Source organism: Gobius niger (genome assembly GCF_951799975.1).
Source record: "Gobius niger genome assembly, chromosome: 21".
Classification (NCBI taxonomy): domain Eukaryota; kingdom Metazoa; phylum Chordata; class Actinopteri; order Gobiiformes; family Gobiidae; genus Gobius; species Gobius niger.
Window position 1 is genome coordinate 13,208,836 of NC_136872.1, and position 71,700 is coordinate 13,280,535.

General features: G+C 41.8%; 3 protein-coding genes across 10 annotated transcripts; 1 reads left to right on the plus strand and 2 right to left on the minus strand.

Annotated features, from left to right (window-relative positions):
* The first annotated feature begins 340 nt into the window (after positions 1-340).
* Positions 341-45,462, plus strand: mpdz (multiple PDZ domain crumbs cell polarity complex component). 8 transcript variants are annotated; one of them, XM_079580265.1, is made up of 48 exons: positions 341-597; positions 2,382-2,467; positions 4,496-4,662; positions 7,412-7,564; positions 7,785-7,924; positions 8,012-8,225; positions 8,566-8,688; positions 8,768-8,962; positions 9,057-9,159; positions 9,275-9,363; positions 9,797-10,049; positions 13,081-13,167; positions 13,386-13,465; positions 13,698-13,844; positions 13,923-14,087; positions 15,550-15,735; positions 15,893-16,102; positions 16,914-17,084; positions 18,235-18,387; positions 19,088-19,426; positions 20,558-20,672; positions 21,194-21,392; positions 22,643-22,684; positions 24,507-24,608; positions 24,677-24,754; positions 24,923-25,100; positions 25,200-25,310; positions 26,633-26,719; positions 29,898-29,960; positions 31,273-31,344; positions 32,556-32,721; positions 33,949-34,145; positions 34,356-34,447; positions 35,494-35,572; positions 37,140-37,181; positions 37,699-37,776; positions 38,597-38,690; positions 38,769-38,914; positions 39,573-39,656; positions 41,152-41,345; positions 42,119-42,266; positions 42,364-42,450; positions 42,530-42,620; positions 42,711-42,874; positions 43,427-43,531; positions 43,720-43,817; positions 44,263-44,386; positions 44,464-45,462. In XM_079580265.1, exons 2-48 carry the CDS (start codon positions 2,452-2,454, stop codon positions 44,608-44,610), a joined length of 6,174 nt encoding a protein of 2,057 aa, XP_079436391.1. In that variant the 5' UTR covers positions 341-597; positions 2,382-2,451; the 3' UTR covers positions 44,611-45,462. The 8 variants fall into 8 exon arrangements, with proteins under 8 accessions (XP_079436391.1, XP_079436390.1, XP_079436392.1 ...); XM_079580264.1 differs by lacking the exon at positions 26,633-26,719 and adding an exon at positions 27,763-27,855; XM_079580266.1 differs by lacking the exons at positions 22,643-22,684; positions 26,633-26,719 and adding an exon at positions 27,763-27,855 and having other exon boundaries at positions 343-597.
* A 17,093-nt stretch (positions 45,463-62,555) lies between these two features.
* Positions 62,556-64,749, minus strand: lurap1l (leucine rich adaptor protein 1 like). The gene is made up of 2 exons (XM_079580441.1): positions 64,348-64,749; positions 62,556-63,074 (listed from the first exon to the last, which is right to left on the minus strand). The coding sequence occupies exons 1-2, from the start codon at positions 64,552-64,554 to the stop codon at positions 62,688-62,690; spliced, it is 594 nt and encodes a 197-aa protein (XP_079436567.1). The 5' UTR covers positions 64,555-64,749; the 3' UTR covers positions 62,556-62,687.
* Positions 64,750-65,254: 505 nt separating this feature from the next.
* On the minus strand, positions 65,255-68,525 carry LOC306980943 (5,6-dihydroxyindole-2-carboxylic acid oxidase-like). Its single transcript, XM_079580487.1, has 7 exons — positions 68,098-68,525; positions 67,641-67,963; positions 66,988-67,192; positions 66,666-66,833; positions 66,104-66,283; positions 65,838-65,984; positions 65,255-65,743 (listed from the first exon to the last, which is right to left on the minus strand). Exons 1-7 carry the CDS (start codon positions 68,453-68,455, stop codon positions 65,559-65,561), a joined length of 1,566 nt encoding a protein of 521 aa, XP_079436613.1. The 5' UTR covers positions 68,456-68,525; the 3' UTR covers positions 65,255-65,558.
* Between the last annotated feature and the right edge of the window lie 3,175 nt (positions 68,526-71,700).

Sequence of the window (71,700 nt, forward strand, 5' to 3'; positions counted from 1 at the left end):
TATGGGAAAAAAACAGGTGGCCTGTTCCTTTAAGGCGGCGGTTAAGAGGTTAATAGACAGTCGCTTATCAAACAAGTTAAACACATACATGAATAAATTAATGAGTACAAATAACCTCAAAATAAGGCCTATACAACTAAAAAATAACTTTTTTTTCACTCAGTGTATATATTTTATTAAATAGGATAAATAAGAAAAGGATAAAAGAATAATGTAGGCTTCAGCTATTTCTGATAGAGCAAAAAAACAACAACAAACCCCCCCCAAAAAAACAGCAACTAGACCTTACTTGTAAAAAGCAGTAGGCCTACGTATCTTCCTCTTTCTGACCTCCTTGCAACAATGTTACAAGTTGCCCTACATTGTGTGTCCGCTTGTACCTCTGGCGCAGGTCAACCACCAAGCGGCGCTTCAGCCCCGGGTCCTCTCTGTGAGCTTGAGCACCGCTATCTGTGAAAATGTCCAGAGAGGATCGAGTTACACGACGCCCCGTGTCTAAGCCCCGGCCAGTGAGCTGCTAGCCAGCCTGCCAGCCAGAGGAGCGGGCACGGAGGGAGAGACACTGCGACTGCGAGGACCCTGGGGACACACGATCATGTAAGTTTTGACAGTTTAGCACGGAGGAATTCCACAAGTAGGCTATTTGCTAGGCTAGAGCGCGATAGTTTGTCGTGAAGTCGCAACGCTTCGCTGCTAAGGAGATGGGAATATTCATTGGGGCTCGCTATGCGTAAAGATCGGATTTACGCACGAAGCCTTTATCGTTTTGAAGTGACGTTATGGTGTTTTGCGCGGTTTTTTGTCGTAAACATGCGGGGGGGAAAGTGGGCATTTCCCGTGATAGTATCAAAGTTCTTGTTTTGGCAGCAGCCTGTTGCTTCTTGCTACATAATTGAGATGGGGGAGAGGAGACGGCGGAGGAGGAGTTGAGAGAAAAGCGGATTGTCCCGAGCGGGGTGGCGACTACATTCAAAACAAAAGCAAACTCTACGCTGCTTTTGGCTTCATCTTGGTCGTGGTCATTGGTAACTAACGGGTTACGACAATATTCGAAGGGTCGACACGATAATGTAGTTTGATCCAGTAATGTAGGATCTACTGGTTATTTCGGATAGCCTAGCCATAGCGTACCGAAGAGGCTTGCATAACTTTGTATTACCATAAGAGTCTGGGTTTATTAGTAACTTAAATGGACAACTACTGTACTGTCGTAGCAATGAATAGTGAGATCTGAAGGTGTGAAACCATTACACCTTCTTTCATAATGTATAATAAACCTCATCATTACAGTAATACGCACATTAATATGCCCATTGCCATTGAACATAATGCAACTATAGGCTTATGTATCAGTCCAGTGAGGGTCCAATCAAATATAAATGATATCCTCCATCAGACTAAATACATGCAGAGTTGCTGACATCCCTTCACTATTGCAGTTTTTGTTTTGTTTTTTTTTCTATATAAAACTCAACCCCTTCCATTACTGTCCTCCTGAGTCATTCCTTGCTCATAACAAAGTCACCGCATCTGACATTCCTGCGGTGGGAGTTGGCACTGGCGTGATTTTTTTTAAATATTAAGACACATTATACCCTGTTTGTGTAGTGCATACACTTGAGTCATGCTCAATCGATTCAGAAGTATTTGTTTTTAGCATAATATAAGCAATGTGGCCATTTGTCACTTCATCTTTAGTCTTTTCATTGATACATTGTTGGAGATTGCTGTTTCATGTAGGGTAGTTTATGTATAGCTTTGGCCAAATATTTGTTAGAGAATAAAATGAATTTGCCTTTTATCAATTAGTTCATGCTCTACAGTCGCAACATCTCTGTCATATAGCCATTATAATTTGGCTCTATATAAATAAACCTCTCCGGTAGGGCTGGGCGATATGGACCACAAGCCACATGCCGCTAAATTTTGGTTGAATATCGATATACAATATATATCCCGATATTTTTTCCGCAAAGTGAGAGCTGTGAAATTAAATGTTAAGTCAAACATGAGTAGTTTTATTGAAAACTCACCATAAAATGTAAACTTAAACATTGTGTAACATTTAAATAAAAAAATAGCCTAGAAAATAAAACAGGGTAGCATTTATATATAAAGAGAAAACAAAATCAAGTGCTCAGTTTAAGAAGAAGATAAACTTTTTTTTAAACATCAGCTTGAGATGACCTGTTTCTTTGTATATGGTCTAATTCCATATCTCATTTAAAAATATATCGATATATCGCCCAGCCCTATTCTCTAGCATAAGACATTCAGATTCCTGCCTATTTTCTTTCCTCTTAAACACCATTGTTTTTTTGTTTATTTTCTGAAAACACTGTTAAAATCTGTATCTAAAGTTTGATGGTTTTACTTTGCAGGCCTTAAATACAAGAGGACATGAAGATTTCTATTTATGAGACGCCATTGGACTAAACCTGCACTCTGAAAATGATCGAATCAATGGGTAAGTCATGTAAAATGCCACAGGTTTTGGGGGGGGGGGGGGAGGTGCACTCCAGTATTTATTTTTATAGGATACACGTTTGCATATTTGCAGTCACTTGTGCGTTGGTACTGTAATACAAAAACACTTCTCAAACACATGTTGTGCTTTTTTTTGCATTTCATCGTCACAATGTGAATAAATCGGTTTTCTGGCTGGAGGTTTATCTTGTCAATTGGACATCCATCTCTGCTGGCCACACATTTGAGTTTCCTCCACCAGTGTAAGAGGCCCTGGAATCAGCTCAATGCTTGTGGGCTGCCAGTGTTGCCATATCTGATCGTGTTGCCATATATTTTGATTGTTTGTTTGTCCCCATAGAGATGTATTTGTCCAAACTGTCAGGCGCATCGCCAGGCAGCCCCTTCCTTTTGCCTCTTTGTCTGGAACAGCAATCTGTGGACACTCTCAAGGATTGTCGAGTGGCCATAAAACTGCTAATGGGACAGAGTTGTACAATTTTGAACAGGGAATTGTATTAGGTAGGGTTTTAACATGCCTCACAAAAAAACGAAACATTTTAGGGGTAAGAATAAAATGAATCACAGGTGCAGAGTTGCTATTTTTTAAGATGCCTTCTGCAGCTGACTTGTTTCAACTATAAAACAGGAATTGCAGGGTTTATGTACAGTAGGCATTTTATTGTTTACATTTTGCACAGCATCTTTCAGGATAGCTTACCCGACGGCAGCAACCAACTGTGATATGCTAAGGCTATTGGCTTGTTTATAGCCTTTGTCCAAACAGCGCTTTAAGCTCTCTGGACCCTGTGCACACCTTATTAGGTTTTAGTCACAGTTGGTGAGTTCTGAAAATTGCTTCATTTTTGTCCAGATGATGTTGAGTTGGCCCGTGCTCACTAACAAGCCACCTCGGAGTTGAACGATTGTGCGGCTTATGCAAGGTCCAGCAAGCAAGCCCAGTCAGACCCACTGGTCCTTTATCTGTTCTTCCTCTGATACCTATTTGGAGTTCCTATGTGTTTTTACTATTGCCCCAAGAGGCTAAAAAAAAAAAAAGGAAGCCATTGCTTTTCTGAAAATATATATATATTTTTTGCCCCTGTTGAATCCTGAAGCTATGTGATTTCAATATAGTAAGGTCTGTTGAGCGCCAGTCAGCCTTGCCTAAGCCTACAGGTTGTAATGTCTTGCACGCTTTACACTTTGTGCTGGCATTTACATACAAATCCATGTTCTATTCACAGCTGTATTCTTCTGCAAGAGCCAGCTAGTGCTGTTACAATGACACAGGAAAACACATTATCATGACAAAAAATAAATAAATAAATAGATTGTACTCACTTTTTTGACAGAAATGTTCTAAATGAGCATATAAGAACCCTAATTTTGCTTACTGGTTTACTCTCATGTGACTATAGATTCATCCCTAGGCAATTTTGTGCCCTATAATTTTCTCCAATCTAATTTAAAGCAGTACTAAGTAACTTGTTTACCTTAATAAATCCTTTCTGTAGTCCCTCTGGGGGTAATACAAGTGTTGATGGGATGATTGGGGGGTCTTTCATCTCCCCCTGGTGTCTCGGGCCAGAAAACCACAATTTCAACTTCGCTGCCTACGGGTCGGAGCCACCAATACACATTAATGGATTCACAAGAAGAAGCTAACAGGCTAGCGGGCAAAGCTAACTGTGGGCTAACTGCGGGTACAATATTCGTCTCTCCCCTTGTCTTTTCTATCAGTGTAGTATTTACTCTCACGGACAATTAATGAGTAAAAATATGCAACATGCTACGACACCCGCAGTGACGCCTATGGCCTCTAGGGGCATGAGTTACTTAGTACTGCTTTAATATGAGACACTACACATAAACATCTGCTGAAACACACAAATAAGTCACCACATCTGAGTCAAAACACCAATTTGCATTCTTTCTGACCTGTCATCAACTTTCCTTCTCCATCTTTCCCCACTCCATCCCCTTGCCCCCTCACTCCGCTGTCACTGAAATATGTGACGGCTCGCAGATACCCAGCGTGCCTTGCAGGCGGTGGAGCGTCTCCAGGCCAAACTCAAAGAGCGGGGGGAGGTGCCAACTGAGGAGAAGCTCAGTCTGCTCAAGTCTGTGCTGCAGAGCCCCCTCTTCCACCAGATCCTGGCCTTACAGAAGTCTGTCCAACACCTCAGAGAGCAGGTGAGAGGGAGTCTTGTGTAGGCATGTCAGTTTTATAATTACTGCAGTGGGACCGGGAACTATTCATACCATATATTTATCCTCATGTTATTATGTTGAAGCCTCCCACTATGTTAAATTATAATTATTTTCAAATCTTAAACCAGTCGAAATTCAATAACGGCTGTGCTATTAATTGCAATTGTGATTAAATCTTATTAGCATGGTGCTATTTGATTGACAGATCTACACCCAGTGCAGCAGGGCAAAAGGATTGGAGAGGATAGAGAAATAGAATGAAAACAATTTTGTGTGAAATTTTCCTTGAACAGTAATTATTTCTTAATTGTTTAAGCAGAGGTTTATTTGGAATCGTCCATCTCATACACCATGTTATAAGCCCCGAGCACACGCAGCTTTTTACACCTTATGGCCGCAGGGGAAGTCTAAACTTGACAGCACTGGCCGAGATGTGGAGGTGGAGAAGTGGATTTTTACTGTGGATCACATAGAGGATTTCAGATTTCACTGGGAGCACATGCAGCTTGAGAAAGAATAAGCTGTTATTTGGGGGGTAGACAAATGAAACAACAAATCGAAAATGATATTTTTATGACATTTTATAAACGGACAAAGGTTCTCAATCTATCACCATCTTTTCTTGGTTGGTGAAGCGTTAAAAAAACAGTCTTTGCCTACATCCTACGGCATACAGCTCTCAATAAATATGTGTATAACCAATAACAGGCAAACCCAAGTGTATGAATTCAGCCTGCTGCTAAACTATATTAAGTTGCTGACAAAGTCTATTGACATAAGGTGAAATATCCGTAATCGCAACACAAGCCGGTACAGTTGAAGTCTCGAGAACCTTTGTCTATGATTTAGTTGTTTAATGCAGTATTCTTCAGATTGTTTGTCTTCACTTCCCTAGCGACTCCAGTGATCCTGTTTTCTCGTTATATTTACACACAGAGTCATCATTCCATTGTAGCTTTTGTGCCATGGCTAAGTAGCTGTCACGGTCCACAATGTCCCAGTATAAAACCGGCCTTTGAGTGGAGATACTTGGTCTATGTCAGTTTGTTCCTCTTTCGGGCCCACTGAGACCAGAAGATTTGAGCGGAATAAAAGTGCTCTTAAGTCGCAGTGGAAGGGAGCCAGGGTGTATTTGAGAAATTGCGCTAGGAAACTATGTGAGGTATGCCGAGGGAGGCCGGGATGCTAAGACTCTTTACCCCTGGAGGAATTTAGATTACAAAAAGGAGTGCATTTCTGTGTGCAGGCATTTCATCATGTTTCAAAGAGGTACATTCTAAGGCATGTTTGCTTTCGCTAAGGAAATAATGCAGAATTTTAAAGCAGTGTTGTCTCTGTATTGTGTAAACAGAGACATTGGAACAAGCTGCACACTGACCTGACATAATCTATGACCATCAGCTGAATACACATCTCTGAATGCAAGTGTTTTCCATCTGTAAAAACCTCAGAAACTTGTCTTATACTGACCAGCTCCCAATCATTTGTCTACAGTTCAACAAAGTGTATTCATTGGACCCGTTATGATACTGATCACAGGGACATTCACTTGCTGCCTAATTTTTTCGACCCTGTAACAGGTGCCAAATGAAAAGATAAACTAATTGGTGCAATTAAAAAGAAAGAAAAAAATTCCATCAGCCAACAAATATGAATCTATCTTCTGCTTTTACATCCAAACCCCTTATCTAAGTACCACCGATTTGGAGAGCGGCTGTGCTTTGTGTTTTTGAGACAAGGGCCAGACACAAACACTCTCAGTCGGCTCCTGGCTCTGCTAGTTAGGCCTTGTGCAGCCTTGGGTTTCTATGGCGACCAGGCCGACTCTCCAATGAGAAAGAGGCCACTTCGGCTGTGTGAAGTGGGGCAGAAACAATTTCTTAAATGTGCAAGAACCAAACTGGAACTTTAATCCTCTTAGCCAGGCCCCGGCTAACAAAGCTCGTGCATGCGGGCGGCAACTTAGCAGCATGCTACGCTAACTTACCTCGACCCACAGGGGTTTTTGTTTGCAGCGTGCATCGCTAATGTGGCCTGTCGAATGAGGTGCCGTGGCTGGATGTACTTTTTGGACAGTGCAGTATACAGACGTTTGCAAAGCTGTCTAACCCACACTGTCAACTTTCTAATGCAAGATTACAAGGACAGTTTCGGCAGTGCCGTATGCCAAATGGAGTGTTTATGAAATAGCAGGGCATTATGCATGTCCTTTCAAATCCAATCCAGGCAGGCATAAACATCACACCCTCCGGCTAATGCAGTCAGAGAAATGTTTTATGTACGGGACTCTTCCCATTCATGTCAGTCTCACATCCACACAACTAAAGTCAGAGTGCTAATTAAACCCACAGTAAATGAGTGTGTGCAGATGGCCAGTGATGCTCTTCCTCCTTTACGGTGGAAATGTTGTATTTGGAGCCTTGCGATTGTTGGTAGTTGGAACATCAGCTAAGAGCCATTATCTGGGAGGGATTAAGCAGCCATCGATCCAGCTAATCATTGTGGGATGGCACACTAGCGTTTATGTCTAAGGCTGTTCCATGACTATTGACCAGATAAGTTGGTACTTCTAGCTAAGTGAAGCAGTCGATGCTTTGATGAAGTTTGATCCAAGGAAGCTGAAAGTTGGATCGACTTTGGGTTTTGTCGCAGTTCATTAAAACTTAGTGTACTATTAATTTTGCTAATTACGTCTAATACTTTGTTGCATTTCTCTTCTCATTGCCATCAGGGTAGCGCCCCATCCACACGAGCGGTTGATTTTGGTGATCATGTGGCAACTGTCAAAGCCAATGGGGGACACCACTCCATCCCAGATCTCTCACCAAACATCAATGGCAGATCATCAGAAGAATTTGAACACATCATACACTCCATGGCACAGGTATAATCATTTCATTACTTCCGATTTCCTTTTTTTTTGTTTGGCTAACGTTTGCTTTTTGACGCTTCTGATATTGAAAAGATAAAGATCTGCCGACTGCTCTCATCAGTTTTCTCTCAAGGCACTTCAAATAGGCTTCTAAGGCTTTCCTGTAGCTTTGATGCGATACTGTAAAAGCAAAAGGCCAAAGTGTGAAAAAAAAAGTATGTGTTCACTGCAGGGGCGCTACGTTGCACACGTGGAGCTACAGAAGCCGGCGTCGGGAGGCCTCGGCTTCAGTGTGGTGGGCTTGAAAAGCGAGAACAGAGGAGAACTCGGGATTTTCATTCAGGAAATTCAACCGGGGAGTGTGGCCCACAGGTACGTGTCGACGTCTTATTTTTTGACTCCAAAATCTTTCTTTCGAAGAAGACATTTCATTTCGCTGTTGATCTCTGTGTCATGCAGCGATGGGAAACTCAGAGAAGCTGACCAGATCTTGGCTATTAACGGCCAGCCCTTGGACCAGTCCGTCACTCACCAGCAGGCCATAGGGATCCTGCAGTGTGCGTCGGAGCGGGTGCAGCTGACTGTGGCCAGAGGGCCCATCCCCAAGCTCAGCAGCCCTGTCGTGTCCCGCACACCGTCTTCAGCCAGCACACTGTCTGCCAAGTCCAGCGCGGTACACAGAATGTTTTTATTTACTATCTTAGAAAGACTTCTACTATCGAACAGTGAAAATAATATCATGAGATAATTTTATAATGGGTTTGGGTGTTGCCACTTTAACTAAAGCCAAATGTGCCAACAGTGCACAAAGTTGCTCTTCCTGTCACCTTGTTTTATGAATGTGAATAGATTATAGCTGCAAGGCATTATAGCCACTTAAATAGCTGACTTTAATAAAAGGATGTACAGTATGTCCGAGGAGATAAGCTGACTCTGCAAGGCTTTGGTCTGTTCCTTTTCAAAAGCATTTCATGACACAACTAATTACCCTCTTTGTTTCTGTTGGGTTCCAGCTGCAGCACGTCGAGACCATTGAACTGGTCAATGATGGGACCGGCCTGGGCTTTGGGATAGTCGGAGGGAAGACGACAGGTGTTATTGTGAAAACCATCCTCCCGGGTGGTATAGCCGACCAGGTGAGAGTTCTAACAATGCAACGTAAATGATCTTACCTGTTGAAAACGTTTGCGCTCAGACGATGTGTTCCGATTACAGGACGGCCGTCTCCGCAGCGGGGATCACATTCTGCGGATCGGAGAAACGGACTTGTACGGCATGGGCAGTGAGCAGGTGGCGCAGGTCTTGAGGCAGTGTGGCAACAGGGTGAAGCTGGTGGTCACTCGAGGTCCAGTGGAGGAGAATCCCTCTGCGGTCATGCCGGTGGTGCTGCCCACTGTCAACGAGCAACAGGTACGAGGGGCCATTTTTCTCGGCCATCAGAGGAAATACTTACACCAGTCTGCATCCACCTCAATGAGTACAATATCCCCTAATTTTTTCACAGGGCTATGAGGAAGAGGAGACGGACGCGTTTGATGTCAGCCTTACGAAAAATGCGCAAGGACTAGGCATTACTATTGCAGGATATGTTGGTGATAAAAATTTAGGTGATTATCGCAGTGAATACTTTTGATTTGGTTGCATACGTTTTGTTTATCCGGGCTTTTTAAATTCTCGTGTTATTCTGATGCTGGACAAAGCCTAATGATGTCTTCTTCTCAGAGCCATCTGGTATATTCGTCAAGAGCATAACCAAAGACAGCGCAGTGGATCAAGACGGACGTATTCACGTGGGAGATCAGATTATTGCTGTGAGTTCCTCCTCAGTTATGCTCTTTGTGGCTAAACGAGTAGTGAGTGTTTTATATTATCCATGTAATCATCCTGTTATTCATTCAGTGGAGAAATTAGAAAGAGATAAAATTTGAATAATTCAAAACTGACTGTGGGTATGAATGTGTCTGGCATTAACATACTAGGCAATTACACTTTTATTCTATTAGACAGTTATCACAATGTTAACTGTGGGCCATTTCTTGCATCACTGAAACATGAGATACACATTTTGTTTTGTTCTGGGCTATTAATATGGGCGCAGACACTAATGAAAACTTTAATAGTTGTAATAATTATTTCCCCCTCGTTCAATAATTAAATCTGAATAAATAGCGCTCTGCCTGATTGCCGAAACGGCTCTGCCCTCTTGGCTAATCCATGATATCATATCGGGCTGGCCCCCTGCAGGTGGACGGTGTAAACATCCAGGGATACACCAATCAGCAGGCGGTGGAAGTGCTGAGACACACGGGGCAGAGCGTGCACCTTAAGCTCATCCGCCGGGGCTTTAGGCCTGAAGAGATACCCCCCGCGGTGGCTCCCAGTGTCACCATCCTGCCCACACCCACCACCGCTGTCCCACCCACCACCGGGGCAGGCGTCAGGGAGTTCGAGGCAGAGTTCGAGCTGGAGAGTGGCAGGGCAGAAGACGATGTTCAAGGTAAGGACCAGGGAAAACGCTGGTGTCGGTGTGAGTTCATGTCAATGTTTTGGTCTCACTTAAAGGTGCATTATGCAATTTTTATGTGGAAAAACAAAGTTGACAGTTGTGCATATTTAACCTTGTTGTGACCTAGCGGCTGGATGAATGGTCAGCATGACACCTTTTATTTCCATCATGGTGGTCTCTACAACGCTCCAGGATCAACTGTTTTGTAGGTTGTCTGGTGAGGGGGTTCGTCAGCAATGAAAACCTTCCAAACAATTGATCCTGGAGTGTCATAGAGTTCACTATGATGGAAAGTAAAGGCACCATGCTGACCACTCATAAGCTGCTGGGTCACTACAAGGTCAAATACGCACAAATATCAACTTTTTTTCCTGCATAAAAGTTGCATAATGCACCTTTAACTTTACAGCAAAGTGGTAACATGCTAATTGGATGGAAACAGCATGGTAACTAGAAACAACAAGCATGATGCAGCGCAGTTACTCCGAAATTACATATGAAACTCCACTAAAACAATAAACATGTATTCAATTGTTAAATGCATACTAAATATGTTAAATAACAACATAAGGGTTTTCACTGATAGTGACAGTGAAAGTTTATTTCTAAAACATATAAAATAAGTAATATTACAGACTTGTTCTCTTCACTGTTTTAAGTATTTATACCCAAGTAGAAGAGAGAGATTCTGAGACAGTGATGTACTGACAGGAGCTGCAGGCTATTAGTGAGGCAAGAAAACCAGCGGTCCTAAGTTATTTAGTGTCAGTAGTGATTGATTGAGCTAAATTGTAATTAGATGTGACAACACGCGGCAAAGTAACAGAGAGCTTTAGCACGGCAGACTGTGAGTGCACTGGAGAGCCCATCTGACAAGGGGCCTGTCATAAGATGACATTGAGGTTGTGCACGATGCTTAAACTCGGGGGGAGCTGGAGTGCCACAGCAGCCATTAACGGAGACGCGCTCCCTCTCAAAGCAGTTCATGATGCCATTGTGCACTAAGGCAAGGCACATCACCCACCTATGTGAATGAGCTGCGCAAAATGGTCAGTGAGTCAGTCAGCCGCCGGGGGCAGTTGTGGCTTTGATGTAGCTTACTAAGTGTGATTGAATAAATAATGGATTACTGAAAAATCACTTCAATGCCACAGTGAATTACAAAATGCAGAGGTCTTCCATCTGACTAGGATTTTAAATTGTTTTTGCTAACACAGCCTAAAACAAACGTGTGAAAACCTGAAAATGTGCAATAGTTCAGTTTAGTCACAAGCCTTTCTATTTTAGTTCAATTTTAGCCTGGTTTTAGACCTTATTAGTGCGGGGTTACCTCAGGGTTCTGTGCTCGGTCCAAAGTTGTTTTTTCTTTACATAAATGACATATGTGAAGAATCAAAGAAAACCACACTCCTGTTTTCTGGAAAGAATCTACAGAAGCTAAAGGTTGAGGTTAGCATAGAAAGTATTAGGATTCAACAATGGTACAACACAAATAAATGAAAAAAAGAAAAATACTTTGCACATAAAAGTTACTATAAATAATGAAGGGATTGAACGAGTAGACAAATACAGTTTTCTGGGAGTAGTTCTGGATCAAAAACTCATTTGGAGATTCCACATAACTAATATTAAGAGCATTGCACTAATAGGTAAAGTAAAACATCTATTAGATAGTAAATCCCTATATACTCTTTATCGTACCCGTGTATTGCCTCATATAAGTTATGGTATTGAAGTCTGGGGAAATACTTATAAAAAAACATATAAACACTCTTTAAGAATTGTCCATGAAACAGGATTTCGTGATCACACAAACCCTCTACTTTTAGTGCACACGACTTTAGAAAGAGAGGATTTGATCAAATTCAAAACTCTCCTGATAATGTATAAAGTCAAACATAATCAGCTTCCTTCAAATTGTCATAAGAGGTTCAGCAACAGAGATGAAAGATATACTCTTCGAGGAAAAACAAACTTTAAAAAACAACTGGTCCGCACCTCCTTAAAAAGTCTTTTCCTGACTCGGAAGGGGGTAGATCTTTGGAATGACTAAGATGAGGAACTTAAGGTTAGCACCTCATTTGAGCAATCCAAATATAAATGTAAAAAAGCAATACATGATCAATATGCTACTGACAAACCGTGACCTAAAATGTTGCAAGTTTAATAATGTGATCTTATGCATATGGACTTTATTGTCGTCATGACCTACTATGAATTGTATCAATGAAGTGAAATGAATGTCAACAGCTATGTCTGGACAATGTATAAGGGATAGAGTGTTTTCTTCTGCCTACTCCCTTTGGTAATATTGTTGCTACGAATGATGACTCTGTCTATCTATGACCTTGCAGCCCAAATAAACCAAGTAAACTAAATTAAAGGGGATAGATGCAAGTTAGCCATGTTTTACTCACTACTGCCACCTCAGGTCATATATGTAACTGCACCTTTTATATTAAGCTCGTGCATGACGGCACTTCGGACCTGAATTAACACCTTTTTGAGCGACAGTACAGGATTTTACAGGCAGTTGTGGTGAACAGGTCTGGGCTCATTCTACACATTACAACATTGTTGGAGCATGTAGGGAGAGGAAAATACGTAATTTTGACATTTTTAAACTCTGTATAGTCCCTTTAAGTATTAAGTATGTTTAAGTTTTTGACATAGGTTGTTAAAAATCCTAATCAAGCCTTTTCATTATTTCCAGTCCTAATTTAAGTCAAACACTAAAATCAAACACCAAAATGACGTTTTTCATCCCAAGTTTTGTCTAAGAAATCTTGATACAGAGAGTCTATAATTAAAATGAGTAAAAGAAGTAATGTGCCGAACGTGACACGGGAAACAAAGACAGAAAAAAAACAAAAAAAACATTTGTATCTTTATCAGTCGTGTGTCGCTGGCTGCTGTTTTTCTTTTTTTCTCCGTCTTCGCTTTGTGCCTGTAGCGTGTTTGTCAGCTGCCTGCTCCGGTGCACGCTTCTGTCTGTCTTAGCTCTCTTTGTGTGTGTTTACAGCGGCCTCCGATGAAAGGCAGCCCCACACAAAGAGCGAAGGATCTGGTGTCAGCAGACAGCCGGATCACCTAACACAAGACAATCATGGTAGGAGCCCGGGAGCCTTCCTTAAATACACAGCACAGATAGTGGGCATGCATTTGGGCTGATAAGGGCTACGGGCTTCAGGACCACTGGGATACACTGGCAATGTATAGCCTCCATTCACACAGTCGACCTTACTGGTTCAAATGTTGGTCTTTTCCACAAGCATTTTCTTCTTTATGGATGTGTCTTGATAATGTTGTTTTTATGTTCACTTGAAGGAATGAAACTATCACCATTTGATGAGGAGGAACTGATCAGGAAGTGGCTGGAGATTCTGGGACCAAATAATGAAGTTGTTGTAAGTATTTTCTGTACTTTCTAATTAAAGGTCTACGGCCTGGATTTACTAAGCAGGATGCTAAATTGCAAGCACAAATCTGACATGTAAAAGAGTTTCAAAAGGGAAAACAGAAACGTTAACTGTTGCTTTCTCATGCTGTGAACATTTTACTCTACGAAATAGCAGATACATGTATATTTTGCTATGTTCTGTCGTAAATAAGATGTTACCGTATCTTTGTCTGTGGCAGGTGGCACAGGTGGAGAAGTTCAGTGAGAGCAGTGGCCTGGGCATCAGCTTGGAGGTGAACAGCGGGCACCATTACATCCGCTCCGTCCTGCCGGAGGGACCAGTGGGCCGCTGTGGCCGGCTGTTCAGTGGAGATGAGCTGCTCGAGGTGCGGAGAAGACACAGTAATTACAAGTCGACGCTCCTGGTGATCCGTGATATTCAATTGTTTTTACACTTTTGGTAGGTCAATGGGATATCTCTGATCGGGGAGTCGCATAAAGAGGTGGTGAGGATCCTGAAGGAGCTGCCTCTTTGTGTGTACATGACGTGCTGCAGGCCAGCTCCACATCTGCAAACAGACATGGACACGGTCATGCCGGAACCAGAGGCGTTGATCACACAGTTTCAGGTACCTCGAGTTTGAGATTGAAAAATAAATTTAACTTTACCATTGTAGGGAATACAAGTGTAAACTGTCTTTTGACTAACTTAAAGGTGCATTATGCAACTTTTTGTGTGTGAAATAAAGTTGATATTTGTGCGTATTTGACCTTGTAGTGACACAGCAGCTGTATGAGTGGTCAGCATGGCAACTTTACTCTCGATCACAGTGGTCTCTACAATGCTCCAGAATCAATTGTTTTGTAGGTTTTCTGGTGAGAAGGTCCGTCAGCAGTGAAAACCTTCCAAACAATTGATCCTGGAGCGTCCTAGAGACCACTATGATAGAAGGTAAAGGCGGCATGCTGACCTCTCATACAGCCACAGGGTCACTACAAGGTCAAATGCGCACCAATATCAACTTTTTTTTCCACATAAAAAGTTGCATAGTGCACCTTTAAAGTTTAAAAATATTAAAATTATGTATTTTCCACCCTCTACTTGCTCCAGCAATGTTCTAATTTGTAGAATGAGTCCAGACCTATTATTCACCACAACTGCTGTAAAAAGCCTGCACTGTCACTCAAAAAGGTGTTAATTAGCTCAAGCTTACTATAGAAACTGCAGTTACACGTACGACCTGAGGTGGCAGTAGCGAGTATAAAAATGTCAACTTCCATCTAGTCCCTTTAAGCTAAAAAAAAATGTCAAAAGAAAGTAGAGAAAAGAGCTGTGATCAACTCAGTTAGCGACCAGGTCACTACTGATCTCACACATTGTAATGTTTTTACATCTTAAATATTGTTTGGTTTATTATTTTGGATCTTCACGATTTTGACGACACAACCCCAAGCTCTATTGTTGTTCAAAGAGTTTATGTTTTTTTTTTTTTCACTATCAAATCACTATTTTTGGCAGGAGTTCCCTTCCTTGTAATTGTATTCAGTGAGTTGCCTCGCGATTTGGCAGAGGTCTTGCCTTTCTAACACAACTAATACACCATTAATACAGTCCTGCTGACAGTGCTCACTCTAAACTCAATTTCTTTATGATGGGAAACGAGCTAAAGGAAATCATTGCTGTCATTTTGCATATACAATAGTGCACTATACATGAGAAATTCTTTCTGGAGATGTCTTTATTGATTTTTAGGCTATCAAGTGTTATTATTTTATATTGCATATGGATCATGGGAGCCATTCTGAGACGTGGAGACTAAGCAACAAGCCACACTGTTGTATGTGTGACCATAGCTACTCGCTGAGGCTGGAGCCTACTGTATATCTGCAAGATAGGAAACATCAAAAGTCCCTTGGAAATAGGTTTCATATCCCCAGCTTTATCTATACTGTACAATATTCCCTTATCTGCAGCGAAAATCCTGAGCCAGAAGCGTGGCTATGGGGTAACAGCCTCTGGGATAAGAGCTTAAAAGTGAATTTGGTATTGAGATTTTTTTTTTTTACACTCCTTTTTTTTTTTTTTTGCAGAAACAAATCGACCTGAATAATGTATTGGGTGCTGAGGACACTGAGGCGAATGCAATAGAAGTGTCACAAGATAATGCGGCTGAAGAGGCGATGGGAGCTTCTCTGGCCATGTGGGAACTGGAGGTGCAGAACATTGAGCTGGAGAAGGCAGAAGGAGGACTGGGTTTCAGCATTTTGGACTACCAGGTAACTAAGTAAAAAAAAACAAAGACCTTGACTAACTGATCAGGAGCCTAGTCTTTCAGCAAATGTACATGCTCGAGGCCTTCCCTTCATTTTTGCTCAAACTCTTTTCCACTTCCGCCTAACTTTTATAACATCTTGTTGTTGAATTCGCTTCCAGGACCCAATGGATCCCTCCAAGACTGTGATTGTGATCCGCTCCCTCGTCCCCAACGGCGTGGCTGAGCTGGACGGCCGGCTGTTGCCAGGAGACCGGCTCATATACGTGAACGCTACAAACCTGGAGAATGCCAGTTTAGAGGATGCCGTCCAGGCCCTAAAGGGGGCTAAATTCGGCATAGTCCAGATAGGAGTCTCTAAACCTTTACCTGTAAGCACGAGAAGTTTGTTCCTTTTTCTTTTTTGTTGCATTTTCAGCTTTGTAAATGTTAAATTATAGATGAATGTACCCACCACTGTATCATCCTGAAAAATAATGTATAGTGTCTGTGCTCCCCAGCGAGTCAGTCAGGCTTTTGAATAAATGCGACTTACCCGGTCATGAGGGCTCAGCTTACATGGGCTTGAATTTTTCATGCAAGGGAAAAGAGCGGATCTAGACTGCGCGGTTTAGCATTCCACCCACTGTTCTCTGCAAGCAGGAGAGCTTCCCACAATGCACCTTGCCCTTTTGTTTCATATGATTATGTTATTGAATTTTGCAAAGTGCACGGGCCCGCTTGTGCATTTAAACACATGGGGGGCACGTGCCTAAGTAGAGCCGGCCTTATTTGTCAACCTTGGTTCATGTACTCTTGGCGTATAGTGTCTTTGTCTGCATTTTCTTTCATATTTGTTTCACTGTTGAATTACACAGCAGGACCTTTCTGGCGTACAAGGTTAGCTGGATTACAGAGCCGTAGACAGCCTATGTGGATTTATCTATATCTGCAGCTCGAATTTGTTTTGGAAAGGTATTTGTTGTGTCTCCTCTCACGACAGTGCACAACAAGCGCGTTGCGCTTTCTTGCTTTTATAGTTTGTCCTTGTTTGATGCAAGCTCCAAAAGTTTCACTCACTTTTCCACAATCCACAACTCTTTCTACTAATCCCAAATACTAACTTTTCTCATTGATTTGGTCATAACCCATTGACGTTACGTACAGCTAAAAACACTGAAAGCATCTCTCCACTTTCCCTAGGGAATAGTTGGATATTCCCACTCTCCATATCCATATGGTCACCAGCAAATTACATCATCATCATCATCCTCCGCCATCCATTCATTTGACTTCAACAGTATTTTGGTTGAAGATGGAGAGGAAGAAGGACTGACTTCTGAGGGCATCCTTTACCGGGCAGAGCCTGCATTGGTTAGTTAGCTTTATGGGTGCACAACTCGGCAAACAACCCAGAAATCTAAGATGAGCTAATGTGTGGTCTTGGTGTTTTATTAGGAGTGCTTGAAAACAGTTTTCAGTTTATAGAATGTACTGTATATAAGCAATGGGTGGGATGTTGTGAGCTGTAGGATTGCAAAATGAGGTGACGGAGAGAGAAGTTTCAAAAGTAAACAATCAAGTCCCCCCCCTCCTGATTGGACGAGACAAAAGTTGAGGCATTGGGATACCGTATCTTCCGGACTATAAGTTGCACTTTTTTTCATAGTTTGGCTGGGGGTGCGACTTACACTCAGGTGTGACTTATGTATCAAAATATATAATTTCACATGTTTGTTATTTTCACACTGACTGCTAGAGGGCGCTCTAGGCTTGTGTACCAGTATCTGCAACTCCTGCACCACTGAAGATTTTAAAAACGCAGCAGAAACAAAGTTTGGAGTGAGCGAGAAACTTTTGAGGGACTGGCAAAAAGCGGAGGTTACTCTAATTAGCTAATTGCGGGCTAAAAGCTAGATGGCCACAGCTAGAGGGACGAGTTTGCAAATGAGAGCTTGAACAATGTGATGCCGGAAGAGGCTTGTCAACTGTGCAGTTACGCCAAGGCTGCCAAGGCTGGTGCGACTTTTTTCTTCTTCATTATACATTTTTTGGCTGGTGCGACTTATACTCCGGAGCAACTTATAGTTAGGAAAATACGGTATATGGGAGGTGATATCAGCAAAGGGAAGGACTTAAGAAAAAATATTATTATTTGATATGACCTACGTTGTGTCAAATTGCTGATCATGCTGATCCAGTTATACACAACAATCTATAAAATTTTGTAAAACATTCAAACTTGCAGACTATCACTTTAATTCCAAGTTCATCATTGAATCTCACTATCTCTTCAAATTATCAGACACATGGTCTCAATTCGATTTTATATCCCTATCACCCATCCCCGTAGATGCATTGCAACTACCCATAGTAAGGAATCTATTGATCAAACCAAAGAGGCAAATGTTTGTCTGTGTTGTTGTTGTGAGTTACTCTTTAACGTATGAATGCGTGTTTTGTGAATATGATTAATTTGTATTACCCCTGACTGCTGTCACAAAGTCTGCCCCTATTGTCTCAGATTGACACCAGCGAAGCGGATCTGTCTGATGAAAAGGCGCTGGAGCATACTTACTCCACAATAGACGATGACACTTTCCAGGCATCCATGATTGCTCTTCACGGCAGCAGCTGCGGCGCGGACCAGGACTTTCTGCACTCATCCACGCCCGAGGTAATCAAATTAAACCGGTATAAATTGTACCGCAAATAGAAATAAGTCCTTCTTTTCATTAAACGGCGCTGCCCTTTGCTGGACAGAGGTATACGGCGCGGGGCCGTCATGTGTTGATTACACACTGCTCAGAGCCAAAATGTCATGAGAAATGCTTTTAATGGAGCAACACAATACTGAGTGTTTTATGAGGACTATAGCCTCTGCTGCCTCCTGTCCACAGTCGGCAATTTCAATCCTTAAGAAAAACAAACAACTGAGAACAAAGGGCACATACTCCGTTTTCTTAATAAGACTTGGGTGTTTTCATTCTGCATTAAAGGTCAAACTTACTCCAATTTATAGGATCTCGCTAAGAAGTGAGACTAAAAGGTGCACAGTGAAGTTAACAAGAAACATTTAACTCTAAGGAATAGGAGATATCAGACATTACATCTTACAGGAATGTGCCATAATCACAGCGTATTGAAGTGGACATGTCATGCATAATTGAGGCTTTAAAATATTTTTATGAGCACCTATTATGTCCCCCTATTGCTCTTGTTTGGTCATTAAACTGTTTCAATCGCAGCTCCTTAACGTCCACTTGCGGTAATTGTGTCGCCCCATTAAAAGAGGCAGAACAAGATGTATGTCCTCTATTTGGCGACGTACAAAACTCCCGGATGTAGCCCTTTTGTCTGCTTTTGTTTTCCCGCAGCGTTCCACTCACCTAGACTTGTTGGATCCCCGCTTTGCCGCATCCAGCCTGGCGGATGACATCCCGCCGCCTCCTTTCTCCCTGGAACATACATCCGCCTATAGCCCTCCGAGTTTACGGAGTCACATCCCAGACTTTAACTCCATCTTGAGCAGTTCGGAGCAGTACCTGCCGACTCACACTGGCAAAGAGGAGGCCGTGGATGTCTTGCACTCCTACAGCCCGTTTGATGACATGATCCAGGGCCGGACCGACATCGATGAGGAGCAGCAGGTCATTGATTATAGTGAGCCTCCGATGTCTTTCGCCGATATGGACGATGTGAAGATATTGCTGAAGGTACGACACTGATGATGTTTCCACTTTAACCTCTTAACCCCCGTCTTAACCAAGTGCATTTTTTTCCAGTTCAGCTTTACCCAAATGTAAAAGCTTACATCCTATAGCCAGTGTAGCGCCTCATTTGAAAGCTAAGACCTACAAAAGTAATTTAAACAGATCTTTTTCCTTGCATTTTTGTCACGCAGTCGTCACTTTTTTGACATTTCTTTTTATTGCTTTTTTCGTCACATTTTTGTCACATTTTCGTCAACTTTTCATCGCTTTTTTTGTCACTTTACTGTTATTCTTTGGTTGCTTTTTTTCTTTCTTTTTTTCTTTTTTGTCACGTTTTTGACCCTTTTTTCGTCCTCGCCTTTCATCTCATTTTTGTCGCTATTATGACGCTAGTTTTTTCAAGAAGCTTTTAGATTTGGGTAAAGCCACACTTGGCAAAATGTGCTCGGTTCAGGTGAGAGTTAAGAGGTTTAAAAGGATATGTTGCCCCAGTATAAGTAAAAGTAATCAAGGGATTATAGAAAGTACTTTCTCCTCAACTGCTCCTGTTGCTACTTCTACTACCACTGCAACTACGGCAACTACCACTGCAACTACGGCAACTACGGCCAACAGCGGCCCGCGGCCCACTTTTAATTGGCCCTCTGCCAATTCTAAAAATATAATTGAATTTTTTTTTATGCTTTAATTTAATATATATAAAATAAATGAAAAAAAACATTAATAGAAAGCTGTGATGAAGGTTTTTTTTTGTTTGTTTTTTACTTTGAGCATATTCAATTAAAAAGCATATTTAACATTCTATTGAATTTAAATATCTGACCCCTACTGAGTGCGGCCCAGTTTGTATAGTTTATGTGGCCCTCAGTGAAAAAAGCCCCCCTGTACTATTATAAATGATAAAACCGCTGTTAATTTAGCTAAACGCAGATTGAACCTGTCACCTTAAATAATATCCTTGATCTTTTATGTCTTTTTGAATATTAGACACACACGTCTCCATTGCGTTTTCAAACATTTTCCACAGTCTGTTTGCGCTCGCCTTTTTTCTCCTCTGTGCCCCATTGCCGTCTTTTGAATTTGGCCTCACAGTTATTCTCTTTCACGTGTAACTGCTGCTGTTTCCCTCCCAAGGACGAGGACGGCGGCGGTGAGAAAGAGACCGCCGCAGATGAAGACAAGGAAGCGCTGACCTCCGGGAGCAATTTCGAAAGGACCATCACGGTTGTCAAGGGCAATTCCAGCCTGGGTTTGTGCTAATTTCTCTATTTTCTACCCCCTTTTATCGGAGTGGGAATGAGTGTGGAGGTCTGGAAAGTGCTTTAGTCTTTATTTATGTGTCATATCGTATTAAAAGACACATTTCCGAAAGGTCTTTGCGGTATTTTTTTTCCCATTTGAAAGACTTCGATGTGTGTATTTGTTTTCATTTCAAAACACGCTCAAAGGGCTATGCCTGACTCAGAACGTAATTATAACTTGTGAAATATTTGTCGCAAGGGCACTGTTTAAATATCCTTTGCTACATTGAACATAACAAATTACTTTTATTCCTTTTTTTTTTTTTTTTTAAGGAATCTAGCTATTAGCGGGAAAAAAAAGTAGTTTTGTGTTCATTCATTGTTCAATACACCCACAGCATTTTTTCTTCCAGCGTGTACCTTTCCATCTTCATTGCAATGAGCTCCAATGCAATACTCTACAAAAAGTAGTGCCATGGCCTTTCTCCACAAAATAATACTAAATAAAATACTATGCCTGTGTTCAAAGGGATGACCGTGAGCGCGATGAAGGATGGCTTGGGAATGCTGGTCCGCAGTATAATCCACGGTGGCTCCATCAGCCACGATGGCCGTCTGGGCGTGGGGGATCTCCTGTTGGCCATAAATGGAGAGCCCACAGCCAACCTGACCAACGCCCAGGCCCGCGCCATGCTCCGGAGACACTCTCTGATCGGGCCAGACATGGGGTAAGGCGACCAAACGGCTGACGAGAAGAAACGATTTGAACGCCGCCTTCGATGTCTTGATTATTATGATTATGCGTTTGATTCCACGTATTCTAATGACTAACTTCAACTCATTTAGTTTCGAAATAGTTGCAGTAATCATAAGTTAATATTTGGTCAAAATTTGATTCTTTCATTGTCGTTTGTTTCTCAAAATAGTCTTCAAATTATTCTTTGTTACATTAACTTAGTAGGGCTGGCTTAATTCATCATCACCGTCTTCATTTGCCAGATTCCCGTGTAAGCAAAAGGACAAGTATTAAGTGTTGTTAAAAACAAAGAACAAGCACAACATCAGTCATGTATGAAGCATTTTGCAGGACAGTGTTTGAACCAGTATTAAGATAAGGTTAGTAAGGTTATTTTTTATTTTGATGGATTGATGAAGATTTATTTTCTTTGTGTCACTCCCCAGTGTGACCACGGATATGATTTAAAGGAACAGGCCACCGTTTTTCCATACTGAGATATGTTCTTGCCAGAGCTTAGACGAGTTGATAAGTACCTGTCTGGTCTTTGTGCGTGCGCTCAGTCACGCAAAAAGCATTAGCGTTAGCATTTAGCCTCCCCCAGCATATTCCTATGGACCCAAACGGGGTTGCAGTTAGAAGCAACCAAGTTCTTCCACGTTATCCCTATTTAAATACAGTTACATGAGTAGTTACACGATCCAAGTCTAGTTACACAAAATTAAACATGTTGATTTTCTAAATTAATGAAAAGGGATACTATATTGTAAGGGGTAAGAACACCTTATGAACACTTCGACATCCATGCACTTTACTCCCATTTTTATCCGCTTAGAAAACCAACATGTTTAATTTTATGTAGCTATTCTTGGATCGTGTAACTGCTCACATAACCATATTTAAATTTAAATTTAAGAAACGTGGAAGAGCTTGGTCGCTTCTAACTTCACCCCCGTTTGGATCCATAGGAACAAGCTGGGAGAGGCTAAATGCTAACAACATGTTTGGGCTTTTTTTGCGTGACTGAGCGCACGCACAAAGACCAGCTCAGCATGGCCTGTTCCTTAAAATGCAACAAAAATGTAAATATTACACTAAAAATGGTTCTCAGTGGCACTCAATGTACAGGGAGGGATTCACTTGACTTAATTGAATGCCGTGTTTTCAAATGGTGCTTGCTGTGGACTAAGCTGGGCAGTTTGTTAGCTTTGGTGCATAAAAAGGCAACTCTTCACATTCTAGATCTGCTTGTGCACCTGAGGACGATCTGTGCCCATTTTATGTGTGAGTATGACTAACTTACACGCTGGTGGTCATCTGGCTTTCAACTGCCATCCTCCTTTCTCTTCACTTTCCTCTTTTGTCGGTGGTTGGGCTTTTGCAGTCCACAACACGAGGTTTATCCAGATTTAAGCTCAGTTAGGCGAGAATGAATGGGGAAACGTACATCACTCTATTTATTCCAATGCTATTGTTTGCATATGTGTATGTTTAATAAGGAACTGACTAAAATGAATTCATATTTTTCAAAACTTTCACAATCAATCAAAAAGAACTGCAGATCATATTTTTTTTTACAAATACATATTTCTGGATAAATCCTGACTGCACAATCCTCTGGTATCTGTCCTTCTCTGCATTGCACGGCATGTCTAACATCAGTGTTTGTTGTTGTTGTTGTTTTTTTAACGCACCCTCTCTGACTCACATCTCCATCCTGTCGCTCACTGCATGTCGTTGTTGATCCTAATGGGGCGCCTCATCTGCTTCATTATTTTCCTCGGGATTCATTTTCCGTCGTCTCCGCCCGCTCCCGCGCGCCGCCGTCTTTCCCAAAACCAAATCAAGCCATCTGCCGAAGATCTGTCAGCGCCGCCGCTCCCGTGTGTTACTGTGCCCTTCACCGTCGGCTTTACTGCGGAGCGCTCGGAAATCACGCTCTTAAGTGGATGTCAGAAATCCGCCGGCTAGATTTGGTGCCACTCAAGAAGAAAATGAGGAAAAAGTGTCAAATGATTGCAGATAGTAGAGATATTTGGGGAATTTAGTAAGAGAAGATGGATGTACTGTAGGTCCAAGAAGTAGGGCTGCACAAATGATTCCGATATGAATGGTTCCAATTGACACATTGCACAGGCTTCCATCATTTTCGCTCTTTAATATTCTATGCAAACAATAACATTTCGGGTTTCCATTTTATTATATATAAAAACTACTTACTGTAGTTTAGGCTACAAAAAATGTTCTTAAATGCGATAACTTTTGCAACTCTTCAGAAGAATTGCTATTAGACATTTTCCTTAAAATTGTGCAGCCCTATTAGGAACATTGTGTGCAAAGTTTTCATAACAAACATAACTCTGTACCCTGTCATTCTTGTGTATTTATTGCTGCAACGTTTAGGGCCAACTAACCTTCGTCAGGCTCCATCATTTTGACCAAAACGTTGTAGCAATAAATTCATAAGAGTGAAAAACACTGTGCAGGAGCTTCTTTTTAATGAGATACCCGGTCTTCTACACACGTGTTGCTTCCCATGATCGAAACATGTATGCAAAGTTTTAAAAGAGTCAATTGGAAGGGTATCTGTAGGGCTGTCATCGACTTATCGTTCAATAAAAAACAGATAAACGATACATTTTTGGGCTCGATATTTATCGTCTGTACATTTATCAGCATTTCCCCCATTCTTCCTTTGTAAAACCTAGATTTTTCACTGAAGGCAAATTGAGTTTCAATGTATTTCATGTTTATCGCAGCTTGTGTGGTATTTTAGGATATGATGATGCACTTTTAGAACAATGGTTTACTCATTTTTATGCCTGAGAGTTGACAGTATCTAGTATCGTTAGAGTCAATATTATCGTTCATCGCGATATTTTCCTGCCTCAATATATCGAACTGCAAATTTCTTATCGTGACAGGCCTATGTATCCGGTGCAAAAAGTGCCAAACTAATGTGAAATTGATATTCAAAAGGATGTGGCGACCCCCAAAACATCAAATCCTTCTAGTTGCAGGGACCCACTGAACAACAGAGTAGAAGGAATATGAAGTACAATATAAGATAAAGAGGTTTTAACACATGTTGTATTTACATTTTCAGCATCACATATGTCCCTGCTGAATATTTAGAGGAATACAAGGCCAGTCTAGAGCAGGAGAAAGGTAACATCCCATCTGAGGAAATCCCACCTCCGCCTTCAAGGTAACTCATTTCTCGATTTTCTGTAAGAGTAATTGTTGACCTGCTTCAATATAATTCCTCCATTACAGAAGCATTCCTAACCTTCCTGAGCGCGAGGATGGGGAGGGAGAAGAGAGTGCGTACACCAACTGGAATCAACCAAGAAAGTAAGTGTTTGGTGTCATCGTCAATCACTTATCAAGGAACACTATGGCAGCCGAGTAAAGTCATAACTTTTCCCCCCTTTTATTTATGCCTCAGAGTTGGGCTTTACATTTGTTGCTGTAATGAAAAAAAAAAAGAAAAGGTGTCTGACACTTGTCCCTCTCGCCCAGGGTGGAGCTTTACCGAGAGGCTGGCAAGTCCCTGGGGATCAGTATTGTGGGGGGCCGCGGGATGGGCAGCCGGCTGAGCAACGGAGAGGTGATGAGGGGCATTTTTATCAAGCACATCCTGGAAGACAGCCCCGCCGGACAGAACGGGACGCTGAAAACCGGTGACAGGATCGTCGAGGTGAAGAGAGAGCATTTCAGGACAACCGCACCAGACTGCACATACATCATCGGGTAAGAGTTCAGGCGTCTGACTGCTACTCTCTGGGGATTTTTCCAGGTGGACGGAGTGGACCTGAGAGACGCCAGCCATGAGGAGGCGGTGGAGGCCATACGCAGAGCTGGAAACCCAGTCTGCTTCTTGGTCCAAAGCTTCGTCAACAGACCACGGGTAAGTCTCTGAAAAGACTAACTTGCAGATATATATGTATGTGTGTTTCTATAGACGGTTCCATTAGGGCAACACAATTTGAGAAATACAAACATAAACGAATTGCGGCAGATCTGATGAGCGTATATAAAATTGTCCGGCCGATATTTGGGGATTTTGGCTATCGGCCGATCTAGCACAGAAAAAAACCCTGAAAGTGATAGAGACTTCCGTGTTTTGCCTTGGAAAGAGCGAAGTCGGGGCTTAAAAATGAGTCAACTTCAACAACTTCCTAGGCCTCAGGGGAACAGAGAAACATCACAATAAAAAATAATTAGCTACAACTTTGACTTAAGCTAGTTTGACTTAACCTTATTGAATATGGACATGCTGCATGTCATTTTGAAGCATTCAAGAAGAAGCTGAGCTACTTTAACCCGCAATTGTATTTATGATCGCCGCGCAAAATGCCACGGCTAGCAACAGTATGCTAATGCTAACGGTAGTGTGCTAGCAGGAACTAAAAAGCAGGGGACAGAAACTATATTGAATCACCTAAAGTGATCAAATAAAATTGGCCTAATATTTATGTTTTTACAGGATTATAGACCAGACACTTGGAAAAATATCGGTCGAGCATATCGGCAACGGCCAATTTAAAATCCCCAAAAATCGGAATCAGCATCAGCCTTAGAAAAACCCATATCGGTCGACCTAGTTGCAATTAGACTTGCAAATTAAGTTTCATAATCAAGATTCAGTCCTTTCGTGCACATTTTGATCTAGCTCAAACATGGAGAATAGACTGAAATATGGACTGTGAACTTAGAACTATCCCATGCACTTGATGTTTTTTATTTTTCCCCCGATACGTCTTACTAATTGCACAGTCGTAGGTTCGTGAACACATAGTCATATCCAAACCTTTTAGTAGTGATAAATGTTTTTCACCGAGGGCTTTCACTAAGAGCACTTGGCAATCTCTTAGAGTTCTTCTACAAATTTGAAATCAAGAATTTAAAAAAACAGATAAAAAAAAAAGAAAATCCTACAAGGTTTAGTAATGACTTAAAAGCCACTTTTCATGTTGAAGTACCCCAAACTTCCATAAAGGGCATTTAGCTAGATGAGCAAAAACCAGGGGTTTTGTATGTAAAGTGCACTATCGAGCAGCCATCATTTGATCCCTTCGTCACATTTAATCCCCGCTTATGTTTAACAAGGACAAGCAATCTAATGTAAAGTGAATGAAATGAAAAGTTGATATTTAATTTGACGTAACTGTAGCATTTCTCAGTCGTGTTGCTTCAAAATGTCTGTGCTCCTTCACGCTGCCTTCTCAGCCCGAGTCAATATATAGGCCATCCTCCTCGCCCGCCGTAGAAAAACACACCACTGCTCTCACATGCATGCCACATCGCACACACCAGGTAATCTGTCTTTCCCCCTTTGTCTTTTTATTTCTGTTGCATCAGCTATCCATCACACCTAATCTTTTTTGCATTATCTGGCTCCCTTCCTTCCCCCTTCCGCCCTCCTCTACTTCTTTCTCTACTTCTTCCGCTATCTGCTTTTAAAGTGCTTCTTTGACTTTGAAATAAAGACAAAATGGAATTGGAGATTTCCTTCTGGGAGTGAAAAAGGGGGTTGGTTATTTTGTATCCCGACGTTCCTATTCTGCTTTCTGTCAGAGAGGGAGTCAATGGCGGCAATGACGATCCATTTTGTCAGCAAAGTGTTCGCTGTTAGTTTATTATGCTGACATTCCCATAGTAAATGCCACTTCAACAATAAGCCCGGCTAAAAAGGCTTTGTCTGTTCATTTCCATTGACTCACACAGGCAGTTCTGTTCAATAATACATCCATCAGGCAGAACAAGATGACTTGTATTCAGTGCAATAAGCGAAAAACTCAGATTCTGATGACTTCTGAAACATTTGAAGACAGATACAGCAACTTGGCTGTTTGAGATTATTAGTGGACAATCCTGTTTTCATGTTGGAGGCTTTTCCTACAAGCACCATGAAGTCAAGGAATAAAGTCACTTTCAGAGTTGCCATGATGAGGACAATAGGGTAGTGGTCATAATGTTATGGCTGATTGCAGAATGTGCCTGTCTCTGTCTGTAAAGCTTTTTACTCCTGCCACTGTGGGACAGCCAGAGAGCTTAATAGTCTATCTTCACTCTAGTTTCAAAATCCTTCCCTTGCAAGCAGCACATAATCTCAAAGCTGCCTGGAGGTATCTTTGAAACATTTGTTAAATTGTTTCTGAGAAAGAGGCTTCCCTTACATTTTCTATGCGGGAAAAAACTTGTCCTCAAGGAGCAGTTTGCTTTAATGCTCTTGCATTTAAATAAAACCTCCGGTGTTCTTACCTACTTTTCTCTCCCAGAAAACTCCTGATTCAATTTTGCCACAACGGCTCAAATGTCTCTAAATGTCTGTGGTGTTGCTCCTGTTTTGCTTTTAGAAGCCGGCCCTGTCCTTCCCACTGTTTAATAGACAGCGCGGGTCAGCTCTGTGCTTCACTAACCAAAGCTCCCTTGCTCCTGCCCTCCCTAAGGTTAGATCCTCCCTGTGTCACTGTGTGCTGTTTCCTTTGGTGAATCTGTGAAGTGTCTGCATAAGGTTTTAGCATCAACATCATAGATATTCTTCCTAACTAGAAATATTAAATAGCGCCTGTTCTGGTCACTGCCATATTGTAAATTATGTTTTTTCTATTTGTGGGAATTCCATGTAAGCTACTTAATCGAAATACAAATAGCAGAGAAGTCCATCTGCTTTGAGGACACTGGAGTAACTATGGGCATTAGGTGGTCTTTAACAACACAAAGAAAGAAAATCAATATAGTTAGTTCTCGGAATGAATGAATGAATGTTCGGAAATTGCATTCATTGTGTTCATGGACGCATTTGAGAGCTTTTCGAGCTTGAAAAAGCTTGGAGAGCTACTAGTTAGGGACACTGCATGTAAAGGCACTTGGATGTTACTACTGAAGTTTTTCTCAAGCTAATAAACAGCTATAGTGTGCAGATGGTGTGGAAAGGAAAATCCATCTAGGTTATGCTGCTTCTTAATTGGTTTTTCTCAAATGGTTTACTTTAAAGTGGACATGTCATGCATATGGAGGTTAAAAATAGACTGACAAAGCTTTGATATTTTATGTTTTCTGTCTCTGTAAGAATGTATATCTGTCTCTGTAAGAACTAAATGATGACGATAATGAAATGCAGGCAAAAAGCTGGTGGAAATCTTGACTGGGGCTCCTCCTGCTGGCAGCTATAGGAATAATTTTAATAAAATAAGTTTGGACGTATGGCGTGATAAACATACTTTGAGCACAGAACGGCTCAAAATCGATAATGTTGGATTATGGGCTTTAAAAAAGTGGAGGACAGTTTTTGGGTTTGAACAATGGCGCATTTGTAATCAGGAAGTACAGAACGAGGCGCTGACACCGTAGAAGAAGAAACGGCTAAATTCAAAACAGCGTGAATGTTGGGAAATGCTACTCCAGGTCAGTCTTTGATGATGGAACAACATTAAAACATGATCAAGAAAGTCGATTTTTCATGATATGCCCACTTTAAAGGGACTATACGGAGTTTAAAAATGTTAAAATTAAGTATTTTCCTCCCCCTACATCTTCCAACAATGTCCTAATGTGAAGAATGAGCCCAGACGTGTTCACCACAACTGCCTCTAAAATCCTACACTGTCTCTAAAAACGGTGTTACTTCAGGTCCGAATTGCCGTCATGCACGAGCTTAATATAAAAGGTGCAGTTACACATACGACCTGAGGTGGCAGTAGTGAGTACAAGTTAAGTAACCAGAATGCCTTATATTATGCATTAAATCTGTTTTTTTGTGGTTGATAGTCAAATGCAATATTGTAAACCATAAACCATGTGGCCCTACTTGCATTTGCATGCAGTTTATATGATCATAGTTACTGCTTTATTTACCTTTCCTTCTCTGCCCCAGGACTACAAAAAGCAAAGTATTGTAATAGCTCATATTGCAAGTGCTTTTTGTCCTAGTCATGTCCCAGGTTTGAAGACCCATTTTTACCCATTTGTCCGGTCCGCAAGCCTCCGACTGCCTGCGCAAGAGAAGACAACTTGATAACGCTGCTGCAATTATGTGAACAACTAGAAACTGCAGTATCATTTTTCACAATCCCAGCCCTTTCTGGCAAAACCTTTTAAGTTCGATCACTGGGCCGAAATGGTCAATCTCGGAGAGACATAAAGGGTTGGAGAAGCCTTTTAGTTTCATTCTTCAATATTCTGCCCGGCTTTACTGCATTCGCAAAGTTTTTTTCGGTTGCGCTGGCCAAAGACTTGTAGGCAAACAAGACTTTATATTGAAACAGATGGGATTGTGTGCTTCAATACTGGGTCCCTTTTCCATATCTTTTTGTCTATTGACTTTTGATTAATATTTATGAGACTGCCCTTGCAATATGCTACGGGGGCCTTCAAAGTCTGCTGACATTGAAGCTTATATTATGAATCCTGTCTCTGTGTAATTTCAGGTGCCACTATGTCTTTTGCATACAGGGTTTATTTACCGTGATGTCTGTCTTGTACTTAACAGTCATTGATAACAGATGCAGGCGAGGACAGAGCCGCAGCTGTAACAAGGGACAACAAGAACAAGGTCAGTATATTCAATTATCCTCATCTGACAGAGGCTATAATTGACATGATGATTGACACAGGAGTTTTAGGATTGTAGACATAAATTCTTAAGTTATCCATGCGTTGTATTTCAAGTGTCGTAGATGTTTTCAGCACTTAAGGCGATACACGGCCAGTGAAAACACCGGAAATAAAAACATTATGGCACACCGGATGGTGTTCATTCATAAATATTAATGTATTTGGTATCTAAGTGTAACATGAAAGGCGATCGAAATGGCGATGCGATCCAAAAATGATAATTTCCTTCCTGGGATATAGCCATAGCCAAAGACAGGAACAATATACAGCGAATATGTTCCAAATCCTTTGGGCAATTTTCTTAAAGCCACACCGTGTAAAATTTCACCCAATACATAACATTGAAATACAAGCATTTATTTTATGACAGATATTTTTATGATTGAAAAATACCTCATAAATGTACAAACAAGCATGTGCTTGCTGTGAGCGGCTCAGCTCTCCTATGACATGACTGACTTTACCGGGAGTGGGTACGTCTCCAGCTCGTTTCCATGGAGATGTCGACTAAAGTCAGCAGAATTAGAGATTTAAATAGGTTCAGTTCTCATCCAAATCCATTCTTTGATTACCCACTGCAGTAAAAACATTTTCAGTATTGAGCTGGTCATTAGGAGCATGTTTTGTACTGATGGTAATAGTATATATTCCAAAATGTTATAGAGTGTGCCTTTAAAGTTACACTCTTTCAATAGCTCCACTTTAGTAGCTCCTACAAACTCCAAACTTTCCAGTGTTGTACTCAACATTGTTTTGACGGTTTTATTCCAGAGGTATTTTTTAATATCTAGTTCCTAGCCTGATTTATCGAGCTAAATGAACTAAACAAGATACCCCCTTTCAAAAATAAATCTTTAACTTTTGACCAAATAAAAAAAGTAAAAAATAAAAATGTAAACCTGGCTCTCTCCATTATTTAGGTTTCATCGCTGAAAATATAGGCAATTTTTATACATAAAACATGGAATGACAGAAAACAATATATTTTTCCTCCTATTTTTATCTACAGATAAAGTTTCAAATTGGTTTCTCTTATTGATCATTTTTTCCCCATTCACCTGCAGTGTCTTGCCTTAAGCTACCGGGCACACATGACAGCTTTCCCTTCAAAAACAGATTATTTTGAACTGTACTGCAACTTTTGTAGTAATAATAATCCTTGATAAAAATGTGCCATTCACCTACTTTTTGTCACTGTGTCACTTTTGTGTTTTTGTCTAAAGTTGTCACTGTTTGTCTCTTCTCTGTAGGGGGGTGACAGTCACTCTCGACTTTTCCTCCGCTTCTCCCCAACTAACCCTTTCATTCCTACCCCGTTTAAGGTTTGTGCGTCTCTGTGTTGTGTCCTCATTTCTCCCTCTTTGTTTATGCACGTCACAGCAACGACATGCATAAACAGCTCCGTGTCCTAATGCCCTTATCTGTATGTAAATCCGTGTATGTTTGTGGAATCACTCGTTCTTTTTGCTGCCAACTTTGCTTTTGCTTTGCACGTAGTATGGCAAAAATATTCAAAACAATTCAAAGTTTTAATGTCAGGTGAGTTTAACCAATGAATGATGTCAACAGTAAACATCTGTTATCTCTGCCAAAGGTTTTTTTGCTGTTGGATTGGATTGTTTCTTTTCCCAAACGGACAAATTTGGCAGGATAACATCAAAACTGATGATTAACTGTTGTAATACACAGATGTCTCAACGACAGTCTGAATTTGCATAAAATATGGGATGTAGATTCAGAACCAGAAGGGGAATCAACATGAAATAGACTAGTAAATAAAATAGTGATGGCGTTTTTGTGGAGTCCTTGTCGTTGGGTGCTGTATGATTCTGTGGATTAAGAATTTACTCTTGATTCTGACAAGGAGTAAACAGTATGTCTTAAAGCGCTGCAGATTAGTGCCTTTGCAGATGTCCACGCTTACAACAAAGTGCTTTTAGTCTGAGGCATGTAGCTCAAATGCTGATTCATATGAATTCATTCATATGTCATTCGAAGGCTTTATAACATTTACCAATGTTGTTGTTTGTTTGGTAAATGTTAAAGGTGCACTATGCAACTTTTTAGGTGAAAAAACAAATCTTAATATTTGCGCGCATTCGACCTTTTAATGACTCTGCGGTGTTATGGGGGCAGCATGACACCTTTGTTTTCCCTCACAGTGGCCTCTGTCACGCTCCAGGATCAATTGTTTTTCGGAGTTTGTACCAGAAACAGGCCAGAAACCCAAAAGCAATTGATTCTGGGGCGTGATAAAAGCCACTGTGAGGGAAAGCAAAGGTGCCATGCTGCAACCATAACACCACATAGTCACTAAAAGGTCAAATACACACAAATATGAAGTCTTTTTTTTTTCACATAAAAAGTTACATAGTACATCTTTAATTGACCATAACAGCCAACAGTTGTGGCTCATTATTCAAATGGTCAATTCTACAACATTTTTACAGTAAAGCTGGTTTATTTTTGGACAAGTCTGCTTTTACCTCTGACAAATGACCCTTTTTTTTCACTTCAACTCCATCTGCCACAGCCGATGAAGCAAGAGAAAGTGAAGACGTCCCCCAGCAGCGCGGTGCTGGCCCTGCCAGTGGTGCCCCATGTGGGGGAGACAGATACAGACACTCTGACAATGGCACCCTCCAGAGCTGAGGAGGAGGAGGGAGAGGAGGAAGAGGATGAGTTTGGATACAGCTGGAGTAAGTTCTTGCCTAAAATACCATTTGGAACATTTGATTCAACATATTGCTGCAATGACACTATTTCGCCACTAGAGGTACTCCAAGTATATCTAAAACTGTGTGTCAGTCTTCACTCAATATCAAGTGTTGAAAATTGAAGCTTTTTTTTTACTCTTCTGTTTTTTATTTTAAACAAATGAAATGTGACATTAGTACAACAGGCATCTAATCAAGAACTCCAATTCTCGAAGACAAACTAGGTAGCAGTTGTATTTGCCGTAGTTAGGAAACATTAACACGAACAGCATTACTTTAACATAAGTTTCTGTGAGGATTTTATCAAAAGACAAAAAGAAACCAAATCTTCTTCAGTAGGCGGCTACACATCAGCAAACCCTGAAGGACTCGATGTCCCAATTAATCTATTAGCCGCCTGCGGGCAAAGTAAAGCACACTGTCCAACACAGTCTGCGCTTCAAGGAGAGCGGGTCACATTCACTCACATTCAACGTTAGGCAACGTGCATAAAGGACAGACTTCCAGCCGGCCGCGCTCTCCCGGGAGTGGAGTCGATGTAACTCCGAGTGTGTGTTGGGGATAAGATTGATGAGGTTGGGCCAGAGGAGGTGAGTTGTGGAGATTAGTACAGGACTGATGGTTCAACAGTGGCAGGCAGCCCAGAACAACAGGAGACCATTGGTCTGAACTGAGGCTATCTAACACACCAGAGACAAGCCAGGAGCAGCGAGAAAGACACAGAAAAAAAGTGGGATTGGGCACGAATGGGAAGGATGAGAATAGAGACAAGATCGAAACAGAGAGACGAAAGGTTAGCCTTAAAACGAACTTAACAGTGTGACATTTAAACTTTCCTTTTATCTGATAACTTTCTCAGTGGAGTGAAATACAATCTGCGGACTACTCAGTTTTTACTTATCGTAGTTCTACTTTCAGACATTTGTACTTATTTACATCAAAATGCAAGCCCATAAGGTTAATTAGATGCATTCTATTACATTTGAAATGCATTGAGACTTACAGAGTATCACTTTAAGAGAAAAGTAGAGATGATGGATAAAAGTAGCTGCTATTTCTGGTCTGTGGTTGGAAACAATATCAGTAAAGATACAAAACAAATAAATAAGTACAAATATGTCAGCTTGGCTTTGACACAGACTTGGCACAGTTCTGCCCGTATTGTCAGCTTACATCTGTTCATGGTGGCTTCTCCCCGACTCCTTTTAGAGAAGATAATCCAGCGCTATGGCAGCCTCCCAGGGGTGCCGCACATGATGGAGCTGGAGAAAGGCAGGACGGGGCTGGGGCTGAGCCTGGCGGGCAACAGGGACAGGACGCGCATGAGCGTGTTCGTGGTGGGAATCGAGCCCAGCGGCGCAGCAGGCAGGGACGGACGACTTATGGTGGGCGACGAGCTGCTCGAGGTAAACCCCAAATCTGTCATAAAGTCTGTAATCTGTAAAAGTACTGAAAGAAAATCATTTAACACCTTTTGTTTTTATTTCTTTAGCTATAAAAATACACCATTTTAATAGATACACATCATTCACCTTTTTTCCTTACATGCAGTTAAATACTCTTTCCCTTATCCACAAACTAAACTATGTTATGTTTCTATATATTTATATCTGCAGATAAATGGTCAAGTCCTGTATGGCCACAGTCACCAGAATGCATCCTCCATCATTAAGAGCTCTCCCTCCAAAGTCAAGATCATTTTCATCAGGTAATTCTTTCCTAAGTGGTAATGTGTAATAGGGTCCAGCAGAGGGAGCTGCTGTAACGGTAGAGAATTCTCATGTTGCCCTCGTCTCAGGAAGTGTGTTAGAAATGTTGATGCTTCTTAACCTCTTACCCCTGCCTTGAGTGCATTTTCTATGATTCAGCTTTACCCAAAACGCCTCATTTGAAAGCTAAGACCTACAAAACTCATCTAATCGCATCTTGTTCCTCACATTGTTGCGTGGTCGTCACTTTTTTTTGTTGCATTTTTGTCACTTTTCTGTTGCTCTTTTGTGGCTTTTTTGTCTGTTTTTTTGGTTTTTGTTTGCCTCATTTCTCAATGCTTTTTTTGGCACTTTTTTGTGGCGTTTTTGTCACTTTTCTGTTGCTCTTTTGTGCTTTTTTCATTACATTTTTGTCACTTTTTCATCTTTTTTCCTCACGTTTTCGTCCTTCTTTCGTCTTCATCCTCGTTATTGCAAGTTTTTGTCGCTCTTTTGTTGCTTTTTTGTCACGTTTCTGTCTTGTTTTTGACACTTTTTTCAAGAAGCTTCTCGATTAGACTGTACAAAATGTGCCCGTTCAGGTGGGGGTTAAGAGGTTAAACTTTGACATCAAAATGCATTTTTCTGATATGTTCAAACTAGTCTTGTCACAATACTAACATTTCAAACTCAACATTCAATTAGAAAAACCTCTTGTGTTGCTGATTTCTATGTCATGGTGTAAAATAGAATACACACTCATCCATAGCCAATAACAATGGTAAATGTTTGGGTATACAATGCAATGTATAACCGAATGTCCTGTAGTTTCTCACTTAGTCACACTATTGTTGTGACAATTGTTGCTACATGTACAACCAAGTACTACTGAATCGGCATTTCAACCCCTGTGACCTCGTCTTCCAGCTGTCTTCACCCAAAGTTACCCGACTAAAACTCACATCCTCTGCCTGACCCTTTCAGACAGCACTGTGATCAGGGAACATAAATCTGTATTGGTGACAACAGAGCAACAATTTGTATGAGTTATGTCACTTGTGTACAGAAACACCGAGGCGCTGAACCAGATGGCTGTGGGACCAGTGAGAGACAGTGAGGAAGACACAGTGGAGCCCCCAAATGAGGTACTACCCTTCGGTTTCAAGTCAGCTCAAATTTGGACCGTTGCCATAGCGAGATAACAATACAAAACACTGCTGTTCTATTGCATGGCTGGATGGCTTTTACCCCCTGCCATAACCGAGCACATTTTGTCCTGTTCGGCTTTACCCAAATTTAAAAGCTTCTTGACCCCTCATTTGAAAGCTAAGCCCTACAAAACTCATCCAAGCTTCTTCCTTGTTTTGCTTAACCTGTTACCTGCCGTCCCCCCTGATCAGGGGAAAATGGTTAGGGTTATGAACGGCAAATGTAACGTAAGTTGTGCTTCACTCACACAGATCTCACACATATTTTTAGAAACTAGAAGGTCTTGGCTTTCAAATTAGGTATCACACTGGCACAATAAGCTCTCCAGTCAATACGCTTTGAGGTTTGGATGTAAATAATTGTTAACCCTAACCCTAAGGTGGCGGTTAACTGGTCAAATTGATTGCGTTTTTGGCATGTTTTCGTTGTTTTTTGTTGTGTTTTCGTCGCATTTCTGTCATTCATTCTCATTGCTTTTTTGTAGCATCTTGGCCGCATTTAGTTTTTTTTTGTGTAACTTGACTAGAGATGCACCAAACCAATACTGGTGTCGGATATCGGAGCCGATACTGGAAAAAATATATTATTGGGTATCGGCTACAAATATCCGATACTGAACAGATAGTAGTTTTTGTTCTCAACGCCTTAAAAACACAACTTTTACCACCTAAATCTAGGTGAATATAGGCATGCTTTATGTCATTTTAAACCTAAGAACATGCAGAATGCAATCCTGATTTAGTTGTAACAACTGCAAATGTATTTTTGATCGTCCTTGCAAAATGCTGCGCGAGCAATAGCATGCTAAAGCTTCTTTTAAGAAAGCCTCTTGGTATTGGTAAATAACAGATATCGGCAAACCCCGGTATCAGTATCGGTAGCAAAAATGCTGGATCGGTGCTTCTCTAAATGTAACTGTAATAAAGCCACAAAAACGTAATGAAAAACGTGAAAGGAAAGAGCTTAGGTCTTTGCTTTCAAATGAGGCATTACTCTGGCCTATAGGCTGTGAACTCTCCAGTCAAGAAGCTTTAAGATTTGGGTAAAGCCGAACTGGAGAAAATGTGCCTGGTTAAGAGGTTAAAGTCCTCAAAATGTCTCACAGGAAAATAGAACTGAAACCTTTGCACACCGCACACATTGATCCATGCATGATATCCAGTTCTGGTTCTTAAAAAGCTGTTTTGTTGGAGAAAGTTTCAGTTTTGTAGAAGACGTGAGGGGAACTAAATTGTAATGGCCAGATGACTATGGATAGATTTCCCCTCTTGAATAGTCAAAATGTACTCAAAAGCTACTTATATCAAGAAAAAATGTTTAATTCCAATTATTTCACCTTAATAATAGTAGTAAAGTAGGCCGGACGGATGTGTGTCTTTGCTTGTTAATAACAGTTTGTGTGGCCCGCGGCCTCTGCAGCTCTGCTAACAGACCAAACCCACAAAACAGCGGTGTAGGCGCACACAAATAGACTGTTATTTACCACCTACTATTTCATTACAGGTTGAAACCACTGCCACTAACGGCGACATCACCAACTTAAAGGTGAGTCACACCGCCATAAGCGTGCACATAAATACCATCCTATGCTCTGTAGTCACTTAAAACCAAAATTGCGACAACAATAACAAGGAAAAGGACACTCAACAATGACAAGCTGACAAAACAGAGAAACAGAGACGGCAAAAAGAAAGTAAACAATGTGTTAAGTGATTTGAAAAGGAGTGTTCAGATGGACAAAAAGGTTAGCCTTCAGAGAAAAGTAGGTCCTGGTTTAGTGCATGATTTTACTTGGTTTAGACCTGGTGTAACCCTCATCATTTATGAGTTATGAAAACCATCCAATTTAAATAGACATTTTGAATGAGACTGAATAAGCATGGACAGCTAGTGGAAAGCCCCAGTCGGGACCGTCCATATGGAAGGGAAAGCATCGGGGACAGACATTTTAAATAGAGGAACATCTGTGCTGCTCCTTAATTCAAACACACGAGTCCCCAATGCTATATCTTTAAACAGAAATGGGAAATGAAGAGCAACGATGTTTGTTTTTCGATAACAGGAGGACGTTGAACCTGCTGTTGTGTTTGGTGAACCCAGCTCTGAAGGTGGAGACGAAGTGGAAGAACACACTGGAAAGGTACAAACTATTGACAATAAGTGAAAGACATTATTCCTATTGTCATATTTGGCAATGAATACACAACATCCTTCTTTTTAGGGTTATTAAAGTACATAGTCATCAGTAATTTCTTTCTGACAATGAGAAATACGCTTTTGAGCTATGAGATATGATGTAACCAATGAATGGGGATTACAGCATGAACACCCTTAACCCTTTATAGGACAAGTGACTATGTATGGCCTCCCTGCTGCACATCAGTAAGGTAAAGAAGCATGTAGTCCTCACTCAGCCAATCAGAAGAGATCACCCTACATCACAGATCCCATTACTGTGGCATTTGACCAATCGGCAGAGACCGGTCGCGCTCTAAACTTCCTGTTTTCTCTGACAAAGACCCAAGTCTGGCTAAATTCATGGTACATTTCTTTACATAACTTGAAAACTAACACTGGTAAGTTGATAAAACTCACATATTTTATTGGTGAATAATTGTGCTAAGTGCTGATATATGTGTTGGTTTTGGAGGACATAGTGAAATAAGTGAAATGACAGCATGAAAAGGCAGGCACCATATTTGATCATACGCCCTGTTCACTTAAACCTAAAGTTATTTAGTTGCCCGTTGCACCTATTACTCATACCTACAGTATTTTCTTGACAAAAGAGCCAATAAACCCTAGGACTATGTTTCTATGTTGCCAAAGGTTACTTTTTTTAGGCAAACAACATTGGAGGTGACTGACCCCTCCCACTGCATGTAAAAAAAAAAAGAAAGTTAATGCTTATCTGTTCTGTTACATGTGTAACTGAGCCACTCTCCTTTCTCTCTTCACAGACAACTCCCCAGGAGATCCCTGACTCAGAGGGACCTCCCAGTTTCCCGAGCATCACCTGCACCTACAGTCAACCAGACGTGGAAACCCAAACAAGTGAGTCAACTTTAAACATGCCTTAAAAATCTGCGATTACATGCAATTTACTTTATTGTTTTGTTATGCCTTTTCCTGGTCTGAGTCGTTCGTCCACTCCTTCCACTTTGACCTGCGACCCCACGACCTGCCCCATCATCCCCGGCTGCGAGACCACCATCGACATCTCCAAAGGTCGCACTGGACTTGGCCTGAGCATCGTCGGGGGCTGTGACACGCTGTTGGTACGAAAACAACTTTGCATACGCAACACTTCCTCGATCCAGTTTCCGCTGCACATACGACGATCATTCAACTTGTGAACGACGGCCGTAAAACGTGACCTCACTTTTTAACTATTACCCGCTTTCTTGAGAGTCAGTGTTTGCTACTTACTATGCCACCCACTCGGATTCCTTGGCGGTGCGAGGTGGGTTTAAATAGCCGTGGAGACTGAGGAATGTAGGAAATGATGTTGTCACAGGCAGACGCGCTCCTCCTCTAGGGCCCATCCATTCTGTCTGCTCGCTCAGGCCTGGGCCAGCAGCATATTGTCTGGCCCCGCCGCAGCAGACAATATCCACTTCAGGAATGTCACCTCTGAACCCTCAAACACATGCACGCTGGGAGCCGCGCATATGTACTCACTGAGATAAGATAGCCGTGATACTTCCTCCTTTGTTTCCGTTATCACAGGTGCAAAGTAACTACGAATGTTTACTCAAGTATATGTACATGTCCTTTTTTAAGTGGTAATAAGTACAGTTTAAGTATGAAAGCTTTGGTATATGGGCGGGAGTGCACATTATATAGGTTAGAGTTTTGTTAGCCCATTATAACACACCCTTTACTCAATCTTTTCTGTGCCTTCTTCACTGACTGTGTTGTTTTCTCTCTCTGCAGGGGGCCATCATTATCCACGAGGTTTATGAAGAAGGGGCTGCCTCTAAGGACGGCAGACTGTGGGCAGGAGACCAAATTCTGGAGGTAGTGTGTGGTATAATAAGCCTCACATATGACCTAGATGTGCAAGTGTTTAATTTTCCTGGAGAAAAAAAAAAATGCCCGAGGAGCTGGCTTCCTCTGTTGAAACAAATTAAAGAAGTTCATAATTGTGTGCTGCTGCTTTTTTAACTAACTTTTAAAATTGAAAAGAAGGCAGCCTGTAGGTTATTTACGAGTCGTCTATTGACCTTGTGTTGACCTCTGCTCACCACACAAGGAGGCCAGGGGTGGAGACGTGTATTATGTATGTGGATTGAAAGGCGCACACGCATGCATGCACATTCTCTCACTCTCATGACGTAATTGCCCTCTACTATTCATTTTTGCTCCAAAGCCGATCTACTCCGTTAAAGGAAAGTTAGCGGAAAAGTTAAAAGGAGGGCTTTCCCAGGGAATTACTGCCATGCTAACGCTAATGGGCTATTTCCTTTTGCCCGCAGTGGGCAAAATTCATGCTAATTGGGTATTTAAGTTTTCTGTCGGAACGGAATGTTCCATATGTAAGTGTGCAAAAATACAAATGTAATCTTAGACTTTTCTGCATTCTTTTTGTCTTCTGATGCTAGGTTGTGTTCACATTTTCTCTATGGGAGAAAGTCACAGTTCACAAGTTCACTACAATATTTGTGAAGGATTAGGTCGCCAATGCTGCCATATTCCTCATTTGGGTTAAAGTCCTTCCAAGTGACTAAAATCACGTCAAAAGTTTTGATAATAATTTTGGTCACCTCTATGAGAAAATTATTATTTATTAACGTTGAACTTTGTGGCAGGTTTTGTTTCATGTGAATAGGCCCAGTATTTACAGGAATTTAAACCATATATCAGCATTTTCACGGTTACCATGGTTACCACCATAAAATTCATAGCTGCCCACATATTCTTAAAGCAGAACTAAGTAACTCATGCCTCTAGAGGCCATAAGCCTCTGTAGGTGTCGTAGCATGTTTTACGCATTAATTGTCCATGACAGTAAATAAAGGGAGAGAGGGATATTGTGCATTGTGCCACAACTCAATTACACAATGGAGACATTTTTTTTTCACTAAAACTTGGCTGTAAAAGTGGCGCTAGCCCTCACTTAGCTTTGCCCGTTAGCCTGTTAGCTTCGTCTTTGTGATTCCATTAGTGTGTATTGCACCTCTGACCCGGAGGCAGGGAAAGTTAAAATTGTGGTGAGATGAAAGACCCCCCTATCATCCCATTAACACTTCTAGTACCCCCAGATGGACTACGCAAATGATTTATTAAGCTAAACAAGTTACTTAGTTCTTTAAAAGTGATTATGGATCATCACTGGCTACAGAGTAAAAACTGGCATGACTTTTACATAGTGCATGTTGCATCGTTTGATTTTAAAACCTTAACACAATCAAGGTGGGGTTGAAGTTATTCCTTCATGGTTCAACCCGTGTATTTAAAATCTTTACTACACTGAGCAAATCAAGTAATAAGTCGTGTGTCTTTCTACTCACAGGTGAATGGGATAGACCTGCGAGCAGCTACACACGATGAAGCCATCAATGTCCTGCGTCAGACGCCACAGAAGGTCCGTCTCTCGGTCTACAGGGACGAGGCGCAGTACAAGGAGGAGGACCTGTGGGACTCCTTCTTTGTGGAGCTGCAGAAGAGCCCGGGGCAGGGGCTGGGCCTGAGCATCGTGGGCCGGAGGTCAGAAAGACTCTGGAGCTTTTTCATGATAGAAGAGACTAGTTTTAGGAGGGGGAGAAGTCATGTGTGATATGTTTTTCGATATTAATATCACAACTGTCTTTCTTTAATGCAGATCGCGGGGACGCAGGTAACTGACAATGAAAACCTAATATCTCAATATCATATAGTATTAGGTATCAAGCTTTTAGTCAGTGTATTCATTGATAGCAGGCTTATATATCTTGGCTTGGTGTTAGGGCCGCACACCACATTCTATTCATTTCATTTGCTTGAAATAACCTGAAGGTAATTAGACCTGGTTTGCGGGTTGGTGGATACGTATGAAAGCAACAAAAGGAAAGAATCTCCCTGCACTTGTTATACACGTGGAAGAGACACGATTCATTTTTCAGGATGATGGAAAACATAAAGAGGAGTTGAAACTCGGCGGTAAAATTGGAAAGTGCACACTGGTAATTAGTGGTGAGGTGTGACAGCCAAGTATCTCTGGCGCTGACACATTGCGTTATGTTTTTTTTTTTTTTTTCAAGCTTTCTTTGGAAAACGTGGAGTTTGGAAGATATGCTCAATAAAAGATGGGATCGTTTACTGTTATTCATTAAGTACCGTGTAGATAGTTTTCACAGTCGTCAACTGCTTTGCAAGCTTTTAGATGCTCGAGCGTTACAATGGTGCTTGCAAGTCTCAACGCATACTGTATATACATCTCGTGAATTTAGCTCGCTCCATTCAACTCTCAATTTTAAGCACGCTTTCCCCTTTATCTCCAGGAATGATACAGGAGTCTTTGTGTCCGATATTGTGAAAGGCGGTCTGGCGGAGGCTGATGGTCGGCTAATGCAGGGGGATCAGATTCTGTCGGTGAACGGGGACGATGTGCGCTCGGCCACCCAAGAAGCCGTGGCTGCCCTGCTCAAAGTATGTTTACCACTACTGTACTTCGACGCTCTCGGATTGTGCGAACCACACCCATGTATGAAATGGCCTACATGATAGCCTTACTGTTTTGTTTTAGTGTTGTGTGGGGACTTTGAAAATGGAAGTTGGGAGATTTAAAGCCGGTCCATTCCACTCTGAAAGAAGACTCTCCCAGACCAGTCAGGTATTTTCATTCAAATACTTTTCTGTGTTTCAATAAAAGCTTGTATCATGCCTGCGGAAAATGCCTTCCATTGTTCCAGAATGAGGCCTGCTCCAAAGTGGACTCCCAGTCTTGTTTAGAGCCCGGGATTGTTCCCAGTTGTACCGACAAACTCAGCCAGAGTCTGGAATGTGAGTACATCTAATGATTTCTACAATACTATTATTGTTATGTTTACCTCAAAACCTCTTAGAAATATTCATCTTTCTTTTGTATTTTAGCTCTAGACCAGCCAGACACCAGAACAGTGGAGTTCACCAAAGGTCCTAATGATACTCTGGGCATCAGCATTGCAGGAGGAGTGGGCAGCCCTCTTGGGGACATCCCCATATTTATCGCAATGATGAATCCTGTTGGACTCGCTGCTCAGACCCAAAACCTCAAGGTATACATTTTACACACACACACTCAGCCTCCATACAGTATGTAACTGAACTGATAAGCAAATTGTCTTATTCATTTCACTTGAGAGATTTCCGACCTCTGGATAAGGTCAAGAGCCTACAGACGCTGGCAGTGACCTTTCAAGCCAAAATGACCATTGTAGTTGTCTATGACCCCATTGTGAGAAGACAATATCCGCTCCTGACATGGATAATAAATCTCCTACACACGCATTCAGACCACAGAATTTATAAAGCCGCCTTATACAAAGGAATAGGACAAACAGCGGCTTGAATAGAGCGCGCATCTTTTAAGCACTGGACAGCACGTAAGCACAGCTGTTCAAACATTGTGCTATTTTTGATGCCCACACTAATGAGGGGTTTAAATAACAAATATTTGTATCTTAACCATAAAGATTAAGTGCAGTCAAACATGGACTTAACTAACATGAACTTAACGCACAAGTGTGAGCAAGGAAACAGAAATACTTATATATATGAAGATCATTTTTTTGTGGTTTTGACGCTGATTTTGACATGTGTGTCTGCAGATTGGGGACAGAATCGTCAGCATTTGTGGGACGTCCGCTGAAGGCATGAGCCACTCGCAGGCCGTGTCCCTGCTGAAGAACGCTACGGGCGCCATACAACTGCAGGTCTCAAACTCACTCGACTCTGTCTCTGCTCCACATAGATAAAACGCCAGACTGTCCGATAACACCTGAGATGTCCTAGATGTACTTAGTCCTTATCAGCACTTGAGTCCTGAAGCCTTTGAAGTTGAATAAATTGCCCTTATAAATGATAATGAAGTGTGTAAAAATGTGTGTTTGTTGGATTGCAGGTGGTAGCAGGCGGAGACACCACTGTCACTGGGCCCTCGTCTCAGGAACAGGCCTCTGCGGCGCTCACACCAAGCTCCATCTTCCAGGACGACCTTGGGTAAAAAAAACTAACAAACTATTTTCTACTATTAGTCATTTTTTTAATAATTTTGTTTATTTATAGTCACATTTATTATTTACAGCTTATTTTTTATTCCATTTTGTGAGTTTGGGGTCCATAGCTTAAAACAAACACATGCATAGGGCCTACTAGTAAATGGATAAATAATGTTTTGCAAGATTATCATATTGCAGTAGTAGAGATGCACCAATCTGCCATCTGCTGATATCCGATATTTACCGACTCCATTTTAAGATCAATAAAGTCATATTTTATTGTCATGATGTTACAGATCAATTATCAATTATATCTACTGATAAACTGATAAATTCACTTTATAAACCATAAAGCAACGCTAAATTGTGAAAATTAATAATACAGTTGTGTACCCTATTTTGTATCAATCCATCTATGTGACTAGCATTGGCTCTCGTCCCATTAGCCCACCACAATACAAGGCCATCAACCTGGAAAGAGGCCCGGACGGACTTGGTTTCAGTATAGTGGGAGGTTACGGCAGCCCACACGGAGACCTGCCCATCTATGTGAAGACAGTATTCGGAAAGGTACTGTATCTTATCTATGTCTGACCACTTCCCAGGAAGTGTGTGTCGAACAGTTATTAACTTAAGTGTTTGCTCAGGGCGCAGCCGCGGAGGACGGCCGGTTGAAGCGAGGAGACCAGATCATGGCTGTGAATGGACAGAGTTTAGAGGGAGTCACTCATGAGGAGGCAGTGGGTATTCTGAAGAGGACCAAAGGAACGGTCACGCTCACTGTGCTCTCATAGATGCAAATAGGCACAAATAGACGATTGTGTTCATATCAGCGGCACAGTCTTCAGTGATTAACGATGGGTGACCTAAAATGGCATCACTATTCATCTGTGAAAACTTAAGTTCCTTTTTATAAACAGACATACACTGAATAAGAGGAAGCTTATACACAAGGCTTTCCTCTTTCTATAGAGATAGTGCTAATAGAAAACAAGTGAATGCAGTACTGAGTATTGATCTGTTAGGGATGAAATTGTTCCAATGTGTTTCAATCAACAAATTGAACTGAGCATAAGTGCATCCACCTTTGGTAGTTCTACATTCTAAAACCTACTTTTTTTTATTCCTTTTGTATTTCTCAGAAATATTTTATGAACATTTTAAGTATTTTTACAAATATTTTGAAACATCTCTATCACTCTATTAGCAGTAGGCCAGCTGGTGTGGCTGATGGCAGTATTGAGTACTGCTTCCAATTTCTCTTTTATTCTGAAGGGCTGTTATTGTTAATGATCTGGAGTGTGTTTTATTCTTGAAGGCTGACATTGTTCAAAGTGTTTTAAAGGGACAGAGTTGTGATTTCTGCAATAATGCTGCTACAGTTGTTATGTCACAGTGTTTGGATTTGTGTAAGTATTACTCACTTGTTGAAAAAGAACATGAAACGATCCTCCTGCAGAAAAGAGAACAAATGAAGGATTATGTAATGGCCATGAGCTCATCTTGACCTCATGGTGTGTAAAAAACAAAGTTGATCAATGTGTGTGTATAAGGTGGGAGTCTACCTTTCCTTTAGAAAATATTGCTGTACATTATGTTGTGTAAATGCTGTCACAAGTATTTTTCACACATTGTAAGAAATAAAAGTGACCTTTGGATTGCGTCTTGTCCATATGATTATTCCCCCCCTTTCACAACTACAGTAATTCATTATATGCATGCAGTTTACTGTTGCTAAAAGACATAAATGTCAAAGAGAAGCTTCAGTAAGGTGAAATGAAAAGGCTTGGATTTCTTGAAGGGTAATAATAATAATCAGGATGCACCGAGTTTGGCACAGGCTTGGGCTTGAATAGATGCTCTGTTGTCACTTGAGAATTAATATGGCCAGGACATAGGCTAGTGAGCTCCATTTTAATATCTGCTATGATTCACCCAATTCTTCTGTTTACAGCAAACATAGTTTATTAATTAACTTTCGAATGAATAGGCCTACTGCTTTTGATTCAATGGGCGTGATCAAGATGGCTGCCATTGTTGTGCAAAGGTCAAAATGTGACAAAAACCTACAGCTGCCATAGCACATATTGTGCCAATTACAGGCACCGCTCAAGCCTGTACGCGGACCAAGCCACTGCTCCTCTCCGTTTGGTCTTGGCCACCAGGGGACCGACCCTGTCGCCTGCGCCGCTGGATCAGCTTGTGGTGCAGAGGGTCACGTACACCCTGCACTCTGCCACCTGCGTCTCCTGGTTCAAGCAAGCCTGCTACTCATTTTGGTTCCAATAAGCACCCTTAACTTTGAAGCAAAGACTCAAACCAACAAAGAACCTTTAAACCTTTCAAACTGTCATGGTCTGTAGCTCAGTCTCTGGTGATCTGTTTACCTACTGCAAATGTCCATCAAATAAACAGGCAGCTCCAACAGGCCAACACCAACCGAAAACTGTTTAAAGTGACCCTTCTCTTCACCCAGGTTAAAGGAACAGGCCAGCGTTTGTGCACACTCAGATGTGTTCTTACCTTAGCATTTACCTGTCTGATCTTTACGCGTGCGCTCAAGCCACGCAAACGCACCCAACATGTTGTTAGCATTTAGCCTCTCCTCCGAAATGTTTGGATAAAACCAAAAAAAACGTGTCCAGTTGACATGTGATGCTGGTTTTGAAAACACACAGAGAGATTATTTGCCTCCTCAAATGACTGAGAGACAAAAAATATGACATTCGACTAGAGGACACAGCGCTGGAATAAACACTGATGGTTTCTGATGAAGACGTCATTGGTGAGTCGCTACTTTGTTTTATATGGCTAACAGTGCTGGATACTGTGGCCAATGATAAATCGTATGTTTCTACTTCGTTGGCTACATGTGTTCTGTCATTGATCTCGCTGGTGCCTGTGAAATGTGTTTTGTGCAGTGAAGCTTCAGCTGTAGTTAAACTTTATTGACAACCAGAGCCACCTTAAAGGCACACTGCGTAACATTTTGGACTATACTGTACCATCAACACAAAACATGCTCTCAATAACCAGCTCGACACAGACAATGCTATTTTTGCCATGGACAAAGAAAGAATGGATCTGGATGAGGGCCTAACCTGTTTAATTCTGCTGACTTTAGTCGACGTCTCCATGGAAACGAGCTGGAGACGTACCCACTCCTGGTAAAGTTATAGTCGTGTTTTAGCAGAGGTGAGCCGCTCAGAGCAAAAGCACATGTTTGTTTGAGGTATTTTTTTCAATGGTGAAAATATCTATCATAAAATAAATGCTTGTATTTCAGTTTTGTTTTTTGGGTGAAATCTTACGCGGTGTGGCTTTAACCAATGGGCTAGCAGGGGCTGAATTAAGTGAATTGAAGTGATTTTCATGTCAATCACTTCACATTATGCACCACCCATTTTTGTGCATATCATTGCATTTAATCACCCGCTAGTTATTTTCACATTTACTTTGCTACTACTTTTACTTTGTCTGTGTCGTTGTTCCAAATTGCTACCTATGTTACATTTGGCCTTATGGCTACGTTTAGAAGTCTGGCACATCATGTACAGTATTTTGGTTCGGTTCCCCCCTATTTCTCTGCTGTTTCCTGGTGGTCGCTGGATTTGCTCTTGTGCTTTCTTGTAGTATTGTGAAAAGAGTGGAGATCTTTGTTTGTGCTGTTATATCCGAGTGGTGACCGATTTCACAAAGGGCCCCATGAAGGCCAGGGCCTGTCTGCCAGGGCACCTGTTGTTTTAATGGCCTCTGAGCGGTTTAGGGGTGAGGGGGCTGTGTTGTGATTCTACAGGGCCGGTCTGAACCTGCCTTTCTGATGTGAGATCATATGTTGGGCGCCGTCACGCTTAAAATCATAGGGACAAATGGCGGTGCTTTCATTTTATAAGGGTGCCATTGATATCTTCCCTTTTCAAATGAAGAACTGAGAGGATGTAGTTCTGCTGGTTGAGTATTTCCCCTACCTGTACCCATGTATGGTTCTTGTTTTTCCATTTCACGACTAAAACAAAAGAAAAAGAAAATGTTAGCATCCGTAAAAAGCAATGAAACAGGTGATAGGCCTACTGCTTTTTTTTTTTGCGTAAACTTGTGTAATTAAAAGTAGTATTTGTTCATTTGCCTACATTGCTATTCCGCACAGTCATTCATTTGAACATGTGGTCAAAATAATTTCTGGTTCTTCAAGGTTTAATGAACACAAAAGCTTTTGTTTCCCTTTGAACCGAGAAAAAGGAATTTGACCAGATAAGTTAACAGCACAGCTCAATAGCTGACTTCAAATGCCCAAACCAGGTTATGCCATGGTCTTGTCAGTGACACCAGAGCAACTTTGAACAAACACAACAGATTTTCTCATGAAAGTTTCCATCTCTGATGGTATGAGGAAGAGAACACAGTGTTTCTCCTTTGAGCACTAGCGCCTGTCTCATGCAGTCAGCCGTCTGTCACTGAAATATCACTGACAGCCATCTTTGTTTTGGGCCAAAGGTGAAGTGGGGCATGTCTCTCGACAAGCCATTACAATGATATATTCTAGCATAAACTGTAAACTGTAGAGATGTTGTACTAACACTAATACTGGCATTAAAGGGCCTTCTAAGTAAAGTAAAATAAGTAAAACAAGGAATTAGTTTGTTCTACAAAAAAAGCCCCTTCATTGCTACTCATTAAGCACAATACTTTGTGTACCTAATTTAAATTTGCTAAATAGATAAGACTGTACTTTTGCTTCATGTACTCAATATTGATTTGATATAACTTGTATTATTATCATTGTCATAGTAATAGGAACCTTTCTGTTTTTGTGTGTGTGTAGATGAAAGGTTTTCTGCACACAAAAGTAATAAAACACAAACTTACACTATCCCTTGTTCTCACGCTGTGCAAGTGGAATAATGGTGCCGACTTTTATCTGTCAAAAGAAAGAATGCTTCATATTTTACATGCATACTTCAAATTGCTTTGCACTTGTTGCTGCAGCAAACATAATGGTGGTAATTGTGGACAAATGGGTGTGGGTTGATGACGAGACAAGCATGTCACATGTCAACATCGTTCATCATCATAATCTCGTACTGAACCCGAGTTCTCCTAAACTGTGCCATTAAGCCGACTAATAAAGATAGGAATGTACTAATCGACCATGCGGCGGTGGCTGATGCTTGGGTTTAAGGACAAGATGAAATGGTGTGAAGAAAATTATTATTGACAAGAGAAAAATATAGAACAGAACTGGTTTCTTTCGTTGTTATTTTCAATCTGACAGAGGTAAGAGTACTCCAAATTATTCCAGTAAATTAACTCTGTCAACTATGGCAACTTCTATTAATTCCGGCTAATAGCACTGCTTTGACTGTGTAATTGCAGCCTGTTGCTTAAAGCGTGTTAGTTGCTGACAAAGCCTCAGGTGACAGCCAAAACGGCTTCAAAGCTAAAACAACCATGTATAGATAAAAGCTTGTGTTTACAACAAGTAGGGTTAAAACTGAAACTTGCATCTATTTTTTACTAGAACAATCAGGGTTTGTCATAACTAAATAAACATATTTCTTTTTTAAGAACTATGTGACAGTTTTTGAATGACACATTCCAGGCTGACCAGATTTGTTTACTTTGGTTTTACATATCTCGCTGAGGTCCCTTCTGTCGGTGACAAACAATAGCACATCCCTTTATAGACAGCATGATATTTTTGCACATTCAAATATGTACTTTACTCCTTCCCCAAAACCCAGCTTGATCAGATGATTTATGGTGAGGATTTTCTGGTGGCGTGGCTGACTCTGACACTTCACCGTGACTGCAGGACAATGGAGGGAGGGACAGAACACATGACATCACCTGAGATTGTATTTCCTGTAGCCAACTTTCAACCAGGTGGAAAGTAACTCAATATTGAAATTAAATTTATGCACGAGCTATAAAGGTACATTTGCAATTTATTTTATCACTGAAATTACAAAGTTAATGCACCTGGGTATTGATGTTATAGTTGGAAGTAAAACAGTGCATGTAGTAATTTGATAAATATAATCAGTCCATTATAGTAACAGACATTATCCATGTTTTACCTTGCAGAGTATTGCAGAATCATAGTTTTATTTTGGTTAGAAGCTATAAATGTAGAAATAGAAAGACAAGATTTGAATGACAGATTTTTCACAGCTTCCGTGTACAGTATCCACACTGCACCTGCTCCTCTGACATGATGTTTGTCGCTAAACCTTGGCCCTCCTCCCATTGTCCGTTCACATGTGGACAACCCAAACATGCTTTAGCCATCCCATAATGCCCCAGATACACTACGGCGTGGCGTGTTGCCGCTGGTATGTTTGCACGTCCTTCAGTTCCGCATTACATCATCCGCACTTAGGCCCGATAACGCCGTTGTCTAATCAGGGCTGTATTTTATGATGCACAGGTGAAGTAATGTTCTTGTTTGCAAAGGGGGGGGTTGGAGACGTGATGAGCGGCAGGTCTGACCTCCAGCAACGACGTCGTCTCAGGGTCGTCTGCAGGGGGCCAGCATTCACGGACACATTCCCCTACAAATAGTGTGCAGTTTGGACGAGTGCACGTAACATCACAAGCATCCCGAGGGTTTCATATAGTGATTTTGAGCAGCATTTTTGAATTCTTTGGAAAGTTGTGACCTAATGTACATCAATTGTGTTTCTGTGGGCCATTATTATTGTCATATTTGAAAAGATTCTGACTCTTAAGTTTAACTGTGGTGACTGAATGGAGCAGAAAGGTAGGAAATCCATTTGAAATTCTGCATATGTGATGTTTTTCCCCATAGGAACTTGTGTTTTCTGATATCAACTTTGCCCAACAATTTGCACACACATTTGACCCTTTAATTAAAGCATATATGAGCAATGTTGTCCTAATCGTTGCGAAATGGGCCCAGCATCTGCAGCCAACACTGAACCCAGACACTGCTGACACGTTGGAAAAAGCACAGTGCTAAAATAACACTCGGCTTTTGTCTCGACTTGTCTCTGATTACCTCTCTCCCTCCGCCCTCCTCCCTCCTCCACGCTCACGCTCACGCTCATGCCCTGTGGGGAGAGCCACCTGTCCCCCTGACTCCTGGGATGTCTGTGGACTCACAGTGAGACCTTTGTGCATGGTGGGGGGAGCGAGGGGCCAAAGCCTCTTAGCAGCTGACCACTCACAGGACCTAGAAGACTCGGGGTGTGAGAAATGCATGGTAACGGTTAGTTTGACCAAATGAAACGCATGAAAGTATCGGCCACCGATTCTGACAAACAGGAAGTACATTATCTGCACTCATCACTTTTCATTTTCATCAAATACTATATTGATTGTTTGTGTGTCATTTGTTTCTATTGCCTTTGGAGTTTCATTTTATTTGGCATATACTTTCAGTACACTTTGAATTACATAGGAATTTCTGTATACATTGTCCTACAAATGAACTTCCCTTCCCTCTATCTGTATACTTCCTACTGTAGCGTGTACTTTCTATAATGCCTATCATTGATTGTTCCAACTAACAAACTAGGTGATAGCACTTTGCCACGTTTTAGCTTAGCAATGTAACACAGAGTCAGTGAATAGAGCACCAGTTTGACTAGCCTGAGCTGACCCAGTAGGATATTAGCCTCGAGCAGTTAATGATTAGCCTGATACTGGACATTCATCTGGCTGTCTGGGGGCACCCCTCGCTGTGACACTGTCTGCTCTGGTATGGATGGATAATAGAGATTCTCTGTGGGGCGCTGTGGCCTCATACAGTGAGGATGTGAAGATGGAGCTTTGGAGGCAATTTAAAAATGGGATTTAATCAGTGGTTGTTTTCAAATGTATGCATCATATAAACTCCAACAGCTGTTCTCAGGATGTGGTGCATGGTACTATACGCTCCCATACTATTTTTATTTAATGAGGTCCAATTACTGCCTGCCAGCCTATTTGCGGATTTCAGTGGCTACGATAACGGCTATTCAATGGACATCCCTGCCCATCACTCTGTGCTTTACGACCAGTCTAGCCTGCTTTACAAGATAATCTGTCAGCTGTAAGTTAAATCTATGTTTTATGTCCTGTTTCATTTATGAACAATGACAACTGTTGTTCTTGCTGTTGAACAATGACACATTAATCTTCCAACATGATCAGTCATAGAGATAACAATGACTGATTCATGGTAACAATCTCTAGATAACAATCAAATATTTAATTCATAAACACTAGAAACAGTCTTTTTATTTGATGGATTCCAAGACAGTGTTTTGACGAACTGTATGTGTTGAGGCAGTCAGCACAACATAGCAGGGATTCCACCCCAGCCCACTTCTGAAGGCAGTAGGAGGATAGATGGTGTAACAACCTTTCAAAGGGCTTTTATCGCCAGCAAAACAGTGTAACATCAGAGAATTTGGTTACACTCCTATCCCGTATACCAAAAGCATGAATAAGTTGTTTCAGCTTCTTTTGAACATGGAATGTAGACGTCCTTGGGCATGTTCTTGATAGCAACAAATTATTTGATCAGATAAGAGTCAATGTGTTGGTGGGGGTAAGACTGTTGCTAACCTTGTGCATGGTTAACCTTTCAGCGAAGAGGCTTTGGCGTCCATCCCTCAGGCCGTCTGCTTTCCCTTCCATAGGAGTCCATGTCATGTGAATTGGTTCCTTCAAACTGCCTAAAGTGAAAAACTATCTGTGCATGTTTCTGGCCATTGTCTTGGATGCTCAAATGCACGCTGCCTAAGGCTCATAGTTGCAGGGACAGGCTCCAGCCATCTTGATGAGTATGAATGCATGCTTAAGTATTTCGGTAAATGACGTTAAACGGCTGTCAGCAACTCCGAATGCTTTGACTTTATTACTTTCCCCACATCAACAGTGGAAGCTAATTACTGGATTTGTCTTGAGGGTTATTAAAGAAAAAGCAAAACAAAATCAGGTTCGATTATATTAAACGATCATTAATGGCACTCCGCTCTTCAAAAAGGAAATGAGGATAGATAAACAGAGCAGCATGGGAGGATTGCATAAATGAAGTCTTGGGGATGACAGGCTCCTGCATGTCTGAATACTTAGCAGCTTCGGTGGCTGCTCAAGGGCTGTTCAAATCGGTGAATTGAGTTCTTCCCATTTTTTTTCTCAGACGTCCATTGAGTGAATCATCTCCTGATCAAACAGAAAGGAGTGGAACGCTCAAGGGCAGTTTTTCTACATGATGTTTGTACAGTCATTGAAGAACATTGGTGGAGTCAACGGCTCATCATTTCTCATCACCTTGGTGACACTGACTGTTCCCTGCACTACATCGTCATGTGTTCCACACTGATGCATTTACAAACTCCTGCAAGCCTTATTTTGAAGGTATAGCTGTTAATCTGGAATATATACTGAATTTAGAGACATGCTTAAAGCAGTACTAAGTAACTTGTTTACCTTAATAAATCCTTTACGTAGTCGCTCTGGGGGTAATACAAGTGTTAATGGGATGATTGGGGGGTCTTTCATCTCCCCCTGGTGCCTCTGGCCAGAAAACCACAATTGCAACTTTGCTGCCTACGGGTTGGAGTTACCAATACACACTAGTAGAATCACGAATAAGAACCTAGCAGGCTAACGGGCAAAGCTGACTGCAGGCTAGCGCCAGCTAGCGTAGTATTTGCTCTCACGGAAAATTAATGAGTAAAAAAACGCGACATGTTACAACACCTGAAGTGGCGCTTATGGCCTTGAGGGGCATGAGTTACTTAGTTCTGCTTTAAAATGCACTCATACCGCCTTTGCTCTGCCCGATCCCGTCAGATCTTGGACGCTCAGCAGGGAAGGGCCTTGTTGGTTGGAAGGGAGACCGTTCGGGAACACACCAGGAAGCCCGGGTCACTGTAGTGTGTGAGCGGTTGGTGGTGGTCGGAAGTGTCGATAGCACAGACTGGTTGCCTCGCTTCCGTCTCTCTATCCCAGGGCAGCTGTGGCTACAAGCTTACCACCACCAAGTATGGAGTGAATTAATAATGACTACAGTGCATCACTTTGAGAAACATGGTAATACAGGCTTGTAAAGCACAATATGTGTAAGTGTATAGTAAGTGTAAGCCATTATTAGTATTATTATATCTCTTTTATCAAGTCTGGTTATAGAGAAGAATCTTTTACAAACTTCCAACTATCAGCTTTCTCCGAAGATTTTTTGCTTTTCCTCGTACATTTTCAGGTGACTTGCGAGCAGATCCACAAGCATTCGCAAATATTGAAATTAAAAGCTTTTTTTTTTGTTTTCTTGACCTCCTAGTTCTTCCCTCAGGTCTCAGGTGCATTTGCAGAATACATCTTTGCAGCAAATTCTTGAGGTAAAGAATTTGCTGCAAAGACAGTGTCAACATCGGAATCTGGTACACCTTTGGCAGTTGTAGCAAGATCACAGTTGAACAGATAACAGCTTGTAGAAAAATGTTCCGATTTTGCTATCGTCAGAGGATTTTACTCTCCCTTCAGGTAATCCCATACCGAAGAACAAGCTTGATGTACCATGCAAAACAGAGGCCTCATAAATTACAGAAATACCTGTCTAGGCACATAAATTAACTCTAAATTACTTTTCCAATCATTTCCTTCTGTCTTTTTGCCCCTTTTTGTTGTCTTGATATATATTTCATACATATTATAATATTTGTATTGTCATATGTTCACACACATTCATTTGATTCTGCTTTATATTTCGTTGGAATCAGCTGAGTTGGAAATTGTGCTGCACAGGTTTTTTTTACCGGCAGCGTAACAATAGACCATAGGGAAGCATTCACCTGGCCGGAGACGTGTAAACAAGTCTTAAAGTGCTGCTGAGGCATGCACTGAGCCCGTTGTGGTTGCAAGTTAGACGCCCTGACTGCCTCACCCTGCGGGGCATCCCCATAAATCAAGAACTGCAGGATAGAAACACGGGATATGTCAGGTAAGCAGTGTGCTAAGTGAACAGCACACTATGGACTCTATTCTGAATGCCACTGGGTAGTGAGATTTGTAATCGGTAATGGAGGCTGTTAAACCTCTTTTTATTGTGCAAAATGTGCAAGGTGAGCTGTTGCAACTTGACTTTCCATGCTTGCTTTTTTTGTAGCAGAAATGCAAACGTAAGCAAGGAAGCTTTTAACGCTTTTCCACACGTCAAACTGAAAATGAAAGGGAATAGCTATATCATATCATGCATATCATCAACCTATTACTTCTATTACGTGCTCTATCAAGAAGCCTTTTGTTGAAGGGAGACTTGAACCACTGACACCTGCAGATTAGTCATCCCTGGCAAAAGTCAATACAAAGTTAAGCCAGGTGTAAGTAGAGGTTGTGGCTAGAGCTGTAATTCAGTGGCTCTAAATGTGTCATCATCCGGGTGAGCAACAAGTTCAGCGCGGAGAATGAGCAAGCATGTGAAAATGTGGGTTGAGTAGGGCAGGGCTGCATTATTCAGCATATCGAAACTACAACAAGAATGGAGATATCAAAATGGCAGAGTTCAAACTGATTGGGGCCCGGATTTGATCCTGATCTGGGCCTGGTGATGCTTGGCAGGTCTAGTGCTTTGTGATGTTTTATGAGGTAGTTGGTGTGAAAGGTTTGTACAATGGAAGACCTCTGCACAGTACTAAAAACATACTGCGTATACTTATCACAACTGTTCCTACAACTGCTACTTTATCCTTAAATCCATATTAGAATATTTTGAAATTAAATATCTGTTATCACATGTTGAAACTTTGAGATTATTTCTTTTGTAATCTGAACTGAAGTGACCTCAGATTCTTCCCTCATCTGTCAAAACAAGTCAGAAAAAAGGCTTATTTTATGGCAGGTTGACATCAGAAGTGAACCGTGAACTGTCAAGAAAGCCGGGTTTGTTTTTTAGCCCAAATTCTGCAACCCCGTACAAAATGTTGGTGCGAGCTTGTGCCGCCCAAGCCATGGTGGAGAGATAAGGATATCGAAATAGTCAGGGATGAAGGGTATAGTTTTACGGTAATATTTTATGCGTCAGTCAACAGCCCGCCTCAGTGGTCCCTGACAATGACAGAGATGGGAGGGAATCCCAGTTTTCCCAAGAGGATCATGTCTCGTTCGCATAAAGGGCGAGAATTTATGGCGGTGCGCGGACAGAAAGAATGGAGAAGTCTGGTATTGACAAGGGAAGAGGGGGGGGGCTGGGGATTGTGTTTGAGTGGAGTCATATGAAGATCGATGAAAGGTGAAAATACAATCGAAAGCTGCAATTACTGTGCAGTAGATAAGTTCTAAGTCTTTTTTTTTCTATTCACAGCCCTCCCAAGATCTACCGCTCTTGACCTCAGCGGGTCAGTCCATTGTGCTGCCTCACAGTTGACCTGAGGATGGCCCCGTTTGACCTGAGTCAGTATCCCGGGAGTCTACCGGCCCGAGGGACATTTAACTTCAGTGTGTGAGTGTTTGCAAAATGACTGTGCCTCAGCCCTTTTTCCCTGCGCCGTCACATGTGGTTGCCAGGAAACACTTAAAAGAGGACGTTTTGACCTTTTGGACACTTTGCTGGGAAGGTTTCACACAGGGTGATTTAATACGGGGTAACTTAAACTCAACATTAGCGGACTACTTTCTCGACTGGATCCAAGTGCAGGATAGGATATGTGATTGGGCTAATAAGTACTCAGGTAAAAAAAATCATCCATTGTTTGCACGTCTTTACTAAATTTTCGTTACAAAGTATAATAAAGGGTGTGACCCTTGTACAGACGTCTGCAATGCAATAATGAGGGCGTATGATGATTTGTTAGAGAAACATCGTCTTGCCTTGGGCCAAAACGCGTATTGCAGTGAAGAAAAGGACTGTCTGAAGTGGTTGGTGGTTCTTCTGCTGCAGGGTTACTCAGTGATTTTTCGTTTTATTCAACGGAAAGTCTTACTGTAGCTGTAGAATCTCTTAACCTCTTAACCCCCACCGAACCGAACCGAACACATTTTCTCCAATTTGGCTTTACCCAAATCTAAAAGCTTCTTGAAAAAACTCGTCACATAATAGCGACAAAAGTGAGATGAAAATGTGGATGTAAATGCAACAAAAGCATGACAAAAATGTGACGAAATGTGAGAAAAATGTGAGAAAAATGTGACGAAATGTGACCAAAATGTGGTGAAAATGAGACAAAAATATGGCGAAATGTGAGAAAAATGTGAGAAAAATGTGACGAAATGTGACGAAAATGTGACGAAATGTGACCAAAATGTGGTGAAAATTAGACAAAAATATGACAATGTGAGAGAAATGTGACGAAATGTGACAAAAATGTGACGAAATTTGACAAAATGTGACAAAAATGTGACGAAATGTGACAAAATGTGAGAAAAATGTAACGAAATGTGACGAAATGTGACGAAATGTGACAAAAATGTGACGAAATGTGACGAAAATGTGACGAAATGTGACGAAAATGTGAAGAAAGGTGACAAAAAGTTACGAAAAATGTGAAGAACTGACGAAATAGTAAAAATGCTACAAGAGAGTCAGAAAAGTGGGAACAAATTGCCAAAAAAGCAATGAAAATAATGCGAGGAAGTTCAAGAGAAAGATCAGTTTTAATGAGTTTTGTAGGCCTTAGCTTTCAAATGAGGAGTTACACTGGCCTATAGGCTGTGACCTTTTAGATTTAGGTAAAGCCAAACTGAAGAAAATGCACTTGGTTAAGGCCTGAGTAAGAGGTCAAACGAGGTCAATCTGATTTTTAAGCATAACATATTGACAGCGCTACTTAATAGCTGTGTAATATAATACTTCACAGACTTTGGGAAATCCCGGGTGTATCACAACCAAAAAGTAGTAGCCCGTCCATTCATGTATAGAGGATGTATGGAAAAGGAACAAGTCCATACAACCTGACAGTGCTTTCTTTGATACCCAACACAAGCACCGAGACACTTCCTGGCTCGGCTTGGAAGAGTCGACGGGAGTGAAAAGGCCAGGGATCAAGTGGGATTGAAGCTTGTTTTGTTCACTGTATCTGCAGCTCCCTTCCTGTCTGATATAGACCTCCGATATCCTATAGCTGAGCAGAAGAAAAAAATAATCCGTTGTCCTCTTGATATCTAGACCTCCGAAACAGATGGTGTGCAATGATTGACGGGTTGCGCAATAAAGTGACTGCCTGGCAGGTCTAGGTGGAAATTATGGCCACATTGAAGTTTCCAACCAACAGGTATTAAGAGGTATAATAGGAAAATCCCATAGATAAACACGGTAAGCTAGTGTACATATTGACACTAGCAACTGGCACATGACTTGAGCAGGTTGTGCAAGTTGTTCTATTTTTCAGTCCCCAATAGTTAGAACCACTAGAATCCCTATAGATTGCAGGCCTGTGTCAGTGAAATACATTTATGGCAGTGCTACAGTCCTCCCCGCTCTTTTTTTACTATCCTTACCATCCTTACCACATTATGACATCATTACATAACTTAAACCCACAGAAGACAAGACTGTACATTTCTGCAGAAGAGGCATGCCCCGAGTCTGTAGAGCACTGTTACGACCACAAAGCCGCTGAACTTCCTCTTATGACTGCAGTACACTTGTCCATTGTTATTTGATCGTGGATGCTAGCGCAAATATTAGCCGGGATTTAGTGCACTCGCCCTTAGACTCTGAAAACACGAGAAACCCAAACAGAGAGAGGGGCCAGACGGAGTGAGAACGCAGGACGGATCGCATTCCACTCATGCTTCATAAGGCTATTTTTATCAACTTAAACAATATTCTGGTCATTTCTTATCAGATAGAGCGATGGCATGAAGCTTTTCAGTTGTGTGGGTTTGATGCTATAGTACACAGCCATTACTACTAAGACTGCTAATTGTCCTTTACTTTACTCTACTATTTCACTATCACTGCCACATAAGTCACTTTAATGAATGCATCTTGCCATGGATGCTACGCCGTGGGCCAAACGAATCTGCTGTGCCTCTAGTAAAATACTTGAGTATCCAGTAACTGTCATTGAAAAGCCATTAAGCATTTTTCCGAGATGAAATGAGATATTTGTGGACAAGACTTATTAAGTTTTCCGCGGCTTCATAAATCTCCCAACATGGAGCTCAGCATGTCTGGAAATGCAATAAGGCCGGCACAACCGATCTGATGTATTGCATCCATCAACAATATGACCAAGTGCAACTCACACAGCTCTAATTGTTTCTAAGGGTTCATCAGATTTGGATTATGAAAAGCTTGACAGCGCCCTGTGTTTTATGGGACAGCAGGTTTTCAGTGACAACTTTACTGCAATCCAATACTGCTAATACGTGCCTGTATCCGGTGTCCTAATTGTAGCGAGCTTCCGATATTGGACTCCTTTACTTTCATCTAGTGGATTGGGCCATACATTTTTGATGTTGATTTTTCTTTGCGTAGTGTGTAGTGAGTAGAACAAGAAGTCAATTCCTTGAAGTAATGCTGCAGTACAAGCAGTCATAGTATGGCCACATATCCAAGGCAAGGGCATTACTTCTAGTATCAAAACAAGTACAGTGTTGACAAAGCTTAGTGTCATTGACCCTTACGAGTACAGCAAGCAAACTAAGAAAAGTACAATGTCAACTTTCCCTCTCTCTTACATAATGCTGCGGATATGAGTTTAGGGGGGGGGGGGAGAAAAATAAAGCTCCAATCCCCTACTTAAATCTAAATTAACTTGTCCCATACAAGAGCGGGCCGTGCAAAACACCACTTGTCTTGGGCACAAAGCCAGCATCAACTCGGCCACTCTTTCATGTTGAAATGTATACTTATAAGGCAAAAAGGCAACCTCTGTTCAGGCGTAGTGTACCATGTAAGTCCCTGGAATTTTGAGTCATTACGCCATCCGCTCACAAAACCTGTTCAGTGCGTCCAATTACCGAGGCCACCAAGCAGCGGTGCCATAGGCTTAACATTTTCACCTTAAAGAAAGTACATGCTTCGGTTAGTCACGACATGCCGACGGTTGTAACGGCATGTACTTTCGCCAGAGGTGGGAAAAGTGGGTGACACGTGAACACGCCGTGACTTCAGTTGCTAAAGTGGAGATGAAAGAAATGAAGCAAATTTTTAGATGTACAGTATTTAGACCTGGTTTAGTCCTTATTTGATCTACTTGGAATGTGAAATGTTTTATTGAGAGCCGGTACTTGGCGCGAAACGTCTGAGAACCACAGATTCCGACAGTTTTAAGAGAACTGCTGACATACCAGGGCAACTACTTCTTTGTCATTAGTTTTATTGGCCATTGTCTGGTTGAGCTGAACAGGGGCTTAGCCAGTCTAAAGCCTGCGGGGGTAGCGATAAGGAAGTGTAAACCAAATAAAGCTGATTTGCACTTACAGCCGGTCAACTGCAGTGTGAGTACTTGCTGACTGAAATGCATAGGTTCCTTGCAATTTTACTCTCTTTGTCTTCTCTTATATCGACGTTGTTGCTACTTTTTATCAGTACTATTAAACCACACATCTACTTGCTATTCATGTCAGCAAGAAATTGCACCCAGACTGAAATCGAGGGGCCGCCCTTAGCACTATTCCTGCAACTTGTGGAGGGAATGCATTAACGTAGATTTGCAACAAACTTTACAGAACATTTTCTTCACTGCTTAACCATTGGCTGCTGAGGAACAACAATACAGTGCCCTCTTGCCTCACTATTTATTTGCAAACCAAAGAGAGTGTCATGTTTCCTGTGATGGCTTTTCCGGAATACTCAGTCTGGAACTCCAATTACACAGGAAAGATAAAGGCTACTACTATTACATAAATACCACAAGCCCTTGAGATATTGCGCATTCCTGCTAAGCTCACAATGAATAGCTTTAGTTTTGTTACGCTACAGCAGACATCCAGAGAAGCACGTCGTTCTTCCTGAAACCTGCTTTATGTCAAGTGCGTAATACGGCAAAAGTTAAAACATCAGCAGTTTGCTAATTGCCCTTTGCCACATCGCAGAAGCACGTCTGGTTAGCCACAATCATGGGAGAAACCGGTGCTTAAAAAATGACAGACGGAGAAGATATTAAATTGCCATATATTATTGTTTTTTTTACTTTCACAAAAGTTTCACGACGTAAAACGACATTGCAAACAACAACCATGTGGAAAAAAAGGTCATCGTTGTTCAAATATGTTGTACAATTATAGAATGTTAGCTTTATGCTCACTTGCATACATGCCCAGAAGACCAGGATCAACAACCTGGCTGTGTTTTATTGTTAAGACCATGTAGTCAGTTCAGTCAAGCGTCTGTGTGTTTCAATGTGCAACTAATCTCTTGCGTTTAAGACCATTGCTCAAGACGGTTTAGCTTCAGTCGATAAAAAAAATTAAATAAAAAAGAAAATTCAGAGACATACTGTACAGTAGCTGGTGCTCAGAGTTTGGCATATAGGGCAAATTGCACTTGCTGTAACACTTAAACCAACCCTTTGGCCACTTGAAAACGGTCGCGTCTTAAATCTCTCAGCACAGGGAATCTTTAATTTTCCGAATGGTTGATAATCTGCTCCTTTTTAGTCCGGGCCGATTGTGGTTTCGACCTCTCGCAGAGTTCAAACCACCAAATTTTCCACTGTGACTCCAACCGCGCTGAGGTACTTAAGCAGCTCGACGACATCCAAGCAGTTACTTCAAAAATAAATACAAAAGGAAAAAAAAAGTACCATTTTGGTTTCGTATTACACGAAACGTTAAGACAATATGCGTTTTTCATTGGTGTGGCATGAAGGTTGTTGTAATGTGGAGGGAAGGGACTGTGTGGTCCATCTTAAGTGGGTTCAAGTCGGGCTGCACAATAAGCTTTGTCACATCACATTGAATGCGGAGGTTTATTTATCCTTCTTAGTTTCTGTGAATGTTTTTGTTTCTTGAAAGTTGTGGCTTGTTTCACTCACCATTCTTTACAGTTCTCAGTTTTAAAGCTGCACTGCGGAACATTCCAGGCTATATGTTGCAATACGCCATTAGGGCAACTACCCGCAGAAACAAGCATGCTCCTAATGCTCAGCCAAACAATGACGAAAGCAATGTTTTTAGTATGTCAAAATAAAGCATTTGCATAATGACCAGAGATATTTAAAGCAGAACTAAGTAACTCGTGCCTCTAGAGGCCATCAGCGCCACTGCAGGTGTTGTAGCATGTTGCGTTTTTTAACTCATTAATTGTCCGTGAGAGTAAATACTACGCTGGCGGAAAAGACAAAGGGAGAGAGGGATATTGTACATTCAATACAATATACTGTTTAAGTGTTGCTAGCCCGCAGTTAGCTTAGCCTGTTAGCTTCTTCTTCGTGATTCCATTAGTGCGTATCGCGCCACTGCCTCGGAGGCAGGATTGTTGCAATTGTGGTTTTCTTGCCAGAGACACTGCAATCATCCCATTAACATTTGTATTACCCCCAGAGGGACTGCGAAAAGGATCTATTATGGTAAACATGTTACTTAGTTCTGCTTTAAACCTCACGTTTGGCTATACATCTCCATGGAGACGGTTTGGTGTCGTCCCAATCCCAGCTAAGTTACAATTCAGGTGTGTTTTTGCATGTTTTGAGGGATATTTTTCACCAATATAAAACACACATAATGAAATAAAGGCTTGTGTTTTATTCTCCAGATGAAAATGTTGCACAATGTGGCTTTGAATCCACAATGTTTTTGTTTTTTTAAGTTCAGAACTTGCTTGTCGAACTCATGAACAGTGCTATGAAGTTCAGCAGTTAAGGCATGTCACTTGTTTTGGGATTATTGTGCAGCCCTACTATTGTCAAAAAAAAAGAGAAAAAAACAAACTTGCTAAAACCGAAAACAGACCTAAATATGTCCTTCTGGGTAACCACTATCCAAAACAGTAGTACTCATCGGACTCCACCCTGAGCTTCAGCGGCGATTTACTGAAAGCGTCTCCGTTGATGACAGTTTTCTCCATGTACGAGCTGAGGTCCGTGGGCGAAGGGTGGTCGGGGATATCGTCCAGAGTGTCCAGGTAGGATCCCACAGACAGACCGTCCAAATTGTCACTGTTCCCGTCGTTGAGACTGTTGGCGCTGCCCCGGAACGAGCTGCCGTCCTGGCTGTCGGACAGGCTGTACAGGCTCCCTGACAGGCTGCCGTCCGGACTGGCCATGCCCCCCTTGTCCTCCATCATCCAGCGGATCGACTCGATGCCCTCGTTGATCGACATGAGCTGCTGCATCAGTTTGACGTCGATGGCTCGCAAGTTTGCCTGGGATGCAAAAAGGAAATTAGTCATACAAGCTATTGGTCATAGACATAATGGATGATTTCACCAAGAGAAACTGTGCATTCATTCTATCATTCTATAATAACCGTACGCAACCGAAAAATGCAAATGAAACTTCAACAAATGTTAGCATTCTTTTCGCTGGGCTACGGGCACAATGGACTATTTCTCCCAGTGTGAACAAAGGGAACAGGAACTTGTATTATCCCAGTAATAGAGCAGTCAGGAAGCATGCGTCCAGGATTCTGAATGATTTGTGGACCATCTACACAGTGCGGCCATTCACTAATGCCTGCCTCGACAACTGTTGCATTTAGTCGGAGGAAATGACCGGCTTAGGGTCCATCAAAGGGATTCCCCAATGTCCAAGAGGCTGACAAATGCTTCGTCAGGGTGAAAAACGGCCCGACGGACAGCTGCCAAAGCCTAGCCGTAGTCAAATTGCATTAAAATGACTGGTGTGTTGTTCCAGACAGCTGCCTTGAGCTGATAGTGTGTTTGTTTTGGGCAGTACACATGGAAACAGATGGAGGAGTATGGCAGCAGATTCCAAACTGCTAACTTGTATATCCACAGAGTAAGGCAGCAGCAGAAAGACAGCATCACTAAATGAATTAGTCCTGGCCAATTCAGCCAGTGTTTTGGATGGAGATTTAGAATGTAACCAATTAGTGCACACCCAAAAAGACTATACCATTTTCTAAACACTATAACGAGATAGTAGCTTGAAATGCCCCCACCACCTTTGAACCCAGTGACCAGAAAAGGGATAATAGTGTTTGAGAAACTCGGTCAACTTGACCATCTGCTCAGTCATCTTAATACCTTCGCCTGGACTTACTAAAATAAGCACTTTACCTTATGTTCATTGAAAGCCTCAGAGCAGAAAGCCCGATGCGTATTGGTCGCGTGACGGTAATCGACACCAGACAATTGGATTTCTCTGTGTAATTTGAATGACAAGCGGAGGATGCACGCAGGCTCTGCGAAGGGCAGGTGTGAATGGTTGTCACCTACTGTCCACCGGTTTTACGCAGACGCTTAGGCTGACAATGCTACTTTCTTGCATTTCACAACCACCTGTAAACGTGTACTGGCAGTTTTACACTTAGGGACATTTCCTGTATCTTTTATCAGGCTGTTGAAACTTCCTAATTCATTCAAAGTTCCTTATGCGCATGCTATAACGCACACTAACCAACCTGTGTTTAACTGTATTGGCACAATCGTATGCAATATATTCACATGTACTTACCATTTCTTGTTTTAAAATCAAGAACTTGCTCTCTAGTCTTTTAAAGTCCGTGGATTTGGCGCAGAACTTGGCAGAACGCGGTGCCTTCTCGTGCTTGTCGTGATGTTGTCCTCCAACAAGTGAGCGCACAAGACTCTCCGGCACTTTGCGCCCCAACTTTGTCTCCAAGTCCTTTAACTCCGGCAAAACGTTGCTGTCCTCATCCATGGCAGTGGTAGAAAATAAACCAAATGTGTCGCACCCAGGAGAATAGTGGAAGGTGCGCTTGTGGATTGAAGGAAAAGTTAGCTGGAGAAGGCGAAGCGCTCCGGAGAAGCTCTTCTTTCTTTTTTCATTCAAGCATATGACAGAACAATGCGTATAACTGCGAGTCAAAACACTTAACCATTTCGCATTACCTCATCGCAGACCTCCCACTGGAGCTTTTGACCAGTAGCTCTGCTGTTTAACCACCACGCGCTCCCCCCTCTGGCGCCGCCTACAAGCAACGTCCCTTTGAAACCGGACACCTGACGCACAGGGCAAAGCCGGCGCGAGCAGCGTCCCTCAAGCCAACTCGTGCATAGAGTCACATACGCAAGCTGTATTTTATTATGGCAAAGCATTTAATCAGACAGAGGAAGTCATATATTACATACATATTAGATAGGTATATAAAAAAGAGGAAATGGCAAATGAATACGGCATCAAAAGGACCAAGACAATAGTAGAAAGTGTAAAAAGTCGCCTCCAACAAAAAATACAGCTATGATTTGCATAAATAAAAGTGAAATATGAAGGCTGCAGCATCAGTCTCCTCCAGCTTCTAAACTTAGCTTTGTGCGCCCTCGTGAGGAAGTTAAGGCACAATAGCGATGCTTCATAAACTGCACCCCATCTCCTAATAATGTACACAATCATTTTCTTTTGCCTGTCAGATTCCTGTTAGCAGGAGTAATATCTTACAGCTCATCAAGGCACTGAATTCACCCACAAAGTATACCGGCCTGACCAAAACCTTACATTAGCACCACCTGGTGGCCATGACAAACTCTACTTGCATTACAACTCACATTATTTTCCATCAGAAAATGATACGATTTAGAAGTATTTTACAACAGTATAAATAAGAAAAGATGAATAGATACGTTTTAGCCTTTTAGAAACAACACAACTAGACAAGCTGCTCATGCGTTTATGAAAAAGGCACAAGGTATAATTTAATAGTGGCTTCAAACAACAGATTGGCTCTTGTCATCATCATATCTCTGGTACTGATCGACGAGCAGAGGCTGGTGGCCCTCCCTCCTGGACTTGGCACGAACTGCACATGTGGTGGCAGCAAAGATGACGGCTACCACCACCAGGGCGGTGACGATGGTCATGGTGATAATTTCAGTCATGGTGAAAGGTTGAGCTAGATATAGAAAACAATCATAGTCATATATTTTTTGTTATATGTTTTGTTATATTTTGTTTTTTTCTTGCATTTACAAAAAATTATAAATTACCTGGCCATTCGGTTTCATAGCTGTAGCCCAAGTTTTCAGGGGCAGTGACAAACATCTCAGCATTGGTCACCGGTGGCCAGAAGGGCACCATGTTGTAGCCTCTGTTGTGGCCAATGGGAGCATTTTCATCTGGGTACACGGCAGCATCTGTTTGCAAATACACACAAAGAATAACTACTGTGCTGAATACAACGGTATATTATGCTATGTAGGTGTATCACAAAATGAAATAAATGTGCACCATTTCTGGCACAAGTTTTACACACCTGGGCTGTGTCTCCTCAGCCACTCGTCAAAGATGGCGTCTGTGTATGTGTGCAGCAGGACGAAGATGGGGTCGTTGGGTGAGAGGTGGGTCTGTCCCCCTGTGCCGTTCAGGAACAGATGGGCGAGGTTATGGAGGCTCCTCACAACTGGGTCGTAATTTCCTTGGGGGGCACTATAGCCTGCCAAAAGAGGGAGAGAAAGAGCGAGGGAAAACAATAAACAAAAAAAGACATGTTTAGATTAGGGGTGTCAATAGATAGAATCATTGTGAGAAGCAATATTGCATTTTTATGACTGTTTCTTTATCTTACTGTCCTATAGCATTCTGATTTAGCTTTCTTTAAAAAGACCATTTCTTTAACCAATATTCCTAATTGCCAGCCTCCTAGTTCAAGTGCCTAAAACAGCCATTGATTTGACCGATCCTTGTTTTATTTTACTCCCCAAATACTCATCAGTCAATATGTCCTCAACCAAATACAACAGTAAACATCAATTAATCCAGATTAATATGATGTTTAATTGTCGAGATTGAAAACAAAATGAAAGCTTTGAAGCTACCTTCAATTGAGTTCCTGAAGCTCTCGTCAGAGGTGGAGTAGTAGGGAGGAGTATCAAAAGCGTTGACCTGGAGGCATGCAGCTACATCCTGGGGCTCAGGGAGGCGCTGCACCATGGGACGGTTCACGTTCCCTGCTGGGTTCCTTCTGATGGGAGAGCTCTCTGTGCCTGGACAAGACAGTTAAGGAATATCTGCTTTCATCGTTGTATGAAAACAAGTTTATGGCTAATCTGAAATCTTAGTTTTGTTTGGTACTTTGTGGTTAAACTAAAGTGTTTACTTTTAAAACCAAGTTTATGAATCCAGAACAATGGGCCTTACTGTTACAGATGGTTCCCAGTGTGTCATAGTCTTCCACACTCTCACAGATCACTCTCCACTGAGAAAACACTGAGTTTGTACTCAGAGCATTCATGTCAAAACTGCTGCGGGCCCCCATCAGATCATCTGTGCAGATGTCACATGTGCTACCGCCGATGGCGAAGTTCCAGTAGGGCAGGGCAAAGGAGGGGTCCTGCAGCATGTCCTATGGGAGGAGGGGAAAAGAAAATCAGTGTGAAACTTTGAAAACCTTTGCGCATATCCCAAGAAAATGACAAGTCAAAAAACACTGATACAAAAGTTTGAAGTGCAAAATATCCAACATGCCTCATTGGCACCTAATATTTATTTCACAACAAGGCAGGCTCTAGTTTAAACTCATATGTTTGGTTTTAATCTACTGTTTCAATTATGTTGATTTGAATTAGTTAAACTAATCCAACCATTACTCGAAGCCTTTGCTTAAGGCTTCTCTAATTGTGTTGCTCTTCGCATTCGCTACGCATTTTACGCATTCATGGACTTACACTGTGGCGCGTGGTTGCCTTATCTTAATCATATCAACCATATCACATTATTTATGCTCATTACTCCGTAAAATGATCGTTTCACGTTGATAATCGCCCTGAACAGCGGAGGAAAGAGTTCCTCACCTGCATGTCCTGCTCCAGCTGCAGGAGGTGGTACCTGTGCCAAGTCACAAACCCGGGCCCCTCGTGGGAAAAGTCCACTCCTCCGAAACTGGCCTGTCCCGCGCCCAGAAACGTTTTGCTGACAGAGTAGTAATGAGTCCACACGAAGTAGTTGTATATTGTGATGTTCTCAAACTGCACGGTGTTTCCATCCGGTCCGAAAATCTCCTCGTACCGCCGCGTGGCAATGACCAAGTCAGGGTGCACCGTGCTTTTAGCCTGGTCCAGAGCGCTCACAAAGGCGCGCTTTTCCTCCGCGCTGAGCAGCATCACGTTTCTTCTTACTGGGGGATTACAGGATTAACTGAGTCATACATGGATGATCAGACAAAGGCCTAATAAAGTAGACAGATTGACAACGTATTGACAGCGTAAAAAGATGATTACGCATGATAAACTTTTTTTTTTTTACGCTTACCAACAGACACGCGCTCGTCACAGTTGACCCCGGTGAATCCATGCCTGCACCTCCCGCAGCTGAACCCGCTGAAGTTCCCGTTGCACTGACACGTCCTGTTGAAATAGCGCACGGGCCACCTCTCCCTGTCGTCGCGTCCGTCGTGAGGATACTGCGGGCCGTGCCGTCGCGCATCTGCCGCGATAGACACGCACTGTCCTCTGCCCGCGCCGGCGCCGCACGGGTCATTTTCCAGTCCCCGGGGCGTGGGGCAGCACTGGCCGCTCCTCAGTCCCTCCGGTGTGACGCACTCCCTGGGGAACTGGGCGCTCACAAGAAGCAAAGAGCTCCCCAAAAGTACACAGACGCACCGCAACATGACCCCAGACGCGCGACACCAATAACTTTCGCTGAATTGTTTAGTCAACAGGCATTACAAATGGGTGAAGTGCAGCAGTGGTTTTGCGCAGTGCCCCCCCCAAGCAGGGCCCTCAACCTTTTATAGCGGATTAGCGCATGACTCCCAGGATTTCAGACTCCCGCGTGACCCCATCACATAACTTTATATTTCCTTCTGAGGCACAGCAATGAGCAGTGTGATCCGGTCATGCACACCGTTATCCTGCTTCACAATGAAACCGTAAAAACACCTAAAAAGACAATCAAATGTGCCAATAGGCCTGATTGTTTATCAAACCAAAAACATACACAATAGAATCAGAATAGGTTTTATTGCCATTGTTTGTAAACAGGTTCACAAACTAGGATTTTTTCTCAGTGAAGACGTGCAACATTAAACACAGAGTTTAGATAAAAAATAAGCTATACAACTTTGAACAGTAGGGCTATAAGAACATGCATAAAGAATATTCAAATGAATAAGATACAAAAATAAGAAGTAAAAGTTGGTAAGACGACAACAATTGACATAGAACCACAACGGGATTGTATTTGCATATTGTGTAGGTGTATAAAGTGATAAAGTGATATAAAGTGATAAGTGATAGCAGAGGATCTAAGTGTGGACATTCCACAAAGTGCAACAGAGCAGATTACAGTCTGTGCTGAGTTATTAGGTCTTGTTATCGTTCATGAGTCTGACGGCTGTGGGGAAAAAACTGTTCAAGTGGCGGGATCTATGGGTCTTCATAGACTTGATAGACTAATAGAGGTCAAAGGAACTGTCCACCGTTTTTCCATACTGAGATATCTTCTTACCTGAGCTTAGACGAGTTGATGCGTACCTGTCTGGTCTTTGCGTGTGCCCTCAGTCATGCACAACGACCTATGTCTCCAAATGGGGTGAAGTTAGAAGTGACCAAGCTCTTCCACGGGCTCGCACAAAGACCAGACAGGTATGTATCAACTCGTCTAAGCTCAGGTAAGAACATATCTCAGCATGGAAAAAAGGTGGCCTGTTCCTTTAATACACCAGTGGGTGATTCTGACCATGAGCCTGGCTCGACAACTGGAGGTGGTTCCTTGGACTCTGCATGCAGCTGTTTATGTGCTGATCATTGTGTAGATCTTACAAGATGTGGTGGAACAATTATGCTCATGTTTAATTGATAAAGTAGAATTGCAGCTTACTAAATTAAGCAAAAATGCTGTATAAGCTATTTGGAGTGATTGTTGTATTTTATGCTATTGAAGTATTTTCTCTTGTACATTCATTTTTGGTCATTTGACTTCACCCCCACCTCCCGCCTGTGAGCTCAAGGCTGCAGAGCTCGTGAGCATGGAAGGGCCTGCGTAAGCCGGGGTATAGTCTGGCCCTGATGTGGTTTTCACAAAGACTGCTTTATTAACAATAGACTACTACGGTAGTCATGCTACTAGTATGACGCTGGTGGTACACAAATATTTAACCTTTTCAGTCTTTGCTCAGTTTGAAGATGAGCTTTTATTTTTTTCGGCTTCACAGATACAGTGGTTAAATCTTTACTAAAGTATTTCACAGGAAAACTGGTTTGGTGTAGAAAATAACAACAATGTCATCTATATCTTTAGGTTCTGTGTTTATAGAATTATAGAACATTTAAATGAAATACAAAATATGTATGAAGAATATATGATTAAGACTTTGCTTCTGTCGTTCTTTATGAGCTCCCAGTGTGGCGCTCATTTCCCTCCTCACTTTTTGGCCCTCCAGTTTGAGAGTCTGTTTACATTTCTGCAGGTGAACGAGCCAGAAGAGATGATTAGTTTCAGCACATCACGCAACCCCAGTGGCAGAGTCTTGATTAGTTGTGTGTGCTGCTACAACAACCTGAAGACATCCTCAGAAGGACAAATCCAACTCATAATCTGCTCTGGATGGATTCTCCTTTACATATATTTATCTCAATACTGCTACAATGAATGTATGCGTCAGTGAATGTACGACATATTCTTTTGAGGCATTTCTAAAGTGGCATACCTGAAATATGTCCTAAATGGAAAAAAAAAACTTTGGCACACTGACCAACGACCAACCCAGAATGTCAATCTGGAGCCTCATACCTGATAAATACAGGATCATATCTTTAGTAATTGGTAAAACAAACTCCCCGTTTCGGTCGGTAAGGCCCAAATTCCTACCCCAGTCACATGAGCTTCACGTTGGCGCTCATAATTCCTGCAGCACGTAACGTTTTTTGCAAATGGGCCGTGACTTTGAGGATTACACAAAGCCCGGCATTAGGCTCAGTCTCATGTACGCTTCAAGAAATACATTCCTTATGCAGAAGAAGCGTTCCCATGTAAGCATAGCGCTATTCAACCCTGGGCCATTAGATCATTTGTCTGGGGCTGACTTTAGGATACATTCATCAATTATGACTGTGGATGGTGCCTATACGTGAGATTCCCCCCGAATGAGGCCATTAATAATCTACAGCTATTGAGCGGTAAATGTACTGTGGAGATTTTAAGGTCAGTTATGAGAGATACATTTGGCTTTGCTTTTAGAAGAAGCTTTTATATTTTCAGCATGCAGACCAAAAAGTTTATATAAGCCGTAGCTGTCCACAAGAATATCAGTTTGGCCTCATGAGCTATTGATGACAATGAAAAGTTGTAAGTGCAGGAACCCAATAAAAGTTCTAGCTAGCATGGAAGTAAAACTTTGTGGACAGGCCATACAATCCCCAGAAGGTGCAAGTGCAGGGATTTTCCACAGAGGGAGACCTTTTATGTTTACTTCAAAGTGGTTTCAGACACGGGGAGAACATGCAGAAACCTGGCTCCACAATGTCCCAAATTTGCAAGTGTTTCACCAACCGGTGGCAAAACATCTGGGCTCCTCCCAAGTCCTGTGACCGCTCACCCGACTGTAGCGGTTCATCTCCCCCTCACTTGTCCATGTGTGTGGATGTAGCCTGCCTGGATCATGTGAGGAGATGTGACTTGGGCTTACACTGCTAATCCTTTGCCCCGGGATATAAAGAAGAAGAAAAAGAGGGGGAAAAAGGCACAGAGGGAGTCATTAGAAAGAAGCTACAGGAGGTGTTCTTATGACTGTCTGCCCTCCTGTCTCATCAATATCCATGTATTGGTAATTTGCCTAATCGCATGACGAGTTGAAAAGGAAAGTAAATCCAACATTTACTATTGCCCTCTGTAGGCATATCCCGTTCCACAGTG

Coding starts and splice junctions, on each gene's coding strand:
- mpdz (XM_079580264.1), top strand. Junction 18,388..19,087: donor TGCACTCATCCACGCCCGAG/GTAATCAAATTA, acceptor GTTTTCCCGCAG/CGTTCCACTCACCTAGACTT. Junction 32,722..33,948: donor TGAGTTTGGATACAGCTGGA/GTAAGTTCTTGC, acceptor GACTCCTTTTAG/AGAAGATAATCCAGCGCTAT.
- LOC306980943 (XM_079580487.1), bottom strand. CDS start 68,455: ATGTTGCGGTGCGTCTGTGTACTTTTGGGGAGCTCTTTGCTTCTTGTG. Junction 67,964..68,097: donor TGACGAGCGCGTGTCTGTTG/GTAAGCGTAAAA, acceptor GTAATCCCCCAG/TAAGAAGAAACGTGATGCTG. Junction 65,985..66,103: donor GCTGAGGAGACACAGCCCAG/GTGTGTAAAACT, acceptor ATTTGCAAACAG/ATGCTGCCGTGTACCCAGAT.
- lurap1l (XM_079580441.1), bottom strand. CDS start 64,554: ATGGATGAGGACAGCAACGTTTTGCCGGAGTTAAAGGACTTGGAGACA. Junction 63,075..64,347: donor TGATTTTAAAACAAGAAATG/GTAAGTACATGT, acceptor TTTGCATCCCAG/GCAAACTTGCGAGCCATCGA.